The sequence below is a fragment of the Typopeltis vanoorti genome, chromosome 16 (genome assembly GCF_054136105.1).
Source record: "Typopeltis vanoorti isolate ZY-2024b chromosome 16, IOZ_Tvanoo_1.0, whole genome shotgun sequence".
In the NCBI taxonomy this organism is placed as follows: domain Eukaryota; kingdom Metazoa; phylum Arthropoda; class Arachnida; order Uropygi; family Thelyphonidae; genus Typopeltis; species Typopeltis vanoorti.
The window spans coordinates 6205477-6277565 of record NC_143564.1 but is presented as its reverse complement, the minus strand read 5'-3'; positions in this window follow the sequence as shown (position 1 = coordinate 6277565).

The window sequence follows — 72089 nt, the reverse complement described above, 5'->3', positions numbered from 1 at the left end:
CTAGATCTCTCATCTCCTCTACTTCTGTTAAAATTTCCCCACCGAGTGTATACTTGGCATCCTATCGTTGCTTACCAAATCTCAAACCTTACACTTTGCAACATTGAACTGATAGTTTCACTTACCTGCCCATTCATGCAATCTATTCAAGTCCTATTGTAAGGCATAAACATCAGCCTGACTGTGCATTGCTCTCCCCAGTTTTGCATCATCTGCAAACAGCTGAATATCACTAGTTAAACCCAACCCAATAACATTAACATACAAATTGAACAACAAAGGCCCCAAAACTGACCCCTTTGGCACACCACAGGTGACCTTTTTCTTTCAAGATACTGCACCCCCCATATACAACTTTCTGATACCTATCTGACAGCCAGTCACTGATCCAACACAGAAGTCTGTTATCCAATCCCATCTCTTTCAATTTAATTAAGAGCTTGTTATGTGGCAGTCTATCAAAAGCCTTTGCAAAATCCAAGTACACCACTGTATATGCATCTTCTGTGTCCAAGGTATTTGTCACATTGTTATAGTACATGTGTAAGTTAGTGAAACATGATCTCCCCTTAACAAACCCATGCTGATAACCACAGAGAATACTGCTGTTATCAACCCATTTCTGTATCCTACTTCTCACCAATCTCTCCAGGATCTTCACCACAACTCCAGATATACAGACCGGTCAATAATTTGCAGCTACAGCCTTATCACCACCTTTATGCAGTGGAACAATTTTACCCTTCTTCCGTACCCTGAGCAACCTTATAACTCAACGTTGGCTAATTCTTCAGCTCCTGGAACAGTCATGCGAACTATAAATCAGTCTTCTTCAAGGCTATCTTTTAAGATGACTTCAATAAATATTGAAGGACTGTTATCCGAAAAGGAATTTTTATTAGCAGACATGTGTGATAAGGACTGTAAAGACATGTGTGATAAGGACTGTAAAGACATGTGTGATAAGGACTGTAAAGACATGTGTGATAAGGACTGTAAAGACATGTGTTGTAAGGACTTTTGTAATGAAGGCTTGCTAGTTCTCTTCAAACTGTGTACTGACGGCGAGGAGGCGCGACTGACGTCATTTGTTTTCGCGGAGGGAGCGTCGGTGAGAAGGAGAGAAGAAAAACATTTTAGTTTTGGTTTTGGTTTTGATAAAGAACAGTGCGATGTGTGTGCACGCTCTGTATGTATGGCGACGTTTAGTTGTGAATGTATGTCTTTTTTTTTTTTTATCCGTTTGTAATGGGCTGCTATGTGTTTCATGTCAATAAAGGTTTAGCAGCTAATCTCAGCGAGCATTCATTCTGCGTAATGATCAGCGCTTTCACCAGCTTTACCACTCTCCACGAGTCCGAGTTTTACTGACGACTTCAATAAATATTGAAGGACTGTTATCCGAAAAGGAAGTTTTATTAGCAGACATGTGTGACACACGCAAATGTGATGTTTTAGTTATCAAGAAGGATTTTTAGGAAATAAGCTGTAAAAGAACGAACTTGGACGCAGATAACACTATGTTATGTGGCTTTAGCCTAAGATCCACTAGAGTTTCACAAGTAAATAATTGCACCAATGCTGCTAACATATTCGGCCGATGATAAGTCGACTTCAAACAAATTTGCTGAGATCCATAGTTGTTCAATTTTGGTTACTGTTTCCTCGAAAACTAATCTTCACAAAATATACATATACCTTTAAGCTCATATCATCATAATACAAGTAATAATACATAGTATATTAGAATTATAATGCTCATATAGGGATTCCTCAACTATATTCACAAAATTTCGATAGCAGGTACACATAACATACGCCCGCACTTACCGTACTATACGATGCTCCTACAATAAATAGTTAGGCTTGGCCTTGGCGGAAGTTAGGCTTGGTTGCTTGCACACTCGCTAGTATCATAAAACTTTTCACAATTCATATTCGATGAACTTTACATCCAAAGTTGGTAATTCAATTAAACAATTTAAAACTTAGAAACTCAAAACATAGGTCTTAACACTTATTTCCCAACTGTATACAAACTAAAAGCACATCAAAGCATCATGCTAGCCGATAACATTAGCGCCATCTTGTTATCATTCTGCATGTACTAAAGTTTACTAATAACCTTTAGGGGGTGGAAACCACTTAAAAAGGGAATCATACGAGTGAGTTCTTTCTAAATAAAATTTGCCTTTAATTAGTGAAGCTGTGTCATCATTGGTTCTTCATCCGTTAACTCAATTGTCAATAAAGAAAGATCACCGACCTTGAACAACGGATTATCCCGTTAAAGTAGTTAAAGGAGTAGTTAGTTCTGCTGCGAATGTTCAGAATAGAATGAACTCTCCAAATAATACGGTGTAATACGTAAGCAGTTATTTGAATCATTTAGACGGTACGGATACAATCAAATTAAAAGTGAGGACACACACACACACTAGGTTTTCTCCTGTAATTTGATATTTTAAAGCAACTCTGAACATATTTACTAGAATATCCATGTTAAAAATATCATTCACGTAATAGTATTACTGGGGATTTTATAACTGATTACTGGCAAACAGGTCGACGTGTGTTTAAAGTAATTTCTTATATTAAACGAGTTATATAAATGTCATTTTAGTTTTGCAGAAATATCGAAGCACAGCTTGTATCTAGAAGTTCACAAGTCTACTTTATATAACAGGTTTGTTTATTTGTTCAGGCAAACATGGCAGTATACATAATAACAATTTACTGTTGGAAAGTAATGAATGTTTTCATGGTAGTCCGAAAGATTTCCCAATTAAAGTCCTTTTTAGTTGTTTTCTAATTGCAAGTTAAATAATATTCACGCATCCATCATTCGTTTTTATATTGTTCGCATGATTTAACTCTTCTAAATGTATTAAATCTAAATCACGTGAGTTTTTAGACAGGATTTTTGTCGGAGTTAGTTTTCTCAGTATTATTATTATTATTATTATTATTATTATTATTATTATTATTATTATTATTATTATTATTCCGGTGTCTCCATGGAGTCAAAAGACTCATCGCGGGAGATCCTACATTGACATACCAACCATTATTCACACAATACCTATCACACTTCTTAAATTCATTCACAGACGGAGCATTCACAACCACCTCTGGCAACTCATTCCACCCATTCACAACCCTATAAGCAAAAAAAATTTATTCCTAACATCCTTGTTAACCACACTCTTGCACAATCTCCAGGGATGGCCCCTCGTTCTCTCCCTTCTTACACTGGTCTTAAAAAAAGTCATCGGTATCAATCCTGTAAAATCCCTTTAATAATTTATGACTCTATCGTAATCTCCTCTCCTGCATCTATCAGCTAGTTTTTGGAGACCACACATCTTCAATCTATCCTCGTAGGGAACACCCCACAGTCCTTCAACAATCTTTGTAACAGGCCTCTGAATCCTCTCCACCATTTCTTCATAACCAAGAAATCCAGGTGACGTGACCAGATCTGTGCGCAATAATGCAAATTCGTTCTTATTAATGCCTTATAAAGTGGAACAATAACTTCCTTATCCCTGCTTGTCAGTGATAAGGAGGATAATTTGATGTGATATTTTGGCAACCTTTGCAATATGCCCTTTAAACTTGAGTTCTCTGTTCACAATAACTCCCAAGTCCCTTGCCTCGTCAACTTCTTGCAGTTCAGTTCCATTAATATAGTAAACAGCATGTGATCTCATCCTCCCGAAGTATGTTACATTGAATCGAGAGAAGAGCATTAAGCATGGTTAGCTATATTTTACGATTATCCTCCTCAACCAAGTAAAAACTTTAAACTAAGTGATAAAAATGAATTGTACATTAAAGAAATTTATATTAGAAATTTACTGGAAAAAAATAGGAAACAAAGTTTTGATTCTAAGGCGTGGAAGGGTACACTATGTACACGAGACATTCACCAGACATCGTTCATGCTTTAAAATCCCTTGAACACGAAATTATGTTTAAAGAAACGATATTTCGATAAAATATGCTCCCGCACGGATTTTGCGTCGTTCGTTTTGTGTGCACCCGAAAAGATAACAAATGGCGGTCGACATCAGAATTATAAACTTGTCATACATAACAGCCTCGAACCTGAGCACACTCAGATAATCCTGAAGGTGGCGATCTGTTATTAATATTTATGCAGCCTCATCTCAGGAATGATAGATTTGCGCAAAGGGGAAAAAAGTTCACTGCTCTTCTACCTCCAGCAAGAAAGATACGGAGGTGAAAAGAAACCTGAACACGCTGTCTGAGATTAATAATAGTCAACTTTCATGTATTAGATAACCAGAAAAGCTAATAAAATTCCAACGGCAGACCCGAAAAAATGCTTTTCAAAATCGCCCTGAAGTAAACTGTTGTGGACATTTCGGTAACACACCCTACAATTAATAAAAAAAAAAGCCGTACTGCTATTTTAGTTAAAATCTTAATGACACATTTACAGCTCCTTCTGTAGTTGGTAGGCAAGGATTATTCATGCTTGAAGAGGATGAAAGTTTAAATGCTGCCGATTTATAAAAATACTTTACTATAATAATTCTGAAGTAACGATTTGTAATAGCATTCAGTAAAAGTTGCGTTACCAATGATAATGAGTGCGGGCTCAGGAAATGCAATCTCGTACCTATATTATCGTGTTTATTGGTGTAACATGGACTCATCAGGGAAGAGCACTCTACACCACACAGCCAACCGTCTAAACTATTTATTCCATTGCTACAGATCATCCACCATTCTCATACTGCGCCATCTACAGCTCCAATTGCTCCCTAATAGCATATTCGTTTCTCTCAGTTGCTTCTCTTACCGATTTGATTGTATGCGGGAGAAAACAAAAACGATGTTATACTCGCAAAAGATCGGCTGACTCGAATTCAGTTGGAAGAAGGTCATTTGAAGATTTCCCTCAAGAGAAGAATTGAAGGGAACATTTTGTATAAAAAGTAATGGCAACAAGCATGTTCACATTTACGTGAGCTAAACAATGTACACAAAGGTGTGTGTTAAATTGATTAGAATGATTTTTTCCCTATTTTTCAAGCTTTCTACTAAAATTATGTTGGATTTTTCAGTCCTTTCAATTAGTTTCCAAGAAACTTATTTTTATTTAAGTTAACCGAAACTTCTAAGAAGGTAAAAGGAACAGACCGAAAATCGTTAATTTCAGTTTTGATATTGGTGAAAAATGGATTCCCCTTTTATTGAAAATCTTCTCAATAAAGCAGCACAAAAGATTCTGCAAAAGCAATAGACAGTATACCAACGGTTTCAAAGATTAAGGCAGTAATTTGATTGATTGATTACATTTACTTGGAATATTATTGAAGTGCTAACTTGATTCCCATAACAAACAGATGAAGAGTAAACATCTTGTTATAACGAAATTTCTTTAAAATTCTAATATTAACCGCTATACAGTATTTTACTAAAGTAGTCGAATTTTTTTAAGTGGTCATTTTTGCCTTCACGGTGTGTTTCGAAGAATCATGATAAGATGTCATCTGATTCATTAAATGTAAAAAAAAAAAAAAACAGTAAAGAAGTTTTATGTGTAAGTCAACTTTAAATTTGTTTCCTCAGTCATTTGTTTTGTCTCTGAACGCTTCTGTATCTCAGTCCTTTCCTCCACCTCTTCGACCCACCAAGCTGTTTTCTTTTACAAATTCCTGTAAACGAATCGTACGAACGAATCGCTATCGACTGAGAGGTCAGCAACTCTAATGAACCTACTGCAATGTGAGGGAATTCGTAGCGTAAATGCGCTTTCTGTTCAGAAGAAAGGAAGTAAACTCCATTCGTGAAATGTAAAATGGACATTATGGAATGTCTGCATTTGTTGTACTGCCTTTTAACATGGAACAATTAAATGCATTCTCGTCAACAGTACACAAACAATAACACGAGAAACTTGTTCAGTGCCTTTCAGCTGATGTGCCATCGGAGATCAGTTTGTCGCAACCTCTTTTGACTTACATCACCTTTTCCTCGATGTAAGTTTATCCGTTGATTTCCCCAAATTGAATGGTGTAGACTGACCTTGCGTTACAGAGATAGCCGCAAGGTATGAGTTTCCTAAACATATGCAACCTACGAATGAATACAATTTGTCCGCTGAAACGTTTCGAAATGGGACACCTCAATAATCAATACAATTCAAATCACGAAGATCCCCTCTTTGTTACTCCACCTATGAAAGGTTGTAAGCCTATTTATTTATTTATGTAAGACACATTCAGTGTAATTCATTTGACACTTTTTTGTAGATAAAGGGCCCACACGACGCACGTTTTCTACTGCGGAAGTATTTACCTGTGTACTATCATGTCAATCTTGATGTAACCGAAGTCTTAGAGTATTACTTGAAGTACGGCTTTTTGTAATATAAAGTTTCATGTCTGGATCAGAGCCTTTTTTCGATTTGTAAACTAGATATATATATATATATTTAAATAAACTTGTTTTTAAAATATGACTGCAAAATCCAGATACAAAACAAAAATAACGTAAATCTTCTTATTCAAGAATACTTTCATGTTAACAGAACAAAATTTCAAGTTTTGAAATTCCTTAATTTGCTTTGTGGTAGGGCAACAACAGAAAATAAATAAAATCATGCTTGATTTATTCATTGCAGAAGTTTAACCACAATCTCTAGCTGGTGTTCTTCTCGGAACTCATAAATAAGTGCTATTTTGTCTATTTTAGGTGCAAACAGACACGGGCGACCGTTTCCTTCGAGGGTGTTTTGGTATCATTGTTTTAAAACGGCTAATATTTCATGATTAGCAGAAACAATTCGTGGTGCACGGTTATTACAGAATGACTGATTTGTTTCATTCGCTTTCAACAATGGACAGCGCCAGCTGGTAGCAGCTGTAAACATTTAGAAAAGGAGTATTTTCGCTGAGTAACTTAGAACATCTATTTTCTGTGAATATAAATAAAGCCATTCGCATGTTAATTTACCAGCGCAAGGTAATTTAACATAATGACCGTAGTTTACCTTCTATTTAACATTCTACATTTGTCATTTTGCAAGTTATTCAGAGGTTTCTTTTTCTGATATTTTTATGAAAGTAAGTCTTAGATTCTTAAGGATGATGGGTAGTATTAAATATTTAAACTCAAGGAAAAAGAAATACCATCAGCTCAAGGAGTAAGTGTTGGCGGATGGATTTATATAGCACTACCGTATTAATCTCAAGTTGGTTGACTGTATTCTTAATCTATTTATAAACAGAAAATGTGGTTTTATAAGAGAATAAATAAATAATTTAAATTCTATTGCAACACATTTCTGAAAGGAACTAAGAAAAGTATGAGACCCAGAGGTAAGCACAAGTTTACAGCCTAAATTCAATCAATCATATACGAATAAACAAACCAAAATGACGTTTTCATGTTCGGGAAAGAATTTCGCCATTTTGCCACCACCCAAACTTTTCTTAGAAGCTTAGTGGGTTTCGACGGCCTTGATTATAGTTCAAATATTATTTTAATAGACTCCACTATTTATAATGGATGCAAAGGATTTTGGGAATTTTATTTCTTTTATTTCTCATGTGTTTGTAACTTATTTTTGTAGCACATAATTTTAAAGCAGTATATTTCTTCCGTACACCTGCATACATCAACCCCCCCTTATCAAGAGGAAGAATATCAATACTAGATTATTTTAATACGGAATAACACCAAAGTTTCTTTCTCAGTTATGTATAGCAACGATACAACATAGAGACTGATTACTTAAGGTAAAAATTAAGTTTACCACCTTAATGGCAAGAATTAAGCGGCAACGTAAATATGAAAAATCCCACAAGAAATGCGGATTATTAAACGATACATTTTGTACACAGTGGCTACAGGAGCAAATAATTAACCGATGCCTTGGAAGTAAAAAAGCGAGGCTTGGAAAGGGAATGGTAAAATAAAAAATGAAATAAGCAAACGAAGGTTAATTTAATAGGGTCTTAAATTAACGAAAATCAAAGCGAAAGGAACGTGGCACACATAGAGTAACGTATTAGAGAAAAGAATAAGCTCATATCTAAGAAATCAGGCATTCGTGGAACAGCTTTTTTAATTTACAATGTGATGTTGTATAGGCATTAGGTCTTGATTTATAAATGTAATTTTGAATAATTGAATCACTGGGCAGAGATATCGGTAAGTGAAAACAGTGCTTATACTGTCTCCACATTGTCGTCCTGCTGCTCTTATTACACTTTCCACCAATCTGGGCATTTTGTCCACCATTTTTCGATAAGGATTTTAGACAATTCTTCGTTTAACAGAACCGCATTAGTGTGTGCCCTCACCAGCACCGAGCTTTGTTAGTATCAATGATGGCCTACGAATCTGAGTGAGAATCTTTGTAGGGTAGTCTAGTTTTTCCCCATAATTTTCTCAAACTACTTTGTTTATATAACGTTTAGTGTAATGCATTATCATGTTGAAAGGGTTTGCTCCATAAAACTGTCACAGTGTCACAGATAATATAATGCTGACATTAAATTATCTGTCGTCGTGCATCGTAGAAGGCGCTTCAACCACAAGTCAGTCCATACAGTACATACTACAACAATTGTCTCCATACTGTTACACTTCCGCCATGACATTGGACATTTGGGACAATGCACTTGGGCATATGTTTCCCATGCATTCTCTTAATTTATCCTTGATTAGTGGACACTCCATGCCATTTCTCCACAATTAATGCAATATCCAGTCCTTAACTTTATAAATGGATTATTCTTTAACTATTTTCCACACACAATATTGTATTATAGGTTTCTGTGACCGCATAGTGTGTGTGTGGGGGGGGAGAATTTAAATAATTAAAATAAAATAAACACGTGACAGCATTTTTCTGATGAGTCCTACAAATGACGCTAAACCATTGCTGCCTTTTAGTGAATTATACCTTCTCAAAAACGAAATTCATTTCGAAGCTGCCGCATGTTTAATTGATATTGCACGTAGTTGAGATGACAGACGTGGAGTGGTTTGGTGTGGTCATTATCTCATGTGAGCGGATGCGAGCAACTTAATGTGCAGACGTAGTCTCCAAATGAACGTTTTTGAGTAAAGGTAAACAGCTTTTCGACTTCACGAATTACTCTTCCTTGCCCACATATTAGAATTTAGAAATGTTTTCAAATAGGAGAGAAACATTTCGAAAATAATTCTCTGCACAATATTTCAACGCTTCGTTTTTCGTTTTACCTAAACTTTTTTGATTCTGCAAATACAATTTTCTTCTGGTGGTAGTGCTGCTTCACGTTTTGAATATGTTCATTTTTTTTTACTTCCATGCACGCATTAAAAAGTTTCGTTACATTTTCTCACATTTATTTTTTATCCCGTGCTTTTTATGAGAGACTTTAATTCTTCGCTTTTGCAGAGATTGCAAAAGGAAACATAATACCAAATCTGAGGGCATTATTCTCTGAAGACATTTATTACATTCAGAGGAGATCCTGAGTGAGTGTGCACAAAAAGGATAAAAAGAGAAGAGCTAGTCGCGCAGTTCTGTAAAAAATAATGAATGTTTGAAAGAGTAAAGATCTTATACGCGTACATCCAGACAACGTTAAATTCTCCAGAGAATGTGCTTGATGAAACAAGTCGCGTTATCTCTGATACTCGATCTCTCTCTCTCTCTCTCTCTCAACAAGAAAACCACTTAATAAATTCTTTGTTATAACAGAAGATGTATCTGCTATTTCTTTGGTGCAGGCTTACATTCTGTGAAGGCAATCTCCCTTCCAATATCATTTTCAGTACAAAGCGAACTCTTTTTGGTGCACTTATTTTAGTTGCATCTTAATTGCATCTTATTTTAGCACTCACCTTGGCAAAATGTTTAAACCTGTTAGTATATTAATACCATTTACACATCTACTTAGGTAATAAATCTTGAAAAAAATCGAGGTGTTTTTCACTGTTGTGTTAATACCTCTTCACGCAGAATGTTACAGAAAAACAAGTGCTTATGACAAATTCAGAGTGGCCCACATGTCGGTAGAGTTTGTCTTTTATTGCCGTTATTTGACATCTCCATGGAGCCCAAGGACTAATCGCAGGAGGGCACTGCTCATCCTCAGACGCGTGTTACACTTATTGTGTTTTAACAGGAAACAGGATTTGAATTCGTTTAATCAAAATAAATAACACCAATAATTTTTGGTAAATTATAAAACTGTTAAGAACGAGTAGTTGAAAATTAAGTATAGAGAGAAATAGGTTAAAACCACAGATCTTAACCAAACTTTACCTGCTTTTTAAGGATTTTATATTAAAAAAATGTAATGCAGTATGAAAATAATTTTTACCACCTGGTTGAGCTAACATTTTTATTACACTTGTAAAAGAAATTTCAGTAAAATGAGGTTTCTGTGACCTTACTAGTTTTGGTATTCAGAAAAGCATATCATAATAGCAGAAAAGATGAAATGCTGTTTCATTAACATTTGAAACAGCTCTTCAAGGCACGAAGAAATTTTCAACGTAGACTGAACAATTCTTTCAAAAATTAAAAAACACTGCGATAAAAATGATTTTTGAATAGGAGAGCAGAGATTTCAATTTTTTTTAGGTACTATACAAATAAATTTGAACAATGCCGATATAACAAAATAACCAAAATAACCAAACCTGATAAAGTAGTCCACTGCAAAGCTAGTTTTTATGGATGGGGTGAAGAATCAAAGATTTGTTTTCCTTCATCGCGATTTGCTCGTTTTAGAAGAGAAATTGAATTCCACCAAACATTTATTTAAAACGGTAGAGGATTTTAATCAATTCTAGTTAAAGTTAGTTGTAATTCTGCTATTCAACAGTAAGTAAACAAATTAAAGAAAAAATCGAAGAAAAGTTTAAATATAATTAACATAATCGTTAACATAACTTTCATAAAAATGAAAAAAAATAAAAATAAAAACCTTTTGTATTAACCATCGCTGAGATTACTCTGCACTCACTTAGTATAACCGCAAATATATCAGAGTGTAGTTCATCATCCTTATTTTTTTTCTATTCTTAAGGGTTTAAGTAGTTCTTTTAAAATAGTTTAATTATTTACAAATGTTTAGTCCTTCTTTACTAGGCTTAACTAAACTAAACCTTCCTCCATTTTTTTAAGGAAGCCATGTAGTTTTGGATTTACATGAAATGTAGTTTTACATGTAAATTAATGATCGCATGCAACAGTTGCATTTACAACTGGTGCACTGATCACACGGTTTACTTTTACGAACACTGCAAAATCATTGCTTACAGCCACCAAACTAGTCGCAGGTTGCACGGAAGGAAGAATTGGCCAGAGAGTTTTCAGAAACGTCATATCTCTTCCTTGTGATAGTGAATTACACAGGAAACAATGATCCCAGCGCTCTTAGAAGAGCCGCTGACAGTCTGCAGTGCTTTTTATGTTATGTTACATTATTTTTTGACATTAATATACAGCTGCAGTTGGAACTGCAGCTGTATATTACACTACAACGTGTAATCAAGAATCTGACCGCCACTCCCGGTAAACACGAATAATTCTAAATAGTACAGCTAAAGATCTTCAAATACGGCATAATTCTAGATTTCAGTGTTTCCTTGATTTTCAAACCAACATTATAGTAAAGTTTTGTTACCATTTCGTTTCTTCTTTTTTCTTTCATTAGAAATGTTTCATGAAGGACGTTGAGCAAGCTATATGTTTGTTAAAGTCTGCTTTTTTAATCATTGCATTAGTGAAAGAAAATTAATTCAAAGAATTTCACTTCCTTAAAGAAAATCAAGAAAAGTAACAATCAGTTATGCTTTGATGTAAAAAAGACACCTTTTATAAAACATGCTGAGTTTCATGTTCTTATTGCGAATATAAACCATAGGGCCACACACAAAATATATCCAAAATATTGGAAATTAAAGAAATATATATATATATATATATATTTTTTTTTTTTTTTTTTTTTTTGCGAAAAATTTACTTCTCCTATACCGTGTGTTTAAGGAAGTCACAGTACTTTCTTTCGATTTAATAAATAAATAAGGACAGACTTCATAAATTATTCAGTACATTTACGAAACGAGTTTTCAGTATTCGTTTCCCAAGCTATTGCTTAATTTTCAGTACTTTGTAATCAGTTATTGAGTGAAGGATGTTTCTGTTGTCTACTTGAGATTACAATTTATTATCTATTTGGAAGTGTTCTGTGAAAGACTGACGTAGATCTTTCGTGCTCCTGGATTTAATTTCCGCACAAAACTACAGCAAATTCATGATCTAGGAAAGATATACCACTACTATTGAATGGAAACATTAATATACTGAAAACGAGAGCCAAAAGGCTTCACTTCGGCGATGCAAAATTATTCAAATTAAGCGGATATTGAATCCAACATTATTTCAAAGTCGAATAGAGAAACAACAATAGTTTCAAAGAAACTACAAGAGTTTCATGCCGAATATAGAAACTATAAATGTTTCGGCGGATCCAAGCGTAAGCAAACCTTTCATGGCAAGGGAAACTAGTAGTAAAGGTGGAGTAAGCTCAGATCACTATCCTTAATATTTCCCATAATGTAAAACACATCTCCTAGCGGACATGTATGGAGTTATACATTATGGAGGGGGGGGGCACTAACCAAACCGGTTTCGACCTTTAAGGTCTCGTCAGTGAGAGCCAGACCCAGATGTAAATGTACATACTCAGGTTGTAGTGATGCAGAACTTATACTTTACCATACGAGTTGCTAAAAAAGGTGTTACATCACAAAAGGCACCAAGAATTGCTGAAAATAGAGTCAAAAGGCTTCACTTCGGCGATACTGTTCTATTCAAAACATATCAATTTATCCATATAGTTTTTTTAGACGACCCTAGTTTAATTTCATCTACAGCAGTATCCAACTTTTGTATGAAGTTGCATGATGTACCAGGGCGACATTTAGATAGCTAATACGATGATCTAAATATCAGTTGACATTTTCAGCTTTCTCACTTTAACATTACTGATATTATTAACAGATGTAATTTTCAACATACTGAAATTAGGTATTCGCACAAAATATGGAGGAACTGGAAAAATGCTCAAAAAGTTATTAAAATCAACGGAATTATTAAAATCATGTTGGACACTGTATCCACGCTGTTCACCAGCTGTAAATTTTAATGCAGTATTTAAATTTCCAATATGTGGTACACGTACTACTGTGGCATGGATGACGTTTGTGACTCTATTTAATTATATTTAAATCGCAAATCACAGTAGTGCATTATGTGGCGGCTACGGAAGCCTGAAGTGCCATGAAAAGTTCGGTATTTGGTTTGCAGAGCACAGTCCTCCATGTGTCCATGAATCTTCTTGTGGTACCAAGTCTGCTGTAGCTTAAACATTTAGTGGGTGGAATTTGCCTAAAAATGCATATAAAAATGTCCATTACAATAAAATGGACTTATATTAAATTGCACTATAATTTGACATTTATTGATATACTTATTTATTTGTGATGAACAGCAATACAACAGATCAATTTCTGTGATGCAGAACATAACTGGGCACAATCATAAGCAGTATAGTTAACATTGAAACAGAGGGGTATATACGAGTACAATAGTACGGACTCAGGTTTCTAGGTTAGTTTATATTCAGTGGCAGTATTACTATCCGAAGTATTTTCAATGCTTCGAGCCATGAATGACATGAATAAATCCAAAATGAATGACATGAATATATCCAAAACATAGCCACTTCAGAAGTGGCTATGTTTTGGATAAGTCTTCTTATCATGGTTTTAAATCGTAAAATCATTTCGAAATCTTATTTTTGAACTCTAGGCTGCTCTATGAATTTCCGGTGGTAAATCTGCAAACTATCTTTTTTTTTACGATCATCTACACAAAAGTTCTACACAATTGTCTAGATCTAGACAATTGTGCAGATCTTTTAATATTTATGGTGGTCGACTAATAAATCAAAAGAAAATAACTCAATTTTATATTTTTGTTGTAATGATTCAATCTAGTTGTTTCTTAAGTTTATTTAACGTTTCTTCACATGGAATGATGTAAGTATTTTATGTAATAAGATGTGTTTCACGTTATAAAATTAATGTCATTCGAAACTGTAAGTTATAAATAGCTTTCGTTTGATGTGCATTCTATTTTCAAATTATAGATCAAAAACGCACACTTAGGTACTTGCAAGAATTAATTCTCTCTCTCACTCTTGAGCTACGCAACTTCAAAGTTATCTCAATACATTTAATATGGGATATTCGAATGTCAATTATAGTGTTTGGTTTGATTAATTCAGAAAGTACTGTTTTCCCCGTGCATACGTATAGTTTGATTTCTAGTAAATTATGATCTGACAATCACTTTTAATTATACCATGGAAATGATCAAGAGTAATCAGCTTTGTATATTTACTCTGAGACTTCTGTAAAACACCAGTTTCAGAAGGGCGAGATGCCGTATGTCTTTAAACTACAAATTCATTCAAAAACATTAAGAAATAAGGTAGATCTCAGTGCTCATCTTTGAGCAACTATTTATACCTGTGATATATAAGACCTTATATAATAAATGTTGCACTCCTTCATGAGTGCAAAGGAAAGGCGCAAAAAAGAATACTCGTTTTTGCCGAAACGCTAGAAAAGTCCTGAAATCTGACTCTTCTCCGTTCGAGTAAAAGTCATCCTTTGCGATAACACAGACCTGAAAGTCGATCCCTTCACTCTCATTGTGAGTCAGCAGGAAAATGAAGGGACACAGAGGCGCCTCCGAGTGCATCACTGCGTACTTAAAGTGAGTACGGAGTGTCGTGGCATGCAGCAGTAATGATTTCTGTTGTGTTGCTTACGAAAAGTGCTATCTTACCTGACTTCGTCCTACAAATAATGCGCTAGACGATTATGTATCGACCGCTAACCTGGTAATTCCGAGGCCAAAACCATTAACACGCCACCAAAATCATGTTATATTATCTCGTTTACTTAAATTAAGAGGATATTAAATCCCACAATTATTTCAAAGCCGAATAAGAAACTCAAAGATAGAAATCTGATCTAAGAGTTTCATGCCGTTTGAGTTTCTTATTCGGCTTTGAAATAATGTGGGATTTAATATCCCCTTATTTTAAATAATTTTTACGTCGCCGAATTGAAGCCTTTTGGCTCTTCATTTTAAATATAACGTTTACCTTTCTGCTAGCGAGGATCTGGAACAAGCTTCTTAATATTTGCGATGTTGTTCCTTGAAACTGCTGGCTGAAATCATGTAAAGAAACAGATCGTGTCAGCGGTGTTATTTAATCTTTTTTGTCGTGATTTCTCTTGAAATTAGAATAGAGGAAACGAGTTCTTTATCGCAGTATAGTGAAATAATAAAAATTAACATCTACGTATCTCTGGAGAAAAAAAAAAACTCATGCGCGAGAATTTCAGCTACCTCTGTGGACCAGAGAGAGAGAGAGAGTTATTTTGCTATTCAGATGATTTAAGGCACTTATGCGAAACTCAAATTGCAGCTTAACCAATGCCCAACTTGAATATCCGCACTGCGAAGTTTCATTATTACTTCACAAGAGGAGAGGTAATTATGCGTATAAGGACAGTCGATATTCCAATACATAAAAAGTTAAATTAAGAATTCTATTATTTTGTACCTTCATCAAATTATGTGACATTCATTAGCTGACGACGATCCTCTAAAAAGTTTAAAATAATCCCCTTCAGCTCTATATTCGTGGAATTTGCATTTCTGAAGCACATCCAATATTAAATGTTTAATGCTCTTATAAATTTTCCTCCTATAACTAGAAGAATAAAGCAAAATCAGAACAAATTATATTTTACTTAATTAATTTCTAACAATTGCACGTTAAAAAAAATTAATACAGTTCAAGGAGAGGTCCAATACTACAAATGTTTTTTTCTGTTCCACTTGTACCAATTAAGTTCGAAGATATGTTGAAGAATTTTCTTACTCGTATTAATGACACAACACCGCCGTTCACTAACCTACCACCTCTTGTTTTGGCTAACTCAGTTCTTAACTTCATGCATGTTTTTAACCCCTACAGAGCACTTTTCCTCACCCCACTCAGTCTTTGGTTGATAATACAATGGCACAAGCAGAACCACCTGGAATAGATATTTCCTATCTGTTGAAGGAAGCACATTTAAAAGTGCTTTCTCCAGCAGATGTTAAGTATACTAGGGCACTTTGGTAGATTCATTAATTCATTCATTTATTAATGTTGTCTGATTTCCATATTAGTTCTATCACGTGTGATGATATATATGGGCATCTCAAATATTCCAGTCAGTCGTGCCTTTAGCATCTCTCCTTCGGCAATAAAGTAAGAGGTTAAAATATTCTGAGCTAGTGGTAGCCACTGGTTAGCAGTCTATGTGAATAAATCCGGACTTCGACCAATAACAATGAACATATTATTATTATTATACACCTCCAGGGAATCCAAAGACTCATCGAGGGAGGGCACCTGCTTTACAACTACCTCCGCCACTCAATCCACCAACTGACCGCAACTACACCAACGCCATCTACCGCCGACCACTACCACTGGTATTTACAAAGACAATCACAAATATCCATGCCTACGGCGAGATTCGAACCCGCAGCCTTTTGGCTGGGAAGAGGATACGCTAACCACTCGGACAGCCACGCTGGCCAAATGGTTAGCGTATATTAAGCGAAATACCGTTTAGTAATAACTTAACCATCCTTATATCATTTTTTTCTCCCTTGCAAAACATCAGGGCGTTATAGTCATTTAACAGTAAAATATCATTAGTAATTTTAAAAGTTAAGTGGATATTAAATCCAGCATTATTTCTAAGCCGAATATGGAAACTATAAAAGTTTCGTGTGAAATTTGACCAGAGAGCTTACAGGAACACACTCGCTGGCATTTACGAGTCGCCCTAGCCAGACCTTATAGAAGAGATGATCTCTATGTCCAAGGATCCCCTCCTATTGGTGAAATTGGTCAATATTCCTCTTCTATTAGTGAAACTTTATCAAAATGGACCAATAGGAGGGAAATATATGGACACTTGGGCATAGCGATCATCTCTCCTATAAGGTTCTGCCAGAGCAACCGGTAAATGCCGGCTGGTGTATTCCCGTACGTGGTCAATTTCATACGAAACTTTTATAGTTTCTATATTCGGCTTTGAAATAATGCTGAATTTAATATCCACTTGATTTTTATACTTTCTGCATCCTCGAAATGAACCTTTTGGCTCTTTATTTTACTACATATCATTAGTAATTTTTCTTCGTTTGTTAAATTTGCTAAGTGGATTTGTTTCATACATTTATCGCATTCAATATTGACTAGCGCAGTACACAGGTGGACTGCACAATGCCTCATTGTGCAATGCTGTTTCCTCTGTAACTTTTTTTGAATTTATATAGCTGACATTCCATTCTTTCTAGGCACAGTCGATTACGTTGTACCCTTCTCAGTAACCTTGTTAGAATGTGTGAGGAGGCACTTTCGTGGCCGAATTACTTGATTGTTGTTATTTCAGTTGTCGGAAAATTCACCATTGTTCACAATGATAACTTTAGTTGGTAATTGCTGCATAATTTTTCAACCCGAAGATTATTACTAAAAGCATCGGGATCCTCCTCATCTCAGAAGACTGTTTTTGTGTTATCGCATAATTGCTCATAAAATCCGTGCTGGTTATGTACAAATCACTTTAACTTGTATTTTCGGGTATCCACTATTATGGTACCTTCATAGCATTATTTTCTGGTAGGTTGTTTTTCTCTTTGACTTGAAAGCTTTTTTTCTCTAAGATTTTTTTCTAATTTTACGAAGATTATCCCTTATTTTAACACAATTTTTTACACACTGCCAATGGATGAGCTAAATTTTCCATCTTACTATACTTCGTATATGACGAAATAGGCACCCAAAGGACATATCGCTTTATTTACAGGATAAACGTCCTCTGTAAAATCTCAAATTCAGGAATAAAACGAGAAAACGTCCTCCAATGAATGGTGGATCCTAACATAGTTTTTTTTATGATTATTCAGAATTTAGTTGTCTAGATTGAACCTTTGAGATTCATATACAATCAAAGCAACAAACATTCATCTTTGTATATGAGAATTACTTGATAATTCAGGAAAGCGACGATATAAACGATGGTGGCGTGAAACGTTTCGGCCTAACAATGAAAAAACGAATTTTTAAGTTCAATTTTTTTCCCAACATAATCTCCCTTAAGACTAATACATCTATTCCAGCAATGCTCCACAGCCATTATCCACTCCCTGTAGTGCTTCTTACTAAGATCTGCAAAATATCCCTCTACAGCTGCAATCTTCTCTTGATTCGAAAAAAAACGCTGACGCGAGGAAGAGATGGAAGTCACAGGGAGCCAAATCTGGGGAATAGGGTGATGTTCCAACAATTCATAGTGCAGATCCCTTAATTTTCCCATTGCCAAACACCTTTGTGGGCAGATGCATTGTCCTGATGAAAGATGATTCTTTCTTCTGAAAACCGGGTCTTTTCTCACGACTTTTTTTCTAGTCTGGTTAGAAGATCAGAATAACATTTCCGGTTATTGTTTTACTCTTTTCAAGAAAATTAATAAACAAATGCCTTTATCATACCAAAACACCGACGTCAGGACCTTTCCTGCTAATGGAACCGACTTTGTCTTCTTTGGCGGCGAACAACCGGCTTCTGTCCACTGTTTTGACTGCTGTTTGGATTCTGGTGTGTAACAGTGAATCCAAGTCTCATCCATAGTAATAAATCGACTTACGAAATCAGTTTTTATTCTTGTTAAAACGCTCCAAACACTGTTCAGAGATTTTCATGCGAGTGCGTTTTTGATCTGATGTGAGCGAGCGAGCTAGGCACCCATGTTGCACAAAGCTTTTTCATTTGCAATTATTCGTGCAAAATAAATCCTACACGTTCTTTTGAAATGCCTATAGTCTCAGCAATTTCTCGCACTTTGACTCGCCAATCATCCAATACCATATCGTACACTGGATCAATAATTTCTGCTGTTGTTACACTTTTCGGACTTCACTTACGTGGATCATCTTCAAGGCTTGTGCGGTCACGTTTAAACTCGGCAGCCCATTTCTTAATTGTCGAAAACGAAGGAGAAGAGTGCCAGTAAACTTTTAAGAACTTCTAATGAATTTTGTTTGGCCCTAAACCTTCTTTTACAGAGAATCTTATAACCACACGATACTCAATTTTATCCATTTCAAGGGACACCACTTTTGTTTCAGACAGCCGTATAAAACTAACTACTTGATAGAATGACTGACTTGCAATTTCACATGGATGCTTATGACAGATGTACCAGCTTAGAAAAAAAAATCTTGCCGATAGTTTTGCCATCTATGGTCGAGGCCGAGAACTTTTCAGATCACCCTCGTACTAGCGTGTTCATTAGTAGATATGTAAACCTGGAGTTATTTGAGAAATCCATAATTGTTTAAAGAAACGATATTTCAAAAAGTGTTCATTCTGGTATTTAAACGAATGCAGGATAGTTCAAGGATTGGAAATAGCAGTAAATGGTTACACGTGTTGGCTATTCGTGAAATATAAGCAGATATAAATAGTGTTTATATCTATCTGCTTACAGTAATTAGCTAACTTCGTAGTTACAAAAAGTAAACGCATGAAGGTGGTCTCTTTTTCAGCAGAATGTATGTGTTATCCAATTGTAAGCATGTACAGTTTTTTGAAGACTTGCAGGTATTAACTGTCCCTTAACATATCAGCAAACATTTCGCAGGCAAGTGGTCCTCCGCGGACCATTGTGAGAAAGAAAAATTGGCCTCTGGAGTTCTCCTAAAAATGCAACGCTTGCATTCATATCGTTATCTGCTTTTCGTGCTCCATTGTGATTTGAAGACAGCTGCAATAAAAGTTTTAAACTATTAACCACATGGCTATGAAAAGTATCGTGGAAATTAATAAGACAAACCGCTACGGACCTTGGCGCATTAAAGAGAGAAAAACGAAGGAATGAGCCTTGTATTTATTCATTTTTGTCAGTGTTACAATTTTACTTTCTGATAAAATGCAACAAAAAAGATTGACGTGGGATCGGAACATTGCGTGGATTAATTTAATGAAGTAATCCGTTAGTATTTTAAGTGCCAAATACCATTAAGTTAAGGGGATAATAAATCTCTCATTATTTTAAAGCCGAATACGAATAATGAGGGATTTATTATCCCCTTAATTTAATTGACACCGCCGGAACAATAGCCTCTTGGCTCTTTATCGTGACAAATAACATTTTAAAACAGCAGACAGTTCTGTCACGAATCCAGATTAGAAAAACATTGAAGGACTTATTAAAAAATTACATTATCAGCTTGGTATTCAAAAAAAAAAAAAAAAAAAAAACGGACTAAATGGTAAATGCCCTTTCTGCCAATCAAATAACATAAGAGCAAACAGTTCGAGTTGGCACTCAGGGTTTACTGTCTCATTCTCACATTAAAATTAAGGCCGCTTCTTCCTTAAATTCGTATGTTTAAGCAATATTCTTTATGAAAATGATATTTTACGATCAAAACTTTAAGATTTATTGCAAGATATGTTTTGTAGAAAGAGTCTTTAAACCGAAAAGCTTTATCTTAGAAATGTTTGAGAAGAAGCTTTATCCAGTCCATTTATAAGCTGTTGCTCAACAGGAGAGAGAGAGAGAGAGAGAGAGAGAGAGATGTACTGCAACCATTTCTTTCTCTCTCTACGAGAATTTTTAAAACTTCAAATGGGCGGAAATACTTAATATCACATTATATGTTAAGGAAGAAATATCAAAACTAATGAAAAACACTCTAGCAATACAAGTAGTTGCCTCTCAGATTAATCTCGCTGCAAGCAATTAAGAGCATGAGTCAAAATAACAGATATACTTCCAAAATTTTGTTATAATCTGAAATCCCTAAAAATGCTTTTGTTTCATTTTTAAAGAAATTTAAATTTAAGATTTATATATATATATATATATATATATATATATAATTGGGGTTATTGTTCCTGCCTTAGAACCACACTCGCTCAATCGCGATGAATCCATGAATTAAGGCTCTTGAGTTATAAAATTTGGCTGGTCAAACTGAACCAAGTTGATCATTGTTTGCAAACCATTGGTTGGATAACAGAGCTAAAGACAGATTGGAATGAATACTACATTACATTTGAATACATGACGATTTAATTCATTTCCAACATATACGAAATTGTTTCAAAAAATAGACGTTGGAAAAATAAAGACAACGAATTAGTTGTGAAGTTGTATTGGGCCATGTGTGGATGGGAGCCATTACTATTGTTTGATTTTACGAAATAGGGATAAAGTGGTGACAACAGATGCCATTGTCGAAGATATGAAATATAATTGGGAAAAAAAAGCCATATATTTGATTTGATTTCATTTGAAATAGGTGAGGTATATTTAGCGATGGGTTCAAAGTCGGACCACTCTTTCTGGGTACATCAACGGAATATTAAGGTTTTAATAGAGATATTTAAGTAGGAATTTCAACATTTCTTTATAAATATGATATGTCCAATGTTGCAGTCATTAGTCATTTCAAATATTCTGCAAGCCGTCATTCGTAAAAGGTAAATCTTGTTCATTTGCGTATGGGCACTCTTGATCTTCAGAAATTCTTCATGAATCATATTTTTACCTCACACTATGAACACTCAACCTACTTGGTGGAATCGGCAAAATAGGAAAATTCGCTAATAATACATCAAATGCTTCTGTTTCCTCTGATACAAAATCCATTTTGAATCTTCACTGTCTGCGAGATAGAAAGCATAAGTTGTTTGCACAAAACATGGCACACAAACAACTTGGCTTACCTCTCAAATTACTATATTACCGATACATTTTAGCGAAGAAAATTTTGTGACAATCCAACAGACGATTCGCAAGGACAATACTGACCTGTAGTAGTTAAATCAAGCAATGGAATTCCGTCATGAACTCAATTGAAAGGACTATACGGGTCTAACATGGATGTGGTTGCGTTACTTTTGCAAAGTCGTTATTTCATGGAACAGGGCGATCGGCCATATAATCTATTAATAAAAGCAATGCATTATAACTGGTAATAATCATAATTGTAACCAATACCAAACCAACATTGGAGCCTGAGCTGTTTCTTCTAATATAGTTCCTCAATACATCATGTTTTGTTGCTCTTTCGGTGAAAAGCAGGAAGGAAATATTGAAAATTTCCCTAATTTAATTATGCTTTTTCTGCACAAAAGCACCTTTCAGCAGTCACTAAAATATGAGGGTCCCAGATTTGTTTTTCATATCAGATCAATCCATTTACTAGCTGCACTGCAATTGTGATGCCAATGAAGTGCTCTTTTTTTCCCATTTTTCAGCACACTTACATCGTACATAAATTTTAGACATTTTCATATACCCATCCACAGACCATATTATTAAAAATGAATAAAATCTATTGTGATATTTGCATTCTGCTTGTTCACTTCGCCATCATTCACTTGACTGACCTTACTGTTCCGGCCACAGTGATATTCTCGTATTTTGTTAACATCGTAGCCCTATTTAAAAATCCTCTCAGAAATCCTTGATTGATCACATCACAAAATGGAATCAGATTTATTTAAACCGACTTTCTCACGACAACTATCTGTTGCATACCTTTTTAATATTCCCGTAAGTATTGCTATCTTGAATTAGTTTAAATCCTTCCTCTAAATCCACTGAAACAGCTGCAGCCATCTGACAACCACCCAACGGGCCAAATCCTCCTTGCAGTGAGCATGTTTCTTTATCTTCTTTTTTTCCTTTCTTTTAGCAGTTGTCTCATGTTTTCTCCAGTAATTTTCTAGGCAGAATCACCATCTTGGGACACAATTCCTGAAATCCAATATCAACAAATTCTCCTTGTGGCAGGACTTTCTTCCTTAGCTTTAAGAAAACCATAAGCCCTGCCTTTCGTAGTATTGCTAGTTCCAAAGAAGTTAGTGTTTATCCAGCTACGACCTACGGATAGAATATTGAGATTGGCAGAAACAAAATACTAATGGCATGGAGTTCGAGAAAAAATATTGCACACACAATTCGGTTTTGCAATTTTATATTCGGAGACTGTAATGGAGTAGTTGAATGTTTTTCAAATAACTGCCAATTATGTACCCTTTCACATCACCATTAAAATTAAATTTTTCTTGCCCAACTCCTTGCATTGAGATGATTGAAATGATTGCATTCTTCCAAACACTTAGCTAGAAAAAAAATGTCATGATTAAATATAAATGGAAATTTTTAAGAAGTGTTGAATGCAGTAAAATATATTTGTTGTTGTATTTACAAGTCTTTGTCTTTAAATGTTAGGTATGGTTGTTCAAAACTGTTGGCAAGGAACACACATTTCAGCTTGATTAAAATAAAATAAAATAAAACTTGCATGAATGGAATTGAATATTCGAGCTTATGAGAAGTGAGTTTCTTTGTGAATAAAACGATAACAAAAACTCCTCGCTCCCTCAAATTGCTTGGATTATGCAGCTGTCAACATCAGTTAACGAAATGTTTACAATTTCAAAAACCACGTGATACTGTGCCATTTTCAGCATTTGCTAGAGGTGCGTTGCATGTGAGTCATGACGACCCCTACCATACTATATTAGCAACGCCGGAGAATTCATTATCCCGAGGGAAAGATATTGCCGCATTCATTTACTAGCGCATGATGATAGGTCCTCATGCTTACCCGAGATTTACACTTTCTTGGAATGCTTATGGTTAAAATTATGGTTCCCGTGGGATTTTTTTAAGAATTTCAATAACATGCAGAGCATGCGTACATCCATCTTTTGGAAAACTTCCTCTTTGAAGTTCTACTAATTGCATTTGTGTTAAATAATATGTTCGATTTAGTTGAACATCATGACTCAAGACTCATCGAGGAAACTGCTTCGTTTCTTCGCATACTTCCGATTGTTGAAATGGTCGCCAGCAAATTCTTTTCACTTTCAGAAAGGTAAAAGACACGGGGTAGGAAAATGTGTTATTTTTAAAATAGGTTTTATTAACAAAGTAAGCATTCAGTGGCTTTAATTTCAAAGAGTGGTGTCTTTCAGAGAGAGAGAGGGGGGGGGGGATTGGAAACGGCAGGTGCTAACGGCCAAGGACTTTTACACAACCAAGATTAGAAATTTTTTTACGCTTAGAAACTTGCTACTAGTTTGATTACATTATAAAAATTAATTACTGTTAATATCTGACTGTATGCTATTTCATTTAGTTTCTTTAGATATATTTGAGTTCTGACAACACAAATATTTAAACTGAAAACATGTGCTTTGATCCCATTAGTTTTTACGTTATGATGCGTACATTCCAAGTTCAAATCTCATTTAGTATTCATGAATATAATTTAAACTTGAATTTAATTCATGTGTATTGAATTAAATGAGTGGTCCCATTAATTTCTCACACACACACACACACACACACACACATATATATATATATATATATAGTAGGCTAATAATAAAAATTGCAAATGGAGAACATAGATGAACATAAATTCCAGACGATATTCCACAATATTAAGTATTCCAGCATCAGTTATTGTATGACAGTAGAGTCTGCATTTCGATGTGTGAACGGTTTTTGATTGAAGTGCATTTAGTTACCACATTAATCGTGCTTTAGAATTTAAAAGAAACAAGGCGTAAAAAAACTGCTTTTTTGTATTAATTGTTTAATATTAATTAAATTAAATTTAAATGAATTAAATTTGGGTTAAATTTAAACCCAAATTGATTTACATTTTTATTTTAACACGTCCAGTAAATGACTCATTCAGTTGCAGTTATCACTCTGTGATTAAGCCATTTATTAACATGTTGTCAATAACACGACGAAAGTTAAGGAAAGGTTGCCGAGCTGTTTCAATGACCAGTATCTGTTGACGCAAAGAGCGAACCACAGAGTTGATGAGGAAGTAAAGCACAATGTACTCTGCACCAGGGAGTTATCTTCAGTGATAGAGCAAAGATTGGTCATTGGGATAGGATAGGACTGATTCATGAATCCACGAAGGGTTTGCGACATAGAAGGTAGACTTTGGTTAAATGTAGCTTAAACTGCGTGCCCTTTCCGACACCAGTGACATGGTCAGAATTTTTAAAGAGGATTTTATATTCCTTTTCTGACAGGACACGTAAAATATTCCACCTGGAAAACTATTTTTTATGTGCAGCGGAGGCAAGGTTTTCCTTAATTTTCCTTTAAATAGAATTTATTCCTTGAATTTATTTATAGAATTTATTAACAAAACAAAAAAAAAAACACTTGCTGTTCTCTCACACAACATTTAATGGCTAAGTTCCCGTATGAATTCAATTTTTATGTGAATGAAGACTATGAATGAAAGTGGAATTCGTAATCTGTAATTTGTATTGTGGAGAAACTAGATATATTCTGAGAGAACGCTGACTGAAGAAGGCAACAACTTTGCTAATTTTAATGAGCGAAACTGTTACAGTCTGAAATCATGACTGATGAAGAATCACTTCATTAAAGAAATAAGATCAGTGATTTTTCTATTTAGGGGGGGAGGTAACGTGTTTTATTTCGCGATTGGAACAGACAATTGGAACTCAAAATTTAGGATGTTTCCGAAGTAATTTTATAGTTCAGTGTTGTTGAATTACTTCTGAGTGAAAGAAGGCTGAAAGTACTTTTGCTACTCAGTGACCTTAGCCGTAAAGCACCAATGCATCATTAATGTTACGCGGAAGATAACAAACCTTTCTATTTCTTAAAGAATTATTAAGAATGCCATAAAAAGTTTATGAATTTCTGTCCTCGTTTCCTGCTTGGAAACGAGATATTAAGAAAGTGGAAAGAGGAGTTAATATGATACAGGATGTAAATTGTCTTTAGAAGTTTTGTAAGGGTAATTACTGACAACAACGATTTTAAATAACTAAATGTACTACTTTGGAGATTGTTTTTATATCCATGATATGATTTATGCAACAGAAAATAAAATATTTTCTGTGTTGTGCAGTGGAACTAAACTCCCCTTTTTAAGCTGCACTAAATGCCATTCACTAGTGACTGCATTATTAAGATTAGTGCTTAATGAAGGTTAATACAGTTATTATGGATACATAGCTACAATTTAGTTAATTTACATAGAGATGAATTATGTAATGTCAAAACAAAATGTATATTTAGGTTAAAAATCTTCATCCATTCGATTTCACTGTATTAAAACCACCAGAAGAGATTACAAGACTTAGTATATATTCTTTATTGATGTCTTATTTCTCAATTTTTAATGTAAACTGGATTACTTAGATGCCGCAGCACCTCTTTTTATCCAACGCCCATTTGTATGAACTAGTTCTTAGCAATTTTTCAAACTGACTCAAGTAATATTGGAAATTTTTGAAGAGTTTTAAAAGTTGGCAATGATCTTTCTTATATTAATCTCAGCCAGCTGAGCCTAAAAAGAGAGGCATGGAGAAGATTATTTTCTCGAGTTGACTAAGATACATAATCGGAGCGTGTTTTTCATTCAGTGATTCGCGTGGACAGCAATGCTACTTTACTATGGAATTAGAGTAAATAGAGAAACCCGGTTTGCCTGTATTGAGGAATGAAAAAACAGAATTTAGAGAAGAGCAAACTCCTTACTTTTCATCCTTGATGATAGTTACATCGCCAGACATGATTAGATTTCATTTCTCTTTGCGTGTTGACTTACAGTTCTATCCTTGTTTGGGGCACAGAAATCATCCTGTCTTATACCACCATATGAGACCTGCTAAGTTACCTTTAAAATCTAAGGGAGCTCATAACTATAATATATAGTGTTTAATCTCACATTGAAACGCTCAAGGAACTGAGGATTTGTCTGCCACAATGAGAAGTATTTCACTGAACTTCTGTCAGTCTTTCTCTCTCAAATCTCCTACATACATTTCACGCTGATGGATCCGTTAGATACTGATTTAAGTTTCTTCTGATTTTTAATTGAACGATGAGTTTTTATGACTTTATTGTACAGTCTGGATTCTGTGAGACTTAGTTGCAGAGATTATCAGAAACCTTTTCATGCTACACCATTAAGTTTAGCACTATTACTTAAGTTTTTCATACGTGCATTGATAACTTAGGGAATAAACCTTCATTCCATTTGGGATATTTTCATTTGATTTCCCCACTTCCATACTTAACATCACTTGACATCACTTGCCTTAGTTACCCATTATGCAAAGCACCTATCCTTATAGATATGTATGCTATGCATTATGGAAAGGCCTAGCTCCCACTTATGAAACCTCAAAGGTCGAAACCTGACGAGGTAGTGACCCCCCCATAATATGCGTAACATTGTGCAATTCCGACGGATATGAGCTGTGCATTATAGGATACTAAGGCAAGTGATGTGAAGTTGTCAGCTTTTATATATGAGTTGCCCTAGTCATGAAAATGCTTCAGGTGCAAACTTTGTTTGTGCTTACAATCGGATAAAGGATTAAACAAGAATATAATTTCTTGGTGTCTTTAATTTATAGTATAACCAAGTGAAAAAACTTCCATTATCTCATACATGTTGGATTCAAATGCACAGCCACCTAAGTTTTTTCGCTCTTTCTTGTAACTGCAAGGTTTAGAGCATTCACACTTTAAAAACACACTTATAGTAATGAACTCCAATACTATCACAAATGAATTATTAGAGAAAAAATAGAAAAATCGATGAGACCGAATATGAAATTGTAACTCTCTGAAACTAAGCATCACTCTTGTTGTAGACAAAGGAAAAAATTTTATTGAAAATTATTTCATTCTGCTCCGAGTATCCCCGTGAAAGAAACGATTTTTGTTTGTTTTACTGTGAGCTAAACTTAAGTTTTTATTCACGGGTAACTGCAACTGCGAAGTGTTTCAGTTTCAACTTACAGAAGTTAATTTGAATCGATACATGAAAAAAAAATTAAATTTAGCACAATGTAATACGTTAATTATTGTTTGTGTTAAAAATAATACGTAAATAGCAGAGTCGGGTATTTTTTAATGAAGTTTTTCCAATATTTCTGCAGCGTTAAAGAGGGAAAGGGGGTGCAAGGATAGAAGGAATAAACAGGCTATCTATCAATCACAGGTGAAGGATGCGAAAACACCATAAAAACATCTCTCCTAAAATCGACGGAGGTAATGAAAAAAAAAAAAGGAATATAAATGGTAAAATGTTCCACTTCTTCAGAATATAATTGAATTCACCTACTAACCGTTGTAGGGCGCTTTCTTGTCACTTTCAAAAAAAAAAAAAAAAAATCATTAATTGATTCTTGTTATGATAGAAGAAACGGCGCCTTTCATACAAAATTCATTACCATGCGAAAATTAATAATTCACTGTTTAAGGGGGAAAATTCAATTTCCATAGTAAATATCACAGTGATTAATGAAATAACGAGGATCTGTATCCAATAATTGTTTTGGATAAAGGGATTTTTTATCGTAACTTCATAAATTACTGATTTAAAGCCTTTCAATATTTTTCAACTTTCTAAATACGCTTTCTTTAGAGACACGCATCACCCTTCGTGCCTTTTTTCCTTTCCAGTTTCTGTTCTTGTTAACAGAAACTAGAAAGAAAAAGGAATAATTTTATTTCATAATCGGAAAAGTAACAGTTACATATTCATAAACTAAAGCGTATTCTTGCCTAAATCCAAAATCCTAAGGAATAACAGCATTTCTGAATATTTTAATCAAAATTCAGATTAATCAACTTGCGGAAATTTAAATAACTAATTTCGAATAGAAGGTTAGTAACTAAAATTTTCTAATCGCCAGCTAAAGGGTCACGTGGTAGCACTCGACACGATAAAATGCAAAAGGGGTTTAGCAAATTGTGTGTGAAGAAAACTCTTTTCGTAAAGGAATAATGTTGCGAACTTAGATGTCTTATGATGTCTCAAAGACATCATCTAGATTTCACTTGGGGAAGAATTACTGATATTTGCCAGAGAGTTTGCACTCTCACATTACGTTGCATCCAGGCTCTGGGCAACGTTTCAAGACAATGGAATGGGTTCCAGACCTTTGCTAAGAGGTCGCCCTCGTTTTACTACTGAGCGTCAAGATAGATTTTTGTTATAACAGCAAAAGCTCCTCGATGCCCAACGGTAGATCAGCTTGCAAACCAGCTCCATTCAAGTACGGGTACGCGGATATCTCGACAAAATGTGGCAAGACATCTGCAACAAGTTAGGGCCAGCACGCCAGAAGTTCCGCGTCCCTATATGCACACCGCATCGTAGAACACGTTTTCAGTGGTGGTGCATCCACGACACGACACCAGTGGGCTAATGTACTCTTTACAGATGAGAGTATTTTAGTCTTTCCTCCGATTCTAGACGACCTTTGATCTGGCCTGAATGTGGTACTGCATGCAATCGCGAGAATGTTCTTGAAAAGGATAGATAAGTCGGTATTTATCCTTTTCAAGTGCTGTAGGTGAAGAATTCATTTTTATGATCGACAACGCCACACTACATCGTACACGTGCAGTGGAGATACTTCTAGAGACCGAAATTATTAATCAAATCGAGTGGCGAGTATGCGCCCCAGATGTCACCCCATAGTACACGTTTGGAACGCAATACGGAGACGCATCTCTGCTCGATATTTCCGTCCAGAAAACAAACAAGACCTTATCCTTGTTTTGAAGAAGGAGTAGGCCAGTTTGCCTCGATAATACCTGAATCACTTGCTGCTAAACATGGTACGACTTTCAGAGCTCCATCACAGTTTGGGGTGGACATATTCCATACTGAAATGTCTTTCCGCATAGTTTTTAGTTTTCTCTAAGAAAATTTTATGTTAGTTCCTTAACTACTTCCAAAAATGTATTGCAGTTTAATTTGTACAAACTATATGACATGAAAATTACGAAATTTACTTTGTGGAATATAATTTATTAGTATGCTGGCAATAAATTTATGTCCACATTTGTCTGGAGTCATGAAAACGTTTTCATATACAGGTAAGCATGTAATTCATCCTTAGCTTTTGGACACTAATGCATTTATCCCCGAGATATGTAGATCAGTATGTGTGCAGTGATTGGCAGTCTTCCTTAAAATTCCTTCAGGATTGGTCGCAATTACAATCGCAGATGTTCTGAGGCTCAACAAGATTTTGATCAGTCTTAATAAATACTGAACCCATTCGAGCTAAAAAAAACAATAGTTGCACATGAATCTTCAATCATGAATGTCACGTATTGTTAAATGTGGGTTCAAGAATTCGCTAGGATGCTGCACGTTATTGTTGGTGCCTTGAAAATACTAACTTAAGTCTATTGAAATATCGAACATAGCTCTTAACTTAAGAACTTCTTTGTTTGTGCGGGCTGTTCGAATGAAAAAATGCCTTAGTAAAAATAGCTTCCGGAAACTTTCTTGAAAATAACTGCACCTCTCAGCCCCTTTCAGTTCGGTTACTGAATTTCATTTAAGTTCTTTTGTTTATTTGAATTGCTGAACTTTTAGAGAGAAGCACACTGTTGTGAGAATTGCGGACAGGTTTGGGATTGGCAGAGAAGATAATTTATGTATGGAAGAGGGAGAAGATAATTAGCTAAAGAAAAATCCACCGTTCACCTTTGAACTTTTACGGAACTTACGTTTTTCCTTCTTTCCTCCTGAGAAACGACAAACCATCAGGAGGGCACACATAAGACATCATCAAGCTACCTACAAGTTTATATCAGCCAAATAATTTTTGGAATTGTTTTTTGCTTTCATCACCCTGTTGGTTTAAAAAAAGTTTATTTCCATGTTGCCTTGTATTTCTAGTAATTCTCCACCTTTCATGTGTGTGTGAGCGTTTTGTATTATAAGAGACTCTCACCGCTCGCGATGTCGTACTGTATGCGGTAAAAAGTGTGAGAACCAAACTCGTGAAATGAAACATCAGAAAGATTCTTTTCAATGAACTATAATGCACACAACTTTTTTCAAAGTGAACGAATATTCTTCTCTACACCCGACAATTGAAAACTGTCAAAATTTAAATGATGGATACTTCGATGGAAGAGAAGATTTTTTGCATTTTACTGATGCGAACGGAAGACCAGCCAGAATCATATGTTCGGTTAATACTTGTGACGACGATCGTTCATAGTAGGATATCGGGTTCCTTTCCTTTCATGGAAGCTTGTTAGATCGATCATTTCTGCACACCGATTTCCAGATAACAAACTATCTTTATCCTGTCGGTAACCCAGGTGATATTACTTATTCTGTTATGCACAACGACCAGTGCTTGCAATCTTCTATCCTTTAAAATAACGCATTGAATTTCACTCTTGTTAAAAGAGGGTCTTCGCCAAATAAGAGAACCGCAGTATGCAACGGACATTGTTTTTCAGTAAAATTATTGACCAAATGAACTAAAATTGCTTTCTCTCCCTTTCTCCTTCTCAATGAGCATGGAATCTGCGTTCAACTTAGTTTTCAGGACTGACTTATGCTTTCACCATCAAAGCTATGTTGGTGTATATATATGATGGTTTACACAAAGAAAAATATTGCAGCCCGCAAATAAACGAAACTGCAAATGCATTAGCTTAATGCAAATTCGTGCTTAAGTCTTTCTGAAGGCTAAGGGTCATGTTCTTTTCATACTCGTAAACTAAGGTTATGCAATCTTCATCTGTTCACTAATATATCATGTAGCATACATGAAGCATAATTAAGACCCTTGGCCATATGAAGAGCAGACAATTACATAAGAAAACCGCCCGAGTCTACCCTCATGCACAGTAAATGTATACTTCTGACATTTCGAAATTAGATATTAAGTGGATATTACATATTTGGTACATATTAAATATAAGACATACAAGATGTCTTATCACCTAATCTCTTCACATCTACTCTGGACAGCATCATCCGAAAAATTGACGTGAAAGATGAAATAAACATTCATGGTAAAATATTAAATATTCTATTATTCGTTGATGATGTGGTATTAATATCTCACTCACCCACACTCTTAGAATCAATGCTGAATAACATAAGCCAAAACTGCCAAAAAATTGGATTGGAAATGCACCCTGACAAAACAAGATGGATGAAAAGCAAATACTGTAAAGATCATACAATCATTCTAGGATTTCACACCATCGAAAAAGTTGAAGAATACATCTACCTTGGCCAGTCCATAAAAATGAATAATGATATATCAAATGAAATAAGAAGGAGAGAAAGAGCTGCTTGGATAGTCTTCAACAAAATAAAATCAACAATTACCAACACCAAAACATAGATATAGACATAAGAGCCCATCTTTTTAATAGTCACATCTTACCAGCATTAACCTATGGCAGTGAAACATGGAACACAACTTTAAAAGAACAAAGCTTAATAACAACTCAACGTGCAATAGAAAGAAGAATATGTAATATAAACAAAATAGACCACGTAAGACACACAGAAATCAGGAAGAAGTCTCGACCCAAAGATATAATAAAAACAATCTACGCGTGCGTATGTTACGAGTGATATTCCCCCACTTTTTTTTTCTATCAGTTTGGTTGAACACGTTTTTTTGTAAAGGTTTGTGATATTTGATAGTAAATTGTATCTGAGAGATCCCGAGCTCCGATGTCAGTATAGCTCATAAATAGAAATATAAATCTTCAGATTATTCATATGCTGAACAACAATGTGAAAATACGGCGTGGAATGTTTATTAGAAATCTCGTAATGCAGTTAGTTTCAGAACAAATAAAAAAGCGTTCAGAAATCTCTACAGGTGTGAATAGCCTTTACACCTGAAACTTCATCAATTTCAGACACAATATCGCCGAACTTTATATATAGTTTCTACTATATTCGGCATGAAACTCTTTGAGTTTCTTATTCGGCTAAGAAACGATATGGGATATATATTCCTTAACTTAAACAAGTTATATGTCGCCGAATTGAAGCCTTTGGCTCTTCATATGTCTAACAATATGAAGGAAATTCTAATGACGACATAGATACGGCTCCCTCGACAAACAGAAAAATAAAAAGATGTTTTGTGTGCTATGCATCCCAAACGAGTTTCTTATCAAAATATTTTTGCAATCATTGTAAAAAGTATTATGCTTTCAGCATAGCAATATTGTTTGCGATGACTGTTATGACAGTTTTGTAAATCCAACTATTGAAGATTCTGATTAATTAATGGTAGATGCGTTTCTTTAGTTTTCTTTCATTATCGATGTTTACGTTATTTTGTAACAAAAATTTTTATTCTTTATATTTCTTTGTTTCAATAATTTCTAGATTGTAACTGAAAATAAATAAACCAGCATGTATTACCGAAATAGAGAGCCAAAGGCTTATTTATCATACATGTCCTCTAGAACAGCGCTTCCCAAACTGTGGGCCGCGGTCCCCTCGGGGGCCGCAAGTTTTGTTGAGGGAATCCGTGAAATAATGTAAACAAATTTTAAATGTTTTAAGACTAAATAGTTCTTTTTCTTTAATCTTAAAAGAAACACATTTAATTTTTATTATTTATTATTTCTTTTATGTTATTTTTTATATTTTAATGGAAAAAATCACACATTGGTGCTGGTTCACAAATTTTGCTTCTTGCGTATATCGGCGCTTAATGAATATTAGTAAATATATGCTTATTCATGTAAGTTTCATTTCAAAGGTATTGATAAGAAGCACAAAAAAAGCTTACAAACGCAAAATATTGAATATAAACTATATTGAATATAAATACAATAAATATTATAATAATATATGTCTGTATTACGATTTTTTTTCGATGGGGGGCGTGAAATAGTTTAATTTTTCCAAAGGGGGCTTTACATCCATAAGTTTGGGAAGCACCGCTCTAGAAGATGTGCTTTACATTTATGGAAAATACTAAAGAAAGTGGTCTGGAGCTTGCTCAACCTTTACTACGAGTTGCCCATAAGGCACTACTTATGCTTGCATCCGCCGAAACTTAGTTTCTATATATTTGACACGAAACTCTTGCAGTTTCTATATCTCGGCTATGAAATAATGTTGGATTCAATATTCACTTAATTTGTACCATCATGTATTAAATTTGGTGTTTTTCTTTATGTTTTTTGCATTTTAGCACATACTAGTAATGAATGTATCTCTCAGATATACCGCGTCGTAGGCTGAAAATTACCGCTGCGAGCTGCTGAGTGGTAATAAGGGCACTCGTTCAGCCGTATTACGTCAACAATATTTTACAAAACAGCATTTAGTTTATTAAATTAAAAAAAAAGGCGCCATTTCTCGTTGACAGTTAAATATGTGCTTATTATATTTTATTAATAAAAAATTATAGTCATACATACTAAAACTAAACATTTTAGAACCCACTTATTAGATACTGAAGGAAACAACCCATAAAGTGTCATACGATGTGAATCTCATAAACTTTTATAGTCTATATATATATATATATATATATATAAATTTAACTGACTAGAACCCGAGAAAGTATAATTTATTTAAATTTATTTTTATAAATGTATACATCCCGAGTAAATCCTAATTTCAATAATATATATATATATATATATATATTAAATTATATTATGCATGAATTCTCCTCGTTCCCTGCAGTAAACAATGTGCCCTCTACAACAGCAACTATATTGCATAAACACGAAAAAGAATTACTTTTATTATGTCACTGAATAAGGTTCACAGACATCTGCAGATTGTGTAATATATTTCTCAACAAATAGTGTAATTACAGACAACTGGGAATATATAAACACTAACTAATGAAGTACATCTCCCCTCCAAAAGAAACTGCTATATACAGGGTGTTCGGGATAAATTTGACAGTTTCGTAAGGAAAAAGAAAATCTTCTTTGTATCTATTAAATTTAATGAATTGACAAAAAAACATTACAGGCAGAGTTAATTACAATACTATCAACAAGATTTACTCAAAATAACCACCATTAGCATCGATCACAGCTTCAATTCTGCTTCGGAACCTCGAACAAGCTGATGCTACAGTCTCCCTGGGAAGGGCCGCAAAAACTGTTTTAATTTTATCCATTAACTGGGCTTTTGTATTACTGGAAGTGCGATTGGTGTCTTTTTCAACTGCGCCCCATACAAAATAATCCATGGGGTTAAGGTCTGGGGAGTTTGGAGGCCAAACATTTGGACTGGTGAAGTCGTAGAAATTTTCAGACAACCATTTTTGACTTTTCCCAGAGGTGTGGCAAGGGGCCGAATCCTGCTGCCATACATACGGCCTACCATTGGCTACCCTTGTTATCCAGGGCTTGACTACAGTTAGCAACTCCACGAACAAAGCCCGAATTCCAATGCCAGGGTTCTTCAACACCTGTTCCTGCAGATTTGCGAGGAATTCTGCTGTACGAACGCAATCAGATCGTCTGCTAGGGATCTTTCTTCTTGCTTCATCCTCGTAGTCACCATTGCAAGTCTCTAGTTCATGCCTGATTGTTTTTACTGTATTCAGGGAGCATTGGGCAGCAGTCGTAATATCCTTATTTTGATGGCGGGCACGAATCATCATGATACAAGTTATTCTCTTCCATGATTCAGGTGGGTTCCAGCTATCCATCCTTTCTGACATCTTGTATATGAATGAAGAAGGGTCCAATCTTTTAAATGAAGAGAAGTGTGTGTTAATACATGTAACTTACGGAAAAATATAATTAATTATAAATATGTCAAATTTATCCCGAACACCCTGTAGATCCAAGCAAAACCACATGTTGCCGAGGCAACATAAGGTTTTGCTTGACACTACCCCAACATGAACGTGTTAAAACTAAGAAATATATAGTGAATATATTTCATATATTATGGAAATCGGTTTAAGAGAATTAGCATTTCCATTCAATTGTTGCTTTTTGTTTGGGTCGCGCGATCTTTTGTTAATACCGCACAAATCATATGCACTTCTTAACAGCTGCTTTTTCTCTATTGGCCTACAATCGCGCACATCTTTCACTTCTCATTAGTAATTTGTCAAGGATTGTTCATTACGTATCTCAAGTCTTAAATTACTGGTAATTTGTGCTTGATATAATGGAAAAGAAGATGTCTCTATTTGGGTAGATAATTTTGACGTTAAGCACAAAGAACTGCTCTCTAGGACAGAAGGCGTGATGGAGAATAGAAGCTTCTTGGTAAGTCATATACCCATTTTCAGTTTGTTTTTTCTGAAAACTTTACTTTCCGAAAATCCCCGCATATATCTCGCACCACGATTTTTAGCTTTAATTTTGGGAAAAAAGTGCGAGTTATATTCGAGTAAATACGGTAATTTTTTTAGCTATCAAATTCTTAAGTACGGATCATTCGTTAAATACTGGATTTATAAAATGCACAAAAGAGAGCGATATAGCAGATATAGAAATAAGCAATTTCACTCCTTTCACTGATGATAAATTATTTACATTAAGTAAAAATGTATAGTATCTTTATAAATTTTGTTCTATTAAAATAAATCTTTTTTTTTGTTTATATGTCCATCTAAATTCAAATAAAATAGACATTTACAATGAAATATATTTTTATTTATTATTATTATTATTACTATTTTGATAAGGGTATTTTGATAAGGTACTTGGTAATAATGAAAATTAAAGAATGGGTACACGGATATCTGAAGTTTCAGTAACACTGATCTATCCAAATATTTAGTCTGAAACATAGGTGTATATTACGCTGTTCGTTTTCTTAAATTCTGCTTCAAATTTGGATAGACGAAACAGCGCGATATGCACTTACATTTTTTTCAGCGTCACTTCAATTTTGAATGTGAAACATATTGAGTGTATTCTGTATTCTGTGTTTATGTGATTTTGGACAATTTTTGACTTTGTTTTTTAATTGTGTACTTATTTTTGATTTTTGATAGACAAATAAAATTTTAAAGATAATAGTTTATAAATTATAAACATATTAATCAGAGGCGCATTTTGCTAAAATGCCAAAATCGCTAGTGGCAGCATACTTTACATCTTACATTGTTCTCAATAATTATAGTTAACCTTTAATTATCAAATTTTCAAATTATTGTATAAATTAATTATTTGTAGTAAAAATCTGTAGAAGGCAACTATTTTATATCGATTTTTTTAAATAAGATTTAATTGTTTTAAAACTCTTAAAAATAATAAATTAACTCAAAATTAATAATTAATAGAAATAGAATAATTTATCAATAGGAAATTTATTGTCATTTAGATCAGTAATTTGAAAGAGAAAAAGTTATCGGGAGCTACTTTTCTCAAAAGGAAAAGAGAAAAGGAACAGCAAGTGAAGAAAGCAACAAGCGATAGAAGGAGATTTGGAATTTGTGTGAGTAAGGTGTGCTCACCTTGCTCATACAAAGGGAGTCGGAGCAGGTTTTTTGCATGGAGAGTGGTGAGTGATTGAAATACATTGCCCGAGAGTGTGGTAAGCGCAGAGACAGTACATATATTTAAGGCACTATATGATAAACTATGTGTATAATAGTAGACCTCAAAAATGAGTCTTTCACTCCATGAAGGTTTTTATAATAATAATAATTATTATTATTATTATTATAAATCTTTCACATATCCACAAAGTTTTCTTACATGCCAGTTCGCTCTCCCTGTATTAATGTGTATTATATTATTAGCTTGCTCAATGAATTTTGTTACCTCGTATTTATGAAGGTCAGGTTGTGGTTAAATATGTGATTTTTCTTAGTAATGATTTTTAAATAAATTATTCGTTTCATTTTCTTTGTAGCTATAGCCGTGTTGTTTTTAACTTGTTATTTTACGAACTCTTGCATATATTTGAAATTGTGCCCATTGACTACTATATTGAGTTTACGTTAATATTAAACAAGGTAATTTTTAATTTTATTTTGCTAATTTATTTGTTTTCTTAACGCAGTAAAATCGGATAAAAATTATTTTGTAAAGGGGCTAGAGTTGGCCAATGACGATTCAATTCTAAATTCGTTACTTTGTTTTGGGCCCATACTTTATGAAAAAAAAATAATAAAGTTTTTTTATGATTTCAGAAACAGACAAAAATGGCAGACCAGAGAAACAAAATGAAAACCCTTTCTGGTCATCAATACAGAAAACGACGATCATAACGAGAAGTTATTCGAGGCTTGGAAAGAAAATCAATTGCGGAAATGTTTTAAAATTATCAGAAACAAGAGTCAGTGAAAGCAACTGTCCTGTGGAATCAATCCCCCCACTGACAATGAGTCTGAAAATTCGAATTTGTGTTTAGATGATAATCAGGCTCTTGAGAAACATCCAATAGCTTCGACTTCAAATACAAATACCTCAACACTAAATTAGAGCTTTTTGACGATCCAGTTTTAGGGCCAAACTTGTCTAATTCAATAATTCAATAATTGATATATTAGTAAAACGAGGTCCTCCTGCTGAATCAAAAGAGACTTTTTTCCACGCAATGAACATAATAGAAATTTTCATGTATCGCATTATAATAGGATTTTGAGCAACGGAGAAACCATTAAAAGATCTTGTAGTATTTTGTAGTATTTCAAAAAATGTATTATTTTGTTTCTGCTGCAAATTATTTTCTGATATTCGAACTATGAACTTAATTTCGGAAAGAAATAACGATTGGAAACATATATCCCAAATTCTTCAGCGGGACGAAAAACCAAGAACATTTTAATAATTTTGAAAAATGTATTGATGTGGAGAAGCGTTAAAAAATGAAACTACAATTGATGAAGAACAAGAAAACTGTATGCATGTTTTAAAACGCATAATATCGGTTATTAAATTAAGAAAATCGGTTATTAAGAAAATGTTTGAAACTGATTGAATTATTCGCCGAATCTGACCGCGTATTACAAAAACATGTAGAACGCATAAAAAAAATGAAATTCACGTTGATTATTTAGGGAAATGTATACAAAACGAAATCATTAATATATTGAGTAATGAAATTTAAAAAAAAAATTGTATCTAAAATAATGAATGCTAAGTATTTTTTAATAATTGTTGATTGCACCACTCATATTTCGCGGCAGGAGCAAACGTCCTTAATTGTAAGATATGTTTCTATAAAAGAAAAAAAAGAAGAAACCCAAGGTATTATGCAAATAGAGGAAAGATTTCTAGATTTTATTCGAATTAATAATACAACAGGAAGTGTTATGACTGAAGTAATTTTAAAATTATTAGAAGAAAAAAACTTAAATATTCAAAATATCCGTGGTCACGGATGTGACAACTGGTCAAATATGAAGGGGAAGAATGCAGGGGTAAAAGCACTTTAAGGAACAAAACTAGAGCAATTTTCGTTCCGTGTTGTACGCATTCCCTGAACATGAGCGATGCAGCAAGCTGCAATGTAGATACGGTTTTATTTTTTGACATTATTCAGTCAATCTATAATTTCTTTTCTTCATCAAGTCATCGATAGGAAGTTCTTCTAAACCACATCCGAAATTTCACTTTAAAACCTTTATGCACGACGAGATGGGAAAGTCGCGTTGAAACTGTAAAAGCAATACGAAATCAAGTAAAAGAAATACATGAAGCTTTAATTTTCATCACAGAAGATGACAGCTTAATTGGGCAACAAGCTATTAAAACAAAATTGGAAGCTAGTTCGTTAGCAAAAAAAAAATTAATTCTTTCAAGTTTATATTTGGCACATTTGTTTGGTATGATATTCTAACTGAAGTCACTGCATCTAGCAAACAATTGCAAATATCTCTTGCAATATTATGGAAGCCTTGAAATCATTAGATGTCATGAAAAAATTCTGCACGTCATATAGAAGGGAAAATAATTTTTTGATAGTTAAGCACATGATGATTTCCCAACTAATGACAGCACACGAACTCGACATTTAAAACTCAATTCGATTATGAATGTCCTGACGAATCAATAACTAATTTTGAGCGACAGTTTCAAATTAATTTTTTTAATGTAATTCTTGATTCAACAATAAAATCAATTACTGCAATTAGATTTGAACAGCTAAATAAATATGAATCAATTTTTGGGTTTCTCTTTAATATTGGTAACTTAAAATTTGATAATGATACAGTAAAAAAAGCTTGTTTCGACTTAGAAACTGTTCTGTCTGATGGTGATCAAAACGATATTTCAGCAATAGATTTATTAGATGAATTAAAGATATTGTCTCGGAGGATATCAAATATCCTTTTTCTCCCAAAGAAGTATTAAATTATATGTGTGCAAATAACTGCATAAGTCTTTTTACTAATGTGTACACATCACTAGGAATTCTTTTAACAATCCCAACTACAGTTGCAAGTGCAGAGCGCAGTTTTTCTAAATTAAGACTTATTAAAAATTATTTGAGGTCCACAAGGTCCCAATTAGATCTAGAGGAAGTAGTAAAGTCTTTTGCCGAAATTAAGGCTAGAAAGGCTTCTTTTTTTTTTAAATAATTAAAACTGTTAATTCTTGATTTAGATTTTTTCATATTTGTTTTGTTATATTTAACGTGAACCTGTGGAACAAGTGAAACATTTCAGCTACTTAGGCACGATTTTTACTGAAGATGGTAAATTAAATATAGAAATAGACAACAGAATCAGCAAAGCTGGTATGGTAGGAAGTCAATTGAATAAATTCATATGGAATAAGAGAGAAATTAGTCGGAACACTAAATTAGCTGTATACAAGACAGTGTTCCAACCAGTTTTAACTTATGGATCTGAGAGCTGGGTCAGAAGTAAAACACTTGACCAAAGACTAGAGACTGCAGATATGAGAGTCCTGAGAAAGACTAGAGGCGTGAACAGATCGCATCAATGGGAATATCATATTAAAAACGAGGATACTAGGAAAGAACTTGACATTGTCAACATCCAGGAATGCATTAGCAGAGCTAATCTCAGATGGTATGGTCACTTAAATAGAATGGGAGAGGAAAGATTAGCAAAACAAGTGTTCTCTGCCAGGTTGGCAGGAAAACGACCCAGAGGAAGACCAAGATATAGGTGGATTGATATGGTACAAAGTGCCTTAGACGATAGAAATATAAGATCTGATAATGTTGGAGTCTTGACAAGTAACAGACTGAGTTGGAGGAAAATTGTAGATAGGAAGTTAGTAATGATGTAATTTTTTTCATGTAGTACTATCATATCCTGTACACCCCTTGAGGGTATATGGCAGGAATTTGATGATGATGATGATGATGTTTAACGTGATTTATGTAGTATTTATAAATTGCGTTAAAATTATGTACTCATTATATAATAAACAAAAATATTTTATTTATTTATTAGTATTATTTATTTATTCACTATGTATATATATATTTTGTATTTGAGATAAAATGTTTCCGCGCTTTTCTGTTATTAAACAGGAAAGTTTAATAACAGAAAAAAGTTTATTATATACAAAAAGTGACTTTTTGAATATAATAAACGTTTATTACACAAAAACGTTCCTGGTTTGTTTGGTACCTGAGCTCCCTGTTCTCTTTGTAGCAGACTGTCGATTCAGTGAAGATGAATCACGAGCCCATGCTTCCCCTCTCACAGCTTGGTCATCTTTTTCAGACAACTGAGCCGCATGCGACTTAATACTGCAATGCAAAAGAGATCTGGGTACTAAGCACGAAAAACATCTGCAATAATCTGCCAAATATGAGCCACCGTTATTTTGCTCCATTTGCCGAAGGAATAAGATACTTGACAGAAGGCGTCCAGTAAGATTGTCCGACAGCCATAGTATATGGTACGCTGTGTGTGATATAGGAAAATAACTATAATGAATTATGACATAATTAAGATTTCTTTATTTCCTCCCGCTAATAATAACCTAAAATTTTTGAGAGCAGTTACAGGTTTAAAAATGGACATTAAAATAATAGCGAAATGTAAAATTAATAATTTCGAAAGATATCTTGTAAAACCCCACTTGTGTTGTCGAGAAACCTGTAAGAGGTAAGGATTTTTGAAAGACATTAGTTAATGTTATTGGAGATAAGTTTAATAATTCTAGCAATAAAGAAGCAGAACGAACGTTATTTGTGACATAAATTAGCATTCGACGTGAAGACGGAATATAATTTCAATTTATTTAGACATTCGAGTATACGCTTTTGTAATTGAATTTCTCTTTCAGTGCAGATTAACGAAATGTATTAAAAGATTACTGAGGTTACAAAGAGAAACGCATTAAAATATTACCGTGGAAACCAGTCGTAGATTGACGCATTTCATTAACAGCAGATAGCTTTGAAGAAAATAAAGAACATAATTGATTTCGTTCCGTGTTGAATTGCCCAATCCAAATCATTAATAGATGTTTAGTGATGGATTGTGGAAGTCTTGAATCAATGAGATACAGCTTATGTGTTCTGAATAGAAATCGATCCATATTAAAAGTAGTTTAGGAAATAAATGAAAAACAAACTACTATTTGAGGCAGAACACTTGCTTTGAAATCAAGAAAGCATTTATATCGAATACGTTCTGTAAAATCAGCAGAAAATTACATTAAATTCCTTGAAGAAATTGAATTATTCTAAAAGCGGATAGCCATAAAGGAAAAGTAGCGTTGAGAAAACCAAATCACTTCTGACAGTTGCTGTTTACTAATAGGGTTTCCAGCTTGAGAAAACTCAAGAATTGTTTTTAAAGTGGTAGTCACTGCCTTATCCGATGAAAATGTAGTCAATCAGGCTTAAGTAACAGCACACAAAGATTAATGAAGTCACAGGAATCCAGAAATATTCCGCTTGTGTTCTACTCAAAAGAATAAGTGAAAACGGAGAAATCCCATTATGTCTGATTGTTCGTTACTGTCTGTTGTAGTTTCCTATCAAATTCAAATGTCAGTCTTCACATTCTCATGCAAGACAGCTAAAGCTATGAGAAAGCAATATCCCGTGGACATTTGTCTTAACCCTCTTTTATATGCATTTTATAACAAATCATATGACTATTAGTTTATGTACCTGTTCTTTGTGCCCCTAGTGCCATTGCAATTAAATAATGTTTGGAATATTTGGACCTTAACTGACTTGTGACGAGGCACAATTAATATTTCCCAGAATACTCAGATTGACCTGTTCTGTTGGATAATTCTAGAACAATGTCATAAAACACGCACACGACTAGTAGAGCTGTTTTTGGATTAGCGGTGGTTTCACCTGGATTAGGTATTGGTTATACCGCTTGTGCCATAAACAGGAATGCTGACAGAGTAATTTGAATCTACATCGAGTTGCCGAGAAAGAAGACATGTACTTCCCTCACTCATAAAGAACCAAATTAGTACATTAATAAGTTGAGTATTTACAAGTAAAATCAACACTATTGACTGCGTTTTTATTTAACGTTACAATTCACAGTTATTGAAAGTGAAGATGTACCAATAATGACAAAGGTATAAATTAAGACAGACATGGCAACAGTATTTCTCCTTTTCTGTGTCATTTGACCGTTCAATGCGGTTAGTGTTTTCTTCTCTTAGCAACAGATGCGCCGTCAAGAACGAAATAGGCAAATCTGAAACTCAGTATTAAGATGTTCCTTGGTATTTTGCTAGGTTACACGAATCGAGTTCGACTTCCTCCTATTTTGCTAATAAATAATACAACCAGTGGGCTAGTTATATTCGAGAATCGGAGAAATTTAAAACTAATCTCAATTTTAATCAGAAGAATGCTGATATTCTTATAAAAGTTAATGTACTCAGATCAAATTTCCTTTCTTGTTTATACTAGCTTCGTTTATTAAGAGAAGTAAACTGGTTTATAAATAAAGTAAACGAAGAATTCATTATTAAATTCTTAATAGAATAAAATGATAATGTCATCTCGATATGTTTATTTCATTTGTGCGAAATGTTTTGGCCACAAAATATCCAGGTTACAAAAACTGGTCAATTGCCAGCATTCAAACTGCTCATTACCTGATTGTTGGTGAAAGTCGGCTAGATGAAAAAAACGAAAACATTTTTTTCTGCGCTGTCAGCTGAATGGCTTTCACCTAAAGCTTTATGAAGCCATTTTTGATATATACTCAGCTGTCAAAACCAACTGCTAGCCATCTATGGCCCACCTAAGAAATCGGAAACAAGACACTGAACAGAGAAAATATTTTCAGCGTTGACAGTGCAATAAATCGAGCTCTCTCTCTCTGGAGGAGAGTGATATGAAGCTTTTCATCTATCAAATGAATGTACCCTCCTCTGGATCACAGTATCATTATGGCGACTCTATCAATCCATCCAAATCAAAAGAGAGCAAAAACAGACAAAATTCAGGTGAATTAAGACTTTGTATCGGTCAAAAGAAAAGAGAATTTCATTTTAATGGCAGTCCTCTCTCTGGTCACTCCGAAGTAGTGAGTTGATGTTCCGTATTTTATTTCGTTTTGCTGACGCTGTTCCTAATATCTTTGAACGGTAAAAGTAAAACTTCATTCTTTCATTTTGTTTGGATTTTTCTATTTGCTGGTTCTGGCCATAAATAGCGCTCTAAATATGAAAGAGAGAAATTTATTCTTTTAACTCTCCCTGAGATCGCTTGACTTAGGTACAATTTTCTCTTTCTGGTCGAAGTTTTTTTTATTGCGAGCTGGTTTGCGATATCCGGTTATTTATGCATTTGTTATTTCCAGAGCTGTATTAAGCGAATGATAGTATTTTGCTAATAATGAAAACAACTCCATTGCTCTAAAGTAATTCCAGTTATCTATGCAAGTCAGTGTTGTCCGAGGAATGCTATAGATCAACTCATATAATGTATGTAGTGGGAAAAATGCAAGTCGCTTAAAAAGCTGATACTTAAAAACTTTAACGTCTTCGAAGAAATGTCTATACAGAAAAGCTATTGATGAAATATACTTAAATGCATCGCAAGAAAAGCGATAAAGAGCAACTGACAAACAGTCTTAGCCTAGACATCGAAGTTTGGTTTGTCTCGATTTCGAACAGTTGTTTTATTCATACAAAATTGGAAAGTTCACCCTAAAAATATAAAACATTCTCAGGATTCATAAACCAGTTGACTGCAATTCCAAATTGTGAAATTTCTTGCAAGACGATTTTTAAGCTTTCGCCTTTTTGGATGTAGTTTCTAATAAAAAATGAATATAAAACTCTTATTTAATATTGCTTTCAATTAAATACAAGTAAAAAAAAATGAATACATGAACTCTGTAACTGTAATTCACTATTTACGTTAACCAAAATATATTCTTCTAAGGCTTCTTGAAACACACAAAACATACAAAGCCATTTTCTTTAAAAAAACATCATTAATTGAACGACTGGCCTACATTTATTACAAGTCTTCGATTAAAAACAGCTGAATGTGATAGCGAGGAAAGGGCGCCCGTTTATTTGAATGAGAACAATTTGTATAACGCAAAGAAAACAAACAGAGCAGGTGGTATCAAAAAGTTTCGAGAGTAGCTCTGTTTACGAGAAATTACTTTATTTATCTACATTTACACATTATCACCTTCAAAATAGTCCCCTTACATATCGACACAGCGTTCTTGCCAATTCTGGAATGTGTCCTGAAAGTCTTCTTTTCGAAGCATCAAGCACCTTCTGCGATTCGTGCTGGATCTCCGCAATAGTGTCAAAACGGTGACCTTTGAGCTGAATATTTGGGAAGAGGGCGAAGTCTGCAGGAGCCAAATCTGGCGAGTAGGGTGGTTGCGGAAGTGAGATCATGTTGTTTCTGGCGAGAAACTCACTTGTGAGGAGAGCTCGGTGACAGGCTGCATTGTTGTCGTGGAGCATCCAGTTTTTCGCGGGCCATAGATCTGGTCGCTTTCGTCGAATGTCCTCCCTCAGACCAATTAAAACCTGGCAGTAGAACACGCTATTGACGGTCTGGCCCCTGAGGACGAATTCTCGATGCATAATGCCGGGAATGTCGAAAAAGATGAGCATGCACTTGGTCGAGCAGCGGACCTTCCTCGCCTTTTTCGGTCGTGCAGATGATGGGCTCTTCCACTGTGAAGACTGTTGCTTCGTCTCAGGGTCGTAGATCCAAGTTTCGTCACCGGTAATGATCCTCGAATTTCACGTTTTTTCAAACGTTTATTTTACGTTTGCTCTTTGTTCTAACTTGGTGGCCATGATGAAATCGCAGATGTGGTAACGCAGATGGTCAGAATAGCATTAGTTGCACAGCTCCCGATGTACACAGGACGATGTCTTTTGGCACAGTGACTTATGAAGTTAGGTGCTCCCTGTGACTGTGTGGGAGCACCTTGTGACTTGGTTTGTAACACGCCAACGGATGTTGGCGTGTTACAAACCTAGTGTAGAAACTTTTTGATACCACCTCGTATATTTCTTTTGAGTTTATTTCCCCACTTATTGCTGTATGCACAGTAGCGATATGAATTGCTGTGTGCACGTGAATTATTGTATTATCTTTTACTGGGAAATATACTTAAACCATCTCCGGTATTTAATCATTAGTGGAAATCTATTCTATAGAAGTGTTTGCAAGATTTACGAGATGCTATCTGATATTGTTGTTTCATTTTGACGCGTATTAAGCCACTTTTCTTATATGAAGAGAAATAGGTAGTAATCACCGAAGCGTCTCATGTTATATTGTTATGATATTCTGTACTGTGCGCTTACGTCCTCTGCGTTTGGTCGCTCGAAGAACTTAAGTTCAAGTCTAGTCGCAGAAGGAACTTTTTCTAAGCCTTTCTTCGACCGTTTCCCGAATTAGTCGACCTCTGGCACTGGCAAGCGGGTTTTTCCTTTCGGAAACTCGGGTTTTTCATCCCGTAAACTCAAGAAAAACGACCGTAGTACCCAAATTATTTCAGACAGTTACATATCTTGTTAGGGTTAGGTACCAAGAGAGGGCAGCACGTGTTTGCCAGCTTCTTCATCGGTGGCTGCTATAATTAGTGATAGACATGGGCCAGCTATATCTGATTGGCTACCGGTGGAAATTGAACTGCCCACTCAGTCTCCAAAAGCTAGATAGGGTATAAAGGCCTCGCCTACTCCCTACAAGGGAATAAAAGGAGAAAGCTGATGTTTTTTTTTTTTTTGAAAATTTAAGTATTTTGCAGTACTAAATAGGTCCACAATATCTCCTACTCTATGAAAGGCAGTCTGCCTCTCGCACATATTAGTATTCTTATCGGGAGAAGTGTACGACTGTGTAAGGTTTAGAGAATTTGAAAACTCTGCTATTAGGGATTAAGCATTGAGGTTTTTTATTCGAGTTCCTGCCTCCAATAAACGGCAGAATGAAGATCTAAACATCCATTTTGACAGCCTGTTAAATTATCAGAGGATTCCAAACGGGCACATTTTTGGACAAATTTAGATGAATTTTGGCACTTGTGACCTCAAACGAAATTTATCAAACCAGATTGTGCAATACAATAGGTATAGAAAAGTTTTGTAAAATAGAAAATAAAGTGATTGGACTGAATTTATTAACTTCAAACTAGTACTGTGGTTACATAAAGAAATCATGCCTCACTTTGCAAGGTGTTAGAAAACACAAATTGTTTTGGAGTTCGTCATTCTTAAAATACCGACTATTTTGAGGTGAAATCGTTTCTTAAAAATTAAAGAAATTTATAGCAAGCTTTATGATTTTTTTAAGAATTTCTCTGATATTTATAACTGTTGGAATTACTTTCTTTAAAACATCTTTTTTACTTTTGTTCATGTTTCATACGTGCAGTCGTGCAAATCATATGCACTCAGTTTCTTTCCACTTCCTAAAGCATTTGAGCATATGGAATGGGAATATCTAAATATGAAAACTGTTCATAATGAAATTTTATCCACCGTTTTGAAAGGCAGTTTATTACTAAACATGATTTTGTTTCCTATTTCCTGTGATCAGGACCGTCGGAGAAGCCCTTGAAGACAGAACTGGTATGTGTCATTTCCAATATGCTCGGTGAAATATAAATCATCACAACCAAGCGAAAAAGTATTCACCCGATTGGAGTTTACCAATAAATAGCCATTTCTGTTTCATAAAAGCAAAGCTCATTTTTTAAGATTCGTCATTCTTTAGAATATTTTTTGATCACTTCGTTGCGATATGTACAGCATGGATTCCTGTGTGATGATATCGTCGGTGTGTCTTCATTCTTGACGTCGATAACAGGAAGGAGCTCCAGACTTAAAAGCATCATTCTTTACAGCAATCACCCTGGGATTCTCCGAGATATTTTACACGCTTGCAATTTCAAATGAGACAGATTGACTTTGTGCTTAGGCACGCCTGTAGTCTCACCTCTTCGCCGAAGGGAAATATCCTAGTAACTGTTGACGAGTTACAACTTCCAACCCAGAACGACGTTCCTTAGAGAATAAATGCACAACATAATACAGCGTTATTTTTCTTACAGTAGGATTTGTCATAGCACTCATGCCACCGCATCAACGAAACCATTGAGTCGGATTTTTGACAGCGACAGCGGTACGAAGAATGTTAGAATTTTATCAAACTAATAAACTCATAAGAGGAATTTATTAATTTTTTGACTTTAATTTACCTTTAAGCCTTTTGTAAATCACATAATTAAAATCAATAATTACGATGTATGTTTACAGTATACAGTACTGAGTGAAGAAAGAATGGAACCCAACTCGCACACATCATGTAGTTTTTCGCATCAAAGGGACAGCTGTTCTGTACTTGTAACCAGATTTCTTATTCTTCTGAAGAATTATTAATGGCTAAATTGTTAAGATGCTACAACAGTTCATGTAGATACTGCTTGATTAGGCACTTCTTATTTAAGTTTATAGCTGAACAGATTTTTTCCCATATACAGCTGATTGGTGGAGGTGAATGAAATAAGCGTGATTGGCTGATAAGTATATAAGAAAGACGGTAAAGAAAATACTTCAGAAGGAAATAAGCAAATTTATTCATGAGCCCAAACATAGTACGACTCAGCCTGTTCCGGCCAGCCAGACTCCACGATTCACCGGAAATAGGCAGACAAGGGAGGTATGTTAGTATCCGGGTTATGGTCGCGGACATCACTTGGGTCCTCGTATCCCCACTGAACGTGTCTTTACATTAATTCTTACCAGGGAATAGTTTCTGAACAGTTTCGGCGATAACTACATGGTGATCATGTAGGCAGATGGATCTTGACTATAAGAGCTAGACACAAGACTCGGATTATGCAAGCGTTATATTCAAGCAGAATTTTCCTGATTTGAATTCCTGAGACATTTGTGGTACAACGCAGTAGCAGCATCCATCAGTCGACGCCACTGCCTGGAGCTGTCTAGTGTAGCCAATGGTCTACCAGACTACACAACGGATGGAAGCAGCTATCTCGTCTACAGGATGTTCCACATGCTACTTAAGTGGTCATAATGTTTTAGATGGCGAGTGCATAATCTCATTGGAAAAAAAACCCAACAATTAAATTAAAAGAAAAAAAACGAACTTACAAACAAATCCGCCAGATGCGAATAAAATTGAATCTTTCATTATTTGATTTAATTTTTATCTTCGAAAGACGAAACAGTAAGCCCATATTATTACCCAGTTTATATTTTTCCCTTACTTGAGAAACAAAGCGGTAATATTTATAAAATGATTGATTTAACATAATATGGAGCAATAGAAACCAAGGTAAAAGCTATTTCTTTTCTGTTCCCTTTTATTGTGCCTTCTGGACTTATGAATACAGCACTAACATCAACAGAATTGCATCTATTCTGCCTGAAAGTATCCATAATCTACTATAATGAATATCGAGATAGAGCCGTTGTAATTTACTTAAGAGCACCTTAACTACTGGACGACTCACTTCATCCTTTTTTTTTCATTCAAAGAGTACAGTATCTCTATCCCTTCCTAATAGTACAAACCCAGTATTATCATCATTAATACTTTTGTAACAAGAAAGGGGTTGTCCTCAATTATACCATTAAGATGAGGGATTCGTGCTTATTACAAGAAAACTCCCATCTGTAATAGTAATGCAACTTTATCAATAACTCGCATTACTACAAACAACTATATATGTAGTGATACGCAACGTGAGGATTAAGTGGATTCCAGACTAATTTCATAAATGCTAACATAATCGATAAACATGAGAAATGTGCGATAATTTCAGAAACGTACATTCTTGCTTGAGGCTCAGTAAATCTTCTGGTATCAGTTGAAACAAGAGGTGATCCTGAGCATTTAGGAATATAAATCTCAATCATGCCCATAATAAACAGTCGAAATATGGCGAACAAATCATTTTAATAAAACGGATTTCTACCTGGAAGTTTATCGTGCGCCGTCTTGAACCCAGGTGTGTTCATTTTCGTTCAATGATCCATGTTCGAAAACACACTCATACTCTATCTTAAACAATGTATATAATACAGTTTTAAAATGTTCGAAGTTAATTTTTTGAAGTACCAATATTGTTTTCTTATAAACCATGAGTACAGACCATACTGCCAGGCGAATGGTCTAAATGAAATTAATCAAATTTTAACGATTTGAATATCATCAATATCAATTTTACTAAATCCCATCTACCTACAGCAGACAATGAAATATAATATTTATTTTTTTATGGACCTTGCAGACACAGTTTGAAACAATAGTAAAAATGAGTTGACAGATTTTTGTAAATTTACAGCTACAGTCAGAATAACTTGCGTACGTACACACAAACAAATAATGTTTTAGTTTATTAGGCATTTGTAATAACATCTAAAATGATAACTAATATAGTTTGTTAGGGATGGGGGGGACGATGTATCGCATATGCTAGTTTGTTTTTCATCACAGTAGCAGCTTCAGTTTATGCAAAATAGGTGACAAGAAAGCAGTCACTGCCTTTACATTCATCACAACACGTCATCTTGCAGAAAGGGTTTTTTTTTATTTAGTTTAAATTAAGAGGTAGCGGAGAATGGAAGAGTTTTGTAACTGAACACGGATAGAAAAGAGAGCTGTCAGAGATCATTAATATACTCCATCGATCTTCGCTAATTAACAACCCCTCTTCTCCCATTTCTTATAAAAAGCCGAAATAATTGTCGCTTAAATTTCACACCGCTTTGTACGCTCCTAATAATTATAGAATGAGAAGTTTGAGGGGATGTGCACAGTAATTCCATACTGACTTTAATTTCGGATAATTGTGATGAGCTAAAGTTTCATTATTGTAAAAAAATTTTTTTTTCTATCTGAAACATCTAGAATGTTTTAAATATCATTAGCGTTTTCTATCTTAATATAAGAAGCTGGTTTGTAATGTACGTCTGTCTAATTTGTTAATAGTGTCACACTACTAACAAATTAGACAAAGATCTCTGAACATCTCAAAACACAGAATTATGTATTTAGATAGAATAATGCCACTTGTTTGTGTGCAACAGAGCGCTAATCGTAAAGGGGAAAAAAATATTCATTTAGGGACACAACACTCTAATATTTCTAGCCCCCGTTCTCTGCATTTTGCATTAACACGTAAAGTACAGATAGCTGAATAAACAACTTGATAAACAACTTATTGAGCTCTTTTCCAGACGTACATTTCTCGAAGCAAAATTATCTAACTAAAAACACCACGCAACAACTCTTATAAATGGTACATGTATAATCTATTATGATCTGTGCTGAGCACACCAAAATGGTTTATTTCCTCTGACGATTAATGATCACTCGTTACAAAAACACAAATGAGATGCAACATGATTTGCGCGAAATAATTTCAGTACTTACGGTTTTGTTTAAATTTCAGTTCTAGCATCGTTTAGTGGCTTCTTATAACACAAGCCACCATGTTAAAACGTGCTTGAAAATATTTCCTTTTTTTCCCAGTCTTGAAAGACTAAGACGCAATTAAGAATTATGGAATATTTTTCCAGACATCATCCAGGTTATTCATTTGAATTGTTTTGAAAGTAAGGGCAAGTGCAAAGCGTGTGCTGTTTAAAGAATGTGAATTCGATATACTGAGAGTTTGATTTAGCCTTTTAAAACTTCACCTCGATTGTTATTTCTTTCTGTTCTTCATAAGACTCCATATTAAAATGTTATTTGAAGATATCAAGAAAAACAAACATTTGGAGTAGTTCGTAGTTTCCGTGAAGGGAGAGAATTTTGAATTGACTTCTTTAATCTCTTTTATTCAGCGTGAATAAACTTTTAATTTTCCGTCAAGCCAATTCAGAAGAAAGGCTGACGAGGTGATATCTTGTTCTCCATTGTGTGCGTTTAATCTTCGCTTGGATACTAATTAGCAAAGCATTCACCCAGATGTGAATAACACAGAATGAAATTACTTATGGCGTATAAGATTAACTTAATAAGAAAGATCAGTGATAATGTTGTCTTTTGTCTAAACCGCGTCCGGTGTCACTTCGCCAGATTCCCCTCTCTCTTGCCCGCGAGCTTGCTGACAGCTGTTCATACACCAGTGGACAACGACAATAACCCTTCGTGTTCCTCGATTCTGATTCTTTTCAATGAAATTCTCCAATTTATAGTAATAAAGGAATGGTGGTTGAAGGGTGCTGAAAAGGACACCGAGATAAAAGGGAACTCAGCACACAAATTGCTCGCGAAATTCCTTTAACAACTAATCAATTTATTTCATAGTCGACAGCACAACAATGGTGGTGATGGTGTGCAGACCGTTCTCTGAGGAAATCTACAGATGCTGCTTTTATTGTAGTCTCACTGAGTTACCTTTAAACTTATCGAAAATACTAGGCGCTGAGGAAGAAATCTTAAACAATACACGTTAGTATAAATAATCATCCTTGCTTTGATAGTTTGAGGAAGATGTTAACAGTACGATGACGAGCATCAAACGCGCCTTACGACTGTACTCCAAGTTAGACAATTCAACTACGTATCATGATCTCTTGTCAATTCATTGACTTTATTTAGTTTGCCATTATGTACAAGTATAATATGTCGTTTAGAACAACAGATCGGACATGAGGGAGAAATATAATTCTCTCTCATCTCCGATCGGTTGTTCTAGACGACATATTATACTTGTACAGAATGGCAAACTAAATAAAGTCAATGAATTAACAACAGATCATGATACATAGTTGATTTTCTTTCTCTCTCTCTAACTTGGAGCACAATCGTAAAGTGTTTGATGCTCGTGATCTTGCTGTGAGACTACAATAAAAGCAGCATCAGCTTCTACTGCTTCGAATTTCTGATTGATATGCTACGAGTTCGGAACGTTGAATATTCCTTGAATAATTTTATACCGTTACCTGAGAATCAGCATAATAAAACAAAACAATACATAGATTTAATATTTTCGCATATTTCCTCAATGTCTTAATTTTTTTTAAGAAATGATAATACAATTGTATTATCATTTCTTAACAAAAATGCATTTCAATGTTTGCTGTTTTGATGAATTCATAATAATAATAGATGTTCATTTTGTATAATGACCCTTCAACAAAATGGTTATACCCTCATCGGGTACATGGGTCGGAATCTTATCGTCTTATGATAGTCACAGACAGTCGGTGGGAAATGATTTCGTATTTGTCTGTGTTCATACCCTGTTTTATCACTAAAAACACACATCATAACCACAGTAATGACTACTAAATTTAAATAAATATTTCATCCCAAGTCTCTTAGAACATCATCAGTAGAGTAATTCAAACAATACTAGGAATAACATACAGTTAAGGTGCATGATTATAATGGAATCTCAATATGCGTGCAGTAACGCATATTGAGTTATAGAAGTGTTATAGTGTTATAGAAGTAAATTAAATATGACTGGAAAAAAAAAATGGTCAGAGAGGTAGGTCTGTTCAGAAATGCATCTCGGAACATGAAGACCACATTCGTCTTTTCAAACCGCAGAAATGTAGTCTCTCCCAACAAGGAGTTGAAAATCCAAACTATGGGATCCACTGGGAGAAGTCGAAACGTTTACACATATCTTTATATAAACATGAACGTTTATATAAAGAAAGTGCTGAAACCCTACTACACAGATCAAATTTAAAACAAAACGACGTTCTTACTATTCCTAAAGTATGGGAAATTGTCATACAAAATTGTGTAAAATAATCTTTATATATATATATATATATATATATATATATATATATTTTTTTTTTTTTAATTTAATTTACTTCTATAACACGTTACTGCACGCATATTGAGATTCTATTGTAATCATGCGCCCTAACTGTATGTTATTCCTAGTATTGTTTGAACTACTGTACTGATGAAGTCTCAAGATACTTGGGATGAAATATTTACGTAGTAAATATTTAAATTATTAATAAATTATTTAAATAGTCATTACTGTGGTTATTACGTGTGTTTTTAGTGATGAATTCACCACAGGTTTCGTTATATATATATATGTGTGAAAAAAAACTAAGTTTATAAAATTACTTGGTATCCTTAATATATATATATATATATATTCCTCCAATAAGTAGGATGGGCGTCTCAGACAAGGAGGTGATATTTACTACCCACCTAAAGACGTTCACAAATAAAATTTCATTCCTAAGATTTTCAAAATGAAGTTTCTTGAACCTTTAAAAATACGAATACGTGAAATACACGTGGTGTATAATTACACTTATAAAATAAGATGGTAGGAGTTAAAGAAAATAAAAAGGGAGGAATAAAAGAACGAGAAAACTATCTGAAGTACATATATATAAATGGTTTGTTTATTCACTTTTCGTTTATATAAGGACATAATGCTCTATTTGTAAATGGCTTCTGTTACATTCTTTACAGCCACCATATATGATTATTCCAAAACCCCCTTCCCTTAATGTTCGCTTTTCCCACAAAATACACTGTGCGTTTCGTAAAATGCACTTTTCCCTCAACATCTCAGTTTTTCGGGAAATTTCCCACAAATTTCCCGCTCAAGCACAATCACTGTACTTGATGAATAATAAGAATTTTGAGAAACAGATTTTTACTTTGATATGCGCGCACACAATGAAAAATGAGAATACATCAAATGAACTATGTCGAAGAATGCCAAAGAGTTAAAAATATCAAGTGATTTACTTTTTTTTTTCATACTGAGAAATAAAAAAAAATTATAATAAATGCCATTTTTTAGTTCTCATAATTTATTAATAGTCCATTTATTTCTCATCAGATATGTTATTGTTGTGATGACATGTTAATGAGATCGTTCATCTGAATCTGTCTTCTTTAGCTTGCTCCGATACGTTTGAAATTGGATTTAGGCATGGACGTAGGTTTCCTTTCATATTTCGGAAAGGCATTCATGAAATTGGTCATGTTATTCTTAGAAAACTACTAACAGCTGTAGTAATGATCGCATCTAAGCAGCGTCATTAATCTAGGAGGGGCATTTCTTCTATTTCACGGGTTGTCCATGTTCTGGCTAATTACATCAGTGACATGCAAAACTACAGCGTGTCCGACCTTCTCTCGAGAGGCTTAATTAGTGTTAGAGAAAGGACCATTGAATTCGCTTACTCCAAGTGCATTCTCATATAACAAAGAAGACAATAAGAACAAAGTCTTCCGTAAAGAAAGAATATTTTAGGTTTAAAGAAAATAGAACGCATTAAAGGGATTCTCTATGATAATAGTTGAAACTCATTCGACTTAATGAGTTCAGTTTATGTGGCTCATAGGTCATTTATAGGACTTGAATTTCGGCATGCATAGGACCAGATAAAAATGCGTCGCAATCGGAGTCGGAAAAGAAGATTCTCCCCTACACCAGTTATATCTCCTTTTTCCGAGAGCAGGTTTTGTTAGACTAATGTACCCAACGAGGCAGCCACATTTCGTCTAAAACATGTAAAGTATGCCGATCATCCGTACCTCAATCAGTATCAATATGAAACCCTTCGTTGGAAAAAAGGAAACGTCCTTAACTGATTCGGTAGCATTGCCAAAAAAAAAAAAAATCATAATGCACTAAATCTTCTTTTACGAATAAAATGAACCGTTTAGATCTTCCAGCCCTTTAAATTGGGTATCCTCGATACTTAGTAACTGTTTTCGTATTAACTATTTCAATGGCTGTTTTAGAATGCCTGTCAGAAACAAATGGTAAGTCCTGTGAACCAAAAATCCAACGACACATGCAAACAATATATAGTCATTTTAAAAACATTTGCATGTGACCATGCGCTTACTATTCTTTTCCTGTGGAAGTTGCACACGTTAAGCAAAATCTTGGATTTCTCTTAAAGAATTCATTAGAGAAACGTCTTTAAATGCTTCTAATTTAGCTTTTTATATGCCTTTTTTGAGACTAATCTTGTCCTCAGTCGGTCTTATTATTTTCCTTTCTCAGAATTTTTTTTCTAATTAGACAGAAAGGGTAGAAATTTTAATCTCGAGATGTCATCCTTAATAAATTTCGCATCTCCCTTTAAAATGTTTAAACCTTTGGCACTGTCTGATCGACAAATATTTTCTTATTAAAAGGAAGATTCTAACGTAATAATATGCACAACACGTTAAGCTTCTTATACCGGTAGTTTTTCATATCATTTTATATCAGCGATTAGAATTTAAGTTCCTAAAATATTTCAGTGTAGAAGTTCAGCCGCGAATGTAATGCCTTACAAAAAGACACACAAAAATAAAATTCTCCCCGAAACATTGTGGGAAATACGTTTAGAATACATATCTATATTTAGTCTAATGAAGACGTGTTTTGTGATGCATTTTATAACAAATAATTGGCTAATACTTTCATCCATCTCATACACTCTATTCCTGGATTGATATGCAAGTGGCGTTCTATAAATCTGGAAAGTGCTGTGAAAAGCCGTTGCTTTTCATGTGCAAATATGATGTCTGCCAATTTAAAAATATCCTGTCTCGAAATTCTGCGCATCTGCAGATCAGTTGCTTTTTGGCTTATCTGAAGCGAACAAAAACACCCTTTACAATTATTTATATCAGCGAGTTTATATCGTAATGTAAAATGTAGAATACGTTTACCTCAAAGTAGCTATTCGGTTTTCGTATTTGGTGTATTCTTTCTATTCGTCTTTCCAAACTTTCATTAATCAAAATGTTTAAAACAGGCGTTTCCATTGGAGAAGGAAGTAATCATCCAAATTGCTTTGTGCGTCTCATTAGAAATAATGAGGAAAGGAAGAAAGAAAAATAAATGCCACCTTCACTCTGGCACACTGAATATTTCCTTTCAAATGATAAATTGCAAATTAGTCGAGTTACGTGTTATATATTAAGTTGTGTACATCGGAGAGAAAATGAAAATTAATTTATAAAAGTTCCTTACATTTAAAATCCTGCATAAATTTTATTTCGCTCTATTTTCTGTAATTACGTAATTTCCTAATGCATTCACTAAGTAGAAAACAGTTTAATCAATATTAATGTTATTCGATTTATGCAAGAGCATAAATCAAATAACAAAGGCATAAATTGTATTAGTTATCAGTCATCATTTTTCGTACGTTTTTATTTCATTTTTTGTTGATATTTTTGTGCTCTCAAAAGCAAAGCGGATAAAAGAACGAGGAGGTTAATTTTTCCCCTCTCCCTGTTCTTCCAAGATTAAACAGTTGCTGTTTATTGATTTCCTCACAACGGTTCTTGCCTCTCACAAGTTTTGGCCGCGGTACTCATTCGCTCTTTATTGCTAATGTTATGGCTTTTGTTTTTTTGGCAAAATACCTACAGTAGGAGGAATCCTTATGTACACATTTCATGATCAGAGATGTTCAGAAGAGCACGGATCTTCTGGTATCTATTACGACAGATATAACAAATGTGTTGCAAGTACATCCACCATCTTGAACCAAGAAGTTTTGTACAAATGAGTTTGGGAAAAATAAATTACGGAAGTGAAAATAAATTTGTTTTCATTCTATATTCTTAACATATCTGCTAAATTATGTTTAGCGAACTTTTATTTATTTATTCATATGGAGTTTCCTCCCTTCTTCTCCCTCCTCCCTATTGGGGCAAGTTGAGCACCCTCATGGGGGGTTAAGTATTTATGGCTGTAGATCCGTGTGTGTGTTCACGGGGCCGGTTTACCTGCTTGCGGGATAAAAACGCCAGATAAACTGTCGGGAAAAAACCCTACTTTCCGTGCCCAAGACTGGCTAATGAGGAAGATCCTCAAATTCCTCACGTCTTCGACGGGAATCGAACCTGGGACACAGCCACTAGGCTTGCCGCGCGGACTTTAGGGAACTAAGAGCTCATCTCTAATTTCTCCAGATTTTATTTCTTAGAAGAGTGATTTATAGTAATCTCAATTGTTTCTGCTTTCAGTCATATTCCAAGGAAAGATCGCAAATTACCTACAGATGAGAGATTAGATAAAAACATACAACGAAACGCCGTATGAAATTACACCGTAAGAATCAATTCCTAACGTCTTTGTCAATTGCTGAAAGCTAAACAAGGACCTGAGTTTGAGAGCAACAAAATCTGTCAGCTCGTAAAATTAAGTTGAAAGCGTTTAGAAAGATGCAGCAATTAAAATCGTTTCCATGGATACCGCTAATTCGATATTCACGGAATGATATTTGAAGAAAAGTGGACCAATTTATTCTATTCGTAAAGCGATGAGGTATATTTCTCAGCGGTGATGGAGAAATCAGAATTTGTTAATTTTAATAACTAAACACAAATTTAATTTTTTCTAATATGCAGCTTGTAAAAGTATGTTCTTCAATCTTATACGATGAATAAATGGCCGTAGTTAATGACAACTAATTCTCAGTTCATGATTTAGAGAGTTCCAATTTTTTTTTCTGGGTTTATTTACATTTTAAGAGAATTTAAGAGCAATTTCTAAATGCATTCGTTTAACAATCTTCTTAAATTTAATTTTAATTTAAAATTAAATTTAAAAATAAGTTTGGCAATATTGAACTAGCATTGTATATGCAAAAATACTTGAAAATTATAACCTACGAAAATATCAAGAAAATACGTAAATTTATATATCAGTGACGAACATTCCACGTGTGCTAGCTGTACGGCGCTAATTCACCGAATAGCGCCGCACACCAATATTATATCCCGATCACCAATATTATATTTTTGACTATATTATTCCTCTTAAAGACTCCTTTAATTGTTTCCTAGCTTCGAGTGATCCCTCGTAAAATTAAACACGATATACGAAATGCTTCACTTTTCGACGCATAAGCATCGTATCACATTCGCGTTAATAGCCTGGGAGTGCATGCAAACTACATCTTTTGAGCCCTTTGAAAAGAGTTAACGGCAATAAACGTTTTGAAATGTTAATAAATGATAGTTCCTCATCACCTAATTAAAGTGATCCATGATACATATGCAGACAAGATGACTGCAGTAAAAGTTAATGGAAAATCTCTGACCGGGACCTCTAAACAGGGGAGTAAGGCAAGGCTATAGCCTATCACCCCATTCTCTTCACAATTTATATGAATTCTATAGTAAAATATTGGACATATCCCAATTAACAAATGCACTAATATAGACACAATACTGATTGCAGGCTATACTTGCAACCTCTGATCTGCAGTACTCTATCCATCATCTTAATCTAATAGTAAAAAAAAATATGGAAATTCAAAAGAGAAGACAAAGGTACTTGCCTTTAAGGGAAGAGAACCAATAAGAACAAAAATCTTTTTAGACTGTGTTTAGTGTACTAAGTGCTAATCTCTAATTTCCAATTATTGAACAAGTCAACTCTTTCAAATACCTTGGATATCACCTAACCTACAGAGAAGAAAAAGACAGAAATGAAAATTACAAATTTCAGTAGAGCTTTAAATATTATAAAGTTTTTAAACCTTCGAAGGTACAAAACCATACTTGGATTAGAGCTTATAAAACTTTAGTAAGACTAGTGCTGACTTATGAAACTGAGACATGGACGATTAAAAAAGGAGATGAGAGAGGAATAACTACAGCAAAATGAGATTTATGAGGAAACCTGCGGGATACACCCTCTTAGATCATAAGAGAAATAAAGAAATAATAGAAGAAATGAATTAACGACCGATAATAGAACAGATCCATAACTATAGATGGAAATGGAAACAGCACATTGGAAGGATGAACAATAGTAGAGTCACCACACAAATCCCTGAATTCAAATCCGTTGGGAAGAGATCAGTTGGATGACAATATAAAAGAAGGAATGAAACCTTAACAGGCCCTGAAACCCAACACAACATAGGAAGATGATGATGAAAATATGTATCGCTCAGAAAGCGAGGCAGGGTGAGCTCTGAGACAATAGCACCTAGAGGCTGTGATTGGTTATTGTGTCAGCCAATCCAATTGAACGTTGTATTTTGCCATGAGTTGCTGTTATTGTTTTAAAGTATTCAGTTATTCTCCAACTAATTGCATTAGACCAATTAAGATGAGCACTAGGTTGCTCCTAAAACCTCATACATCAATAGAATATACAATCATACTGACGTGAAATTTGTAGCCCTGGTTGCATAAACCACGACACAGCACACCCAAACGAAATGTGGGCACATGAGGCCACTGATATACACGAGGATGATCTGAAACGTCCTCGGCCTAACAATGAAATTACGAATTTATAATTGAAAAATTATTTTTATTTTTCAACATAATTTCACTTAAGACTAATACATTTATTCCAGCGTGGCTCCCTCTTCATCCCGTCCCTGTATTGGTTCTCATTAAGATATGCAAAATACCCCTCTACAGCTGAAGTCACCTCTTGATTCGAAGAATAACGCTGACCAGCGAGGAAGAGTTTTAGTTTTGGGAAGAGACAGAAGTCAGAGCGAGCGAAATCTCGGGAACAGAGTGGATTTCCAATAATTCATAGTGCAGATCCCTTAATTTTCCCATTGCCAAAACACTTTTGTGGGCAGGTGCATTGTCCTGATGAAAGATGATTTTTTTCTTCTGCAAACCGGTTTTTCTCACGATTTTTTTTCGTCTAGTCTGGTTAAAAGATCGGAATAATATTCTCCGGTTATTGTTTTACCCTTTTCAATATAATTAATAAACAAAATACTTTAACATCCCAAAACACCGACCTTCCATGACCTTTCCTGCTGATGGAATACTTTTTCTCCTTTGGCGCACAACATCAGATTTCTGTCCACTGTTCTGGCTGTTTGGATTCTAGCGTGGAATGGTGAATCCATAGTAACAAACCGACGCTCAAAATCAGTTTTATTCTTGCTAGAACGCTCCAAGCACTGCTCAGAGATTTTCATGCGTGTGCGTGTTTTATCTGCTGTGTGCAAGCGCAGCACCCAACTTGCGCAAAGTTTTTCATATGCAATTTTTCATGCAAAATATATCCTGCACATTCTTTTGAAATGCCTATAGTCTCAGCAATTTCATGCACTCTGACTCGCCGGGCATCCAATACCATACCTTGCACTTGATCAATGATTTCTGTGTTGTTAAACTTTTTGGACGTCCTTCACGTCGATCATCTTCAAGGCTGGTACGTCCACGTTTAAACGTGGCATTTCTTAATTGTCAAAAACGAAGGAGAATAGTGCCCATAAACGTTTAAGAATTTGGAATCAATATCTTTTGGCGTTAAACCTTCTTTACCAAAGGATTTTATAACGCATGATACTCAATTATATCCATTTCAAGGGATAGAGACAACATTTGTTTCAGACAGCTGTATAAAATAAATTACTTGATAGAATGGCTTGCTGTTTTACTCGGATGCTTAGGATAGATGTAGCAACTTAGAAAAAAATCGTTTCGATAGTTTTGCCATCTATGGTCTAGGCCGAGACCCATTCAGACTACCCTCGTATATATAACGAAACTTAAATGGAACAGTTGCGATTTCGAGGGATTCAGTGGTATGTGCGGGGTTTTGTATTTTCAGTGTGTACGGTCTGTTGCTTTTTTCTTTAGCGCGAATATTTGTCAGCACCGTGTGCAGCTAGTTTCATATTAGATTACATGTTTGTGTGTATTTTCAAAGCATGTCCGTTTTCGTTTTGCTATCTGCTACAGTCTCCATTGTGCATTTTCTTATGAGAATATCGATCCATCTTCTTGCTGAATCTAAAAAGTTAGGAGTGCTTTTATGAAACTTACATAATAGCGAAAAAATGTTCTATCTTGTGGCCATTTCAGCGCTGTTAGTGTCAGGTGTAATGTCACGTGTTTGCGACGTCATTATCTTCCGCTGTCATGTTATGCATGTCGTTTGTTCGTAGTTAAATGCTGTAAGGCTCGCTTACAACCCCCTTGAAAGTAAAGAAAAAAAAAACACGCAACTTCAACTTCTTTTTTGCATGATATTTTAAAGTTCTGCGTAAAGACGAGCTTGAAGGAAAGCTTTGTGCGTCCATTCTCAGAAACACTGGAGTATTGTACGCACACAATACAATAAACATGTTTTCCTTAAAGGTTTTAATTTTTCAAATTATTTTGTACCCATCGATATATCATATGTAATAAAATTATATCATGTGTAAACTTTCAATTTATAGTTAGAGTTGAATATTTATGGAAAAACAAAACTCGAAAATCACAGGATTGTTTGATATTATAGATGTAGACGGAAATACGCAATTCTCTCGTTCAGAAGATATTCGCCATAGTTTGAAATTTACGTTTCTCCATTTTGAAGAATTATAATAACCTTACTCATGGTTGGAGTTTCTATTTAATAACCGTTTTACAAAAAAAAAAAAAAAAAACTGAAACGGTGAAAATTCAATTAAATTCTTATAAATTACTTAGAAGATAATATTTCTTGTACGCATTCTTCCGGCGAAGGTGATTCCCAGTTTGCAGTGGAAATATCTTGGCAAAATCATTTTTGGGTATGGGTAAAACAGCCATAGCACAGGTGCCTGAATTTTACTAGTGTTATCATCAACAAAAATAAAAATCCAAAAATCTAAATGCGATTTAGGTTTTTATATTCACACCTTCGAACTTTATTAAAAGGCTTTTTCACTGAATGATGTTCATTAACTGCTGAGTCTTCTCAGAGGGTTTTTGCGTCATCGTCGCTAAGATGGTTGCATTAATTTAGGTTCACTCTTTTTGCTGTTTAACACAATTGAATCTATTCACACAAAATTTTCTCCCGAGAGGCGAAACAACACGCTCCTTTCAGTTACAACGATGTTACACGTCCTAGATCAGTGCTTCCCAAACTTCTAGATGTCAGGGCCCCCTTTGCAAAAATTAAAATATTTCACGGCCCCCCTCGAAAAAAAATCGTAATAGAGAGGTATATTATTATTATTATTATTATTATTGTTCCGGGAAACTCCAAGGAGTCGACAGACTCATCGAGGGAGGCCCTAACATCATGTCTGGAACAACTATTCAACATTCACACAGTATCTATCATATCTTGCCTTGAACTCAATCACGGTCGTAGCACCCACAACAGACTCTGGAAGCTTATTCCACTCATTCACCACTCTCCAAGTAAAAAACCTAGCTCTAACACCCTTGTCAACCACGCTCTTGCCCAGCTTCCATGCATGGCCCCTAGTCCTCCCACCACCAGTCATATTTTCAAAAATATCTCCTGGATCAATCTTATAAAAACCACTCAGTAATTTGAATGTCTCAATCATATCACCCCTCCTTCGCCTATCATCCAATTTCTGCAACCCACAAATCCTCAACCTGTTCTCATAAGGTTCATTCCACAGACCTGCTATCATCTTGGTCACTCGTCTCTGGACCCTCTCCACTTCCTCCCCATCACGAAGAAACCCTGGTGCCCATAACTGGGCACAGAAGTCCAGATGGGGTCTTATCAAGGCTCGATACAGAGGAACAACAACTTGTTTGTCTCTGCATGTTAAAGTATTTTTCATAAGCCAAGTGATTTGGTGAGCTGTTTTAGTCACTTTTGCAATGTGCCCAATAAACTTCAACTCCCTATCCACCAGCACTCCCAAATCCCTGGCCTCATCAATCTCCTGGAGTAAGGTTCCGCCAATGCGATATACTGCTGCTATTCTTTTCACCCCAAAGTGCATAACCTTACACTTTGCCACATTAAACTGACATCCATTTTTCCTAGCCCAGTTCTCCAAACTATCCAAATCATCCTGTAAAATTTTGACATCCTGTGCACTCACAATTGCTCTACCCAACTTTGCATCATCAGCAAACAAGTGAACACTTCCTCTCAAATCCTTTCCAATATCACTGATGAACAAATTGAAAAGCAGTGGTCCAAGAACAGATCCCTGCGGCACTCCACTAGTCACAAGACGTCTTTTTGACTCCACTCCTGAATAAACCACTCTGGTATCTCTCCTTCAACCACCCTCCTATCCATCTTACCAACACTATATCTATCCCCATCTGCTCCAGTTTACTGATTAGGGTTCCATGTGGTATCCTGTCAAAGGCCTTGGCAAGGTCCAGTAGTATCACTGTAAACCCATTACCCCTATCCAGTTCAGCCGTCACTGTGTTATAAAACGTGAGCAAGTTATTGAAGCATGATCTACCCTTCACAAAACCATGCTGTCCCCCATACAATATCCCATTTTCATCTATCCAATCCTGTATTCTTTTCTTGACTAATTTCTCTAAGACCTTGACAATGATTCCTGATATGCTAATCGGTCTGTAATTTACAACAGCAGTCTTGGAACCACCTTTATGCAGTGGAACTATTTTCCCCTCCTTCCACCCGCTCGGGACTAACCCAGACCCGAGACTCAAATTAAACAAAATGATCAAGGGTACTGACAATTCTTTAGCTGCTTCTCGTACTACACGAGCTGGTATACCATCCAATCCCACAGATTTATTGACATTGAGGTTATGCAATAGACTACTCCACTTCATTCACCACAATTCCCGTATAATCTACTGGTTTATTCATTTCTGCAATGTCACCACCTGGATGATATATTCTTGCAAAGTGCTCACTCAGTAACTCAGCTATCTCAACTGATTCAGTTACCTCCCTACCATCGGAATTCTTTAAAATCATTCTGCCATGTACATTTTCCCTTTTACTTGCTATATATCTAAAAATCTGTTTAGGATTCTCTTTACCCTGCATGGCCAATGTTCTTTCGTAATCCTTTTTTGCTTTTCTTACCACACTCGTCACCCTTCTGGCCTGCGCTTTATACCGTTCATGTGCCTGCCGGTCACTTTTTCCTTAAATTCCCTCCATAGTTGTTTCTTTTTTTGCAGCTCAAGCTTAATGGTGTTATTCATCCATTTAACCCCTACTTGATTTATTATTCTGACTCTAGGTATACAGTCAGCCATTGCTTCATGCAAACACTTCTTAACTACCTCCCATGCACTATCAACTTCTAGTCCTTGCAGTTGTACATGCCATGGCACTGAGCCAATCAAACTCCTAAGCTTGTCATACTTACCAGCCCGATAATTCCACATGTACCCTGTCTTAATTGAAAATTCTACACCTTTAGCCACCTCCCAAGTCAAGACCCTATGATCACTCTCACCGATTGGTGGCAATGTGGTCATATTTGTTACAGCCAAATCCTCAGATGTAATTACTAGGTCAAGCACTCTCTGACCCCTAGTATTTTCTTATATGCTGTCGCAGATAGTTATCCCGTAATAACCGCATAAAATCCAATTCCTTCCTCCCGTGTGTCCTCTCCTCACTCCAATCAATGCGACCATAGTTGAAATCTCCCATAATAATCACCCTCCTTCCACTCATTTCTTCTATTTGCTTGTGCATACTCTCACCACCATCTTTTCCATCACCTGGTCTATAGCAGCACCCAATTGTATATTTAGTTCTGCTAGCCACAATCTCACACCAAATGGCCTCAAATGTGCTCTTTTCTCTATCTTGCAATTCAACTTCTATTCTCCTTGGCTGTAGCTCATCAGCTATCATCAACAATACTCCTCCCCCCATTTTATTCTCTCTGTCATTCCTGAACACACTATACCCATCACATTCAATTCCACTAGCTATATCATCTACAGTCAGCCATGTTCACAATAACCTGTGGTCTGGAAGTGCCAACCATGGCCAAAAACTCTTCCTTCTTGTTCCTAATACTCCTAGTATTAGTGTACATGAATTTAAGACCCCCATTAGCCCCAACCCTACCTTGAAGCCTTATATTAACTATCCCACTCTGGTTTGTTGTCCTTATTTGCTCTAGCATATTATATTCATTCTTACATTCAACTGCCTCCCTAAGGACTGTATATCTACTCCACCCCCCTTAACAAATCTAGTTTCCCTGAATTTGCACATCCACTACATTCAGCAACACTTTCTCAAGTCTTCTTACACCATAACCATTCAAATGCAAGCCATCCATCTTAGATAGATCCTTTCGCCCATCAAACTCACTCCACACGTCCACAAATTCCACACCACTCGTCATACAATTATTATAATAAATTATTATAATAAATATTATTATAATATTTATTGTATTTATATTCAATACAAAACATACACAGCGAATATTGCAAAAATCAAATGCATATATTACATTTTTTGTCTCTTACCTTTTGGTTCAGAAGACGATGCGGGCTGTTCTGATAAAATATGAAATACTGTCCTTTTTTTTTTTAGTCTGTTTCTGATTGTTCGCGGGATTTTTTTTATATTTTTTATCAGCCACTTAGCCATCTCAGGGTTAAATTTTTTAATGTAGAATAGATCAAATAATATCACCACTTACCGATACTGGCACACCACAGACTGATAACATGAAATTAGTGAATATTACATGAATAAGGGAATCCCTGGACCAGGGACATTTTTCTCTTTTGTGACTTTTCTCCCTTTACGGTAATTAAGCCTAACTCGAAACAGACAGCAAAGGCAGGTTATTAAAACGTGCATATGATTGGTGCGGTATTAACAAAAGATCGCGCAACCGAAAGATAAAAGCATAGCTGACAATTGAGTTGAAATGCTAACTCTCTTCAACCGAATTCCATATGTGAAACTGCCATAACATTCATTATATATATATATATATATATATATATATATATATATATATATATATTACTTAGTTTTAGCACTTTTACGAATTTTAACACGTTCGGTTGAATTTTATTGCTGCCTTGGGAAATCGAACTCACACACATCTAATTAATAACAATAGTTTTTAGTTAGATACTGTGTTTGCTCATGCAACATATGGTTTTGTTTCAGTCTATATATACAGAATAGTTTCCGTATGAGGGGACATGTGATTCATTAATTAATGTGTTTTTATCCCAGTTGTCTCTAATTGCACTATTTGTTGAGAAATATATTACACAGACTCCTCATACCTTATTCACTGGCATAATAAAAGTACTTGTTTTTATTTCCTCTGCGGGAGGGCGTGTTGTATACCACTGCAAACGAGTTACTATCTCCCCACATGAACTTGTTTAAGCTTTTTTTTTTTCATGTGTGAAGTATATGCGAAACTTTTATTGGCAACAGAAAACTAGCTCGGATGACGGTGATAATATAAAACGAGTTTTGATATGTATATATATAAAGTCAATATCAACAGTCCCTGATTACAAACGCGTGATGAAAGGGACAGGAAGATTTGGAGCTTCCCTGGAGAGCATTCGAAGTAAATACAATTAACCACTGTTTTGAAATGAAACATATGAATAAACAATATTTACTAATATTCATTAAGTGCCGAAATACGCTGGAAGCAAAATTTGTAAACCAACACGAATGTGTGAATTTTTCCATTAAAATAAAAAAAATAGCAAAAAAGAAATAATAAATAATAAAAGTTAAATACGTTTCTTTTAAAATAAAAAAAATCTACTTAGTCTTGAAACATTTTAAATTTGTTTTCATTATTTCACGGCCCCCCTCAAAAAAACCTACGGCCTCCAAGGGGGGCCGCGGCTCACAGTTTGGGAAGCTCTGTCCTAGATGATTTTCTAGGAGGTGTTGGAACACTAACCTGTTTCGACACGTCCTAGAAAAACCGACACAAGATTACTGTTTATTTCCGTGTGAATCTACAAAATTCGTACAGGTAAATTTTCGATCAGGCCTCGAATTAACTTGCATGGCAAAAACATTTAATTACTATTGATATTTCTAAATATTAAGTAAACTCGAGTGGCTTCATTCATCATAAATAGTGGATAAAGATGAACACGACATAATTTAGTTGATGGGCCCGTAATATTGAAAATCGATTCATTCTTCCGGTTACAAATTTATAGGCAACCTACAGATGCTTGATTACTAAATTCATTTTTTCTGAATTAAAAATTAAAAATAATCGGTTTTAAATTACTTCTTGCACGTTGCAGCCATTGCCCCATAATAAAAGTGACATTGTTTTCAAGCAAGAAAATTTCAGCACATCATTACTACTGCCAAATAATATAAAATTTAAAAGTGCTTGTCGTCCCTGGTGGCAAATTTTTGCAGCTCGGATTACGCTGCACTTAGGAATAATAGAGAGAGAGAGAGGGAGAGAGAGAGACTTCTTCATATCAACTTATTGCGAAGGAGTAAGGACCTATTTTATAATGGGTTGTTATTCCAACCTGAGCAAAAAATAAATAAATAATAAATAAATAAATTTATTCGAGGAGAGAGGTCACAGTTCGTTAGAGAATGTACTTGAGAATTTTAGTGAAATTAATGTTTGTTTTAAACTCGAAATCATATTTCAATATTGACGTGATGGAAATACATCATTTTACTGATAAAAATCCACTGGTATTAAATTGACGTTCCTGTACTAGCGAAGCGGGCACTGCCTACAGTTTCTTTCGATACTTATTTCATTACTCAAACAGTCCTCGTTGATTAATGAGATGCCTTCAGTTGTAAGATAAATTAGTTGTTTACTAGTTTGATAGCGATCACATTGTTTGAATGGCATTCTTTTCCTTTTATCACTTGCTGAGCGAAAATTAACAAACTCTGCAGATATAGTAATGTTAGTTTTGTAGCAATTCTCTCTTAAAGCTGAAAATTTCTGTTTGAATTATTTTTAACAGCATAGTTGTTTTTTTTCGCAACTGAAACAGCCAGCTCAAAGAAATTATACTGCGCTGAAATGAGTTCTAAAAGGGACTTAAAATATTACAGAAATTTCACAGAATGCTTTTCGCGTATTCCCATGAAGTGATCTCTGGCTTTATTTGATGGCAGTTTATTGACCTTGAAAACGTTTCTGAACCAATCTTTCGATTTCCTACCCACGTTCCTACATAACATTTCTTTACGATTCTAAGAAAGTTTACATTTTAAAATCTCTGAAAAATATCAGTCAAAGCTATTTCCAGACTAAAGATTGTAATAATATGAGATGGAACATAACGTATTTCACTATATTAAATGCGTATTTCTGGACATTATAGAAGAGGACAAAAAGAGTAATGCAGTAGATGGAAAAAGATTTTAAAACAGACACTAGGAGTGTCAGCAGACTTTTAGTGATACAAAATATAATTGAATACATATTAACGAATTTATCAAGAAATTCCATCTTAATTCTATCTACGGATTGAAATAAGATTGCCCTTTTTAAATCGGAATCAAAAAAGTAGTAAATTGCTACTAAGGAATGTTTATATCTCAGCCTTGGTGAAGTCGTCAAGAATAAGAATAAATACTTGACCTGGGATATTAATTTGTAGTGTAGTATGCACTCATGAGTAGCGGTTGCTGATTCGCATCACAAGAACTCCCTTAAAAGTAGGTTCATCACATAATGGACAAAAGCGAAGGAAACATGGATTGTTCTTAAAGCGAAGTTAGAAGCAGAGAATGTTAATCATTAAAGCCGATGAATTTGAGCGATGAAAACAAAACTCAAAAGGCTGAGTACTGTATTCATCGGCAGAAATATTTTCGTTTTTGGCTAAATAATAAGGAAACCAAAATGTTGCGAACTAAGTCACATTATGCGTGTAGGATAGCCTTCGACATCTTCAATGCAGTTATCAACTGCAGCATCGCAAATCGACTGATACCTCATCTACTGTCAGTAATGAGCGGAGAAGCAAGAAGTTGGACCTTGTATTGAATGCAAAAAAGAAAGAATAAATTCTGACCATCGTGGTGGAAATACTTCACCTGGGATATTAATTTGGAATGAAACAGAGCAACCGTAACAAGACAAACTCCATCTCCTCTTTAAAATGAATACTCATTGATCAATGGATGACACTTCCTAGCGATCTCACTCCCTAAACAGTAACCATTCAAAGATCTTAGGCAGGTAAAGTACAAGCTGTCAACATCTAGAACTCACTTTTCCATGATGCCAGCAGGATATTTTAAAGCGATGTTTCCATTTCGCTTTTCAGGACTTTTGTTTGAGATTTGGTCTGGCTTCTTCGGTTTTGAAAAACATTAAATCGTACCCATGCGCATAATTTCGATAGCAACCCGTAAATCCTTGATATCATTCTGACTCTGTTATATTAACGTCCTTTTATCCATTATAAGTGGTGCATTACTTCCGGTCAAATTACAAAAGGCAGGAAATGAACTTAAGAGATTAAAAGAAAAATAAGTTTTCAATAAACGTCCTTCACGTAGCGTCATAAACATGTCTTTATAAGAATTTGTCTCACGTCCAAGAAAGAATAAAGTTAAGAAAGTTGTCATTAATAATTCGGTCTTTACCTTAACGTCCCACATACCACTTAACTGTGGTAAATAACAATTAAGTGTCTCTCAGTTGTCGTTCAATCCACAGGCTGAATGAGAAATGACTCTGGAAGGTGCATCAGAATCTATAATGCAAATGAGCTGTTTCCAATTATTTTCTCGATTGATATTGATCAGTTTATTGACCATTCATTATCCCTGGGTTCTAATCCGTCTACATGCTTGGAACCTTGAGACGTTTTCAACTGAAGGCGACTTACGAGATATGACAGGGATTTCCTTCACGGAAACTAAATATTCTTTTTTAATTCTGCAAAACAAGCAAGTGAACTGGAGAATCAACAGTTAAAAGATGTAAAGTACTGATTCCTTGGCCTCATTTCTTCATCCGAAATGCCAATCGATCAAAGATCATTTTGTTTAAATAGCGGTAATCACGCTTAGATTATTTTGATACTCTAATGTCAAAATACATTTAGCAGGGCACAGGAGTCATTTACTAATTTAGTCTCACAAGAGTGGAAGTCATTTCCTTTCTTGGTGGATTTTAACTTGAATGACTAAGAATCTCCTCTGCAATGTTCACTAACCTCGTAGTGATAGCGAACTACTTGCGTTCTCTACCTACAATACTGACTGAATCTAAACGACTTTTTCCATCCTCGGACTAGCCTTTCTTCCTTTCTCCGATTACACCGGCCAACAACAAAAAAAAAACTATTTTCTGCTGATTATGATCTGACACTTGTATTTTACTAATTTGGGTGCGCTGATTTCAAATATCAAACCCATTTTTCTGTATCACGTCAGGTTTTTCCTCTATAGCATTTTCGTTTTGCTAATTTGTAAGTTTTTGATAGTTTTAAGGAGGCAGTACTATTCAGAGGATAAAAAAAATCGATTTTTTAATATTATTTTCTGAAAGTATGTACTTTTAAAAATCTGTTCCTAACTTTTTATCAAGAAATTCGAAAAATTCCCGAAGATATAGCTTATTATTCAAAGCGGTGCGCAGATCAGAATCGAAGCGCTCACCGCTCTCGCTTGTTAGTAAACGAATAAATGCGTTTATTCGTTTACTAACAAGAACCTGCAACGGTACGTACTGGCGCTTTAAATGCGAGAGAGGCCGATAACCGACCTAATACATTTAGGTGATGAAAAGTAGGTGATGACAACTACCTAAAACAAATGAATGCTATATGCGTCATAGCGGACAAAGAACGATCGAAATCAGTCAATCGTTAATCGATCGTGAAAGTATGAGCGCTTATAACGTTTCAATAAAGTCTCTGGTTTTTTTTGTCTTGTTAATTGTATGTTAGTCGGCAGTGAAGAAAATACATTATGTCTACTACTCGAAATTGTGTCAATAGTGTAGGT